The sequence below is a fragment of the Macrotis lagotis genome, chromosome 1 (genome assembly GCF_037893015.1).
Source record: "Macrotis lagotis isolate mMagLag1 chromosome 1, bilby.v1.9.chrom.fasta, whole genome shotgun sequence".
NCBI lineage: Eukaryota > Metazoa > Chordata > Mammalia > Peramelemorphia > Peramelidae > Macrotis > Macrotis lagotis.
In genome coordinates this window covers 299,051,550-299,123,638 of record NC_133658.1, presented here as the reverse complement: position 1 = coordinate 299,123,638, position 72,089 = coordinate 299,051,550, and the positions used below count along the sequence as shown (strand labels likewise).

The window sequence follows — 72,089 nt, the reverse complement described above, 5'->3', positions numbered from 1 at the left end:
GTGTCACAGTGGATAAAGCAATGGCCCTGAGTTCAAATGTGACCTCAGACACTTAATAACTGCCTAGTTGTGTGACCTTGGGCAAGTCACTTAACCCCATTACCTTAAATAAATTAAAAAAAGATTAAAAAATAAGACTTGCCCAGGGTCACACAGCTAGTAAAGAGGCATTAGAATTCTCAGAGATGAGTCTTTCTGACTCCAGGCCTGCACTCTATCCATTTTGCCACCTAACTGCCCTTACTTTTCATTAAATTAATGCCATACTCCTTTTTTGCATATGTTACAGTTATTTGGGTGTTCCTGAATAAAATGTTTGTCTTCTTCACGGGTGATTTTGTTATAAGGAAATCCAGGAAGCAACAAGCCATATCGTATCTTAATGAGGTTCACTGAAGGCTTTTCTTCTTATTTAGCAGAGCTCAGTAAGTCTGGTGCTGAGAAGGGTCTGCAACAGGAACTGAGTCTCCATTTATCCTAGTTTAGATCCACTAGGGGATGTGATCCCTCACAGTATAATAGGAGTTTCAACACTAAAGAACACTCTTCACCAGCTGCCTGAGAAATTAGAGGCCTAAAAGGAAGGAGGACAATGGAGATGGTGAGAACTTCCTGGGAGCCTCAGGTTGGCTGCAGCACCTAGTATGGCAGTGGGGAATGAGTTAAGTTTTGGGGATGAAGGGAGGAGGGAGAGAAAAGACTGGACAGGAGGCAACTAGGTGGCACAATGAATATAGTACCAGTCCAGAGTCAGGAGTACCTGAGTTCAAATACGGCCTCAGACACTTAATAATTACTTAGCTCTGTGGCCTTGGACAAGCCACTTAACCCCATTGACTTGCAAAAAAAAAAAAAGAAAAAAGAAAAAAGAAAAAGACTGGATAGGCAGAAACAGACCAGATTATGATGAACTTTGAAAGGCAAACAGAGGATTTTCTATTGAATCCTGGAGATAATAGGGAGTCACTAGAATTAATTGTAAATGTCAGGGTAGACCTGAGGGGGTAGGGCAAAGAGTGGTCAGACTTGAACTTTAGGAAGATTAATTTAGCAAATGAGTGAATGATAAAAGGAAATTGAGAGACTTAAGGCAGGCCAGTCCACCAGTAGACCATGCAATAATCCAGGCATGAGGTGATGAGACCTGCATTAGGGTGATGGTCATATTAGCTGAGAGAAGGGGCCCATATATAAGAGATATTAGGAAAAATGGAAAGGGCATGATCTGACCAGTAATTGGATATTGAGGAATGAGAGAGAATAAAAAAATCAGGGATGACAAATCTAACTGGTGGTCCCCTCAATAGCAGTAGGGGAAGTTATGTAGAGGGAGAGTTTATCTGTGAATTCTCAGGGCACCTAATAAATGCTTGTTAATTGATTGGTTGGTTGATGTGCATAAAAGTTCCAATTCTGATGCATTGTTGAATTATTTCAAATTTTCAGATATCAGATATTTTAGGGCAAATAAGACTCAGTTTAGGATGAGAATAGTTTTAGGATGCAGGAATCTATTGTGTATAACTCTTGGAATTAAGGTGCCATGAAATTATTATAATTTGAAAAACAAGAAGAGGTTTTCCCAGGAGATTAAGGATACAAGATAAAATAGTAAATTTGCAATAAATTGCAGAGGTAAGCTAGAAATAAACACTCAAAGTATCCTAATGTTATTATCATTATCTCCTAAAAACGTTGAAATCTCTATTTATATCTAAATTAACAAAGGACCCTGATATATTTTCCTGAAGAAGAAAGAGCTTTGACTTAAAGGATAAAAAGTTTACAACTTGTTTTCGGAATTTGAAATATTGTTTACCTAGATATAATTTTCACTCTCTCTTTAGTCTATTCCTATTGTAAAAAGATAATTGGAGTCATTGTGGAGATCTTCAGAGATTTTGCTTCTTCATCCCCTTTATTTGATGTTATGATCATTTTCATAGTCTTTCTCTCTCCTCTCCCCCTGCCCCCCCCATACACGTCATAGATACTATACTATGAATGAACAAATATTTCAAGGATTGTTTCTTTTTTACCTTTGGTCTTTTGATTAATCTCAGATAATTTTCTTTTTTGACTCTTCAAGGAGTATCTTGTGATCCTTCTTTCCCTTTAGCAGAAATTTCTTTCTAATTTCATTCACAGCAAGAATGCCAGAGTTTATAGAATTCTTCTCCTCCAATACTATGCCCATTTGCTAGCTGTAGTTCAAGGATCTGGAATTTAGAGAATCTATAGCTGTATTTAGAGAGAATGATTAAAAAATCTAACCTTTTCTGTGATTTTTTTAAGGCAGTTAGATATCATTATGATAGAGTTCTGGGTCCCAAGTCAGAAAAATCTGAGTTCTAATTCCACCTCAGAAACTTATTAGGTATGTGACCTTGGGCAAGTCATGGAACTTCAATTAATCCCACTTTTCTCCTCTGTGAAATATAGATAAAAGTATCACCTATCTCTCAAGGTTGTGGTGAGGATTAAATAAGATAACAGATGTAACTACAAGGCATAGTGCATGGCAAATAAATTTGATAAACATCATATAAACATCAGCTATTATTGGTTATTATTGGGGCAACTAGGCATTGCAATGGATAAATCACCAGGGCTGAAGTCAGGAACATTCATCTTTTTTAATTTAAATCTGGTCTCAGGTATTTACTAGCTATGTGACCCTGGGTAAATATCTTAACCTTATTTGCCTCAGTTTCATCATCTATAAAATGACCTAGAGAATCAAATGGCAAACTGGTCCAGTATCTTTGGGAAGAAACCCCCAAATAGGGTCATAAAAAAGCTGACAGAACTGAACAGTTATCATTATTATTATTATTATTATTATTATTATTATATTATTGCTTCTTTAAGAGGTGTTTATGTATGTGTTTATATGTATGTAAAGGGAGAATCAAGGTATAAACTATCACTCCTACCCCAACCCAACTCTGTCAGGGTTTTACTCTTTAGTACTAAATTCTTTTTTTTTTTTTTAGATCTTTCAAGGCAATGGGGTTAAGTGCCTTGCCCAAGGCCACACGGCTAGGTAATTATTAAGTGTCTGAGGTTGGATTTGAACCCAGGTACTCCTGACTCCAAGGCTGGTGCTCTATTCACTGTGCCACCTAGCTGCCCCTAGTACTAAATTCTTGCCTTCGTTAAGTGCATGTGATTAACAAAAAGAACCTCCTTCTCTCATCCAGGCTTAGATCTCTTCTGTTTGGTATTAGTCAATTTTTTTTTGCAGAAGTCTATTATATAAGTATAAGCTATTGTACTATCTTATATTACAGATATTTCATAGATCTTAACATTACATTTCAAAGGGCCATGTTTTCAGATAATGTTGTTGCCTTGTCATATTCCACCACTGGACTCTAAGCACCATTAGCATAGGGATTCTGGATTTTTTTCCTCTATATTCAGCATAGCACTGAAGGCCAATCCTTAAAAGCAGGTGCTCAGTAAGTTTCTGTTGCAAGTATGATTTAATCCAGGGGAGATTCTTGTTGAGACAGGAAGGGGATAGACAAGTATACAAGGGTTCTTAATCTACTGTGTTTCTGCGTGTGTTTGTATGTATGTATGTTTGTGTGTGTTTGTGTACTTAATTGCTTTTTTAACAAATATTTTGAAAACTGTGTTTCATTAGAATTGATATCCTTTGTATTTTATTCAATTAAGACCCACATTCTGAAAAGATATTCAAAGGCTAGTTGAGACTTCTAAGAGAGTCTGTGACACAAGAAAAGCCTAAATTCCCAGGGATTAGATACCCTCTGAGTTCTCTCTCAACTTTTAGATCCTATAACACAATCAGGTAGCTAGATGATCCAGTGATAGAACATTGATCCTGAAGTCAAGAGGACCTGAGTTCCATTTCAGTCTCAGACCCTTAGCAGCTGTTTGACTTTGGGTAAGTTACTTAACTCCAATTGCCTAGTATCCAGGACCATCTCCAGTCATCCTAATTCATATCTGACCACTGGACCCAGATGGCTAAAGAGGACAAAGTGAGGTTGTGATTTAACCAGTATCCCCTCATTAAAATTCGATTCACTTGCTTGTTATGGCTTCATCTCCCTGATGTCATGGTCTTGGAAAATGAAGGACAATGACACAATGATCAAAGTATCAGGATAAGTCTGTGTCCCAGACTGGAGAATATGAGAAGTGATAGTAACCTGACTAAAGGATACTGACCAGGGATGTGAAACTCATTTAAATAAGATAAAATACAAACCAGGGAAGGTAACAGCCCCCAACTGGCCTTGAATATATCTTCCAAATCCTCCCTAAGAGTGGAAACTTTCTTTCTTTTTTTTTTAGTTGTTTTTTTTTTTGCAAGGCAAACGGGGTTAAGTGGCTTGCCCAAGGCCACACAGCTAGGTAATTACTAAGTGTCTGAGGCCGGATTTGGGGGCCAGTGCTCTATCCATTGAACCACCTAGCTGCCCTCTTTCTTTCTTTCTTTCTTTCTTTCTCTGATTATTTCTTTTTTTTTTTTTAGGTTTTTTTTGCAAGGCAAATGGGGTTAAGTGGCTTGCCCAAGGCCACACAGCTAGGTAATTATTAAGTGTCTGAGACTGGATTTGAACCCAGGTACTCCTGACTACAAGGCTGGTGCTTTAGCCACTACGCCACCTAGCTGCCCTTTCTTTCTTTCTTTCTTTCTTTCTTTCTTTCTTTCTTTCTTTCTTTCTTTCTTTCTTTCTTTCTTTCTTTCTTTCATTTGTTCATTCTTTCTCTCATGGCTCTCTTCTCAGAGTAGTATCTTTTATAAAAAAATCTATAATAAGAAGAAATCTTCAAATTCAGTAAGAAGTTCACAAAATAAAGGTGTAATTTTTTTTTCTCTCAGTTCAAGAACCCCTGGAATCTATCCATCGATATTCCTTAGAACCCTTGCTTTACAAGGATTCCTTATCCATTCCAGGAATTCTCAGCTTTTTTTTTTCAAAAGAAAGTGGGGTGTTTAATGGATAAGAAGGAACCTCCATCCTGAGGGTCGCTAAGGTAATAATCAGAGACCAAGGCTTTGCCTGGGGTTTCTAGAAGGAAAAATGAACTCGAGGCCAAACATGCTTAAGAATTAGGGAAATAAGATTTTTTGTGGTTGTGGGTAGTTTCTGGGGCGGGGGGAGGGGGAAGAAGGGAGGGTGGTAGAAAAATGTGGAACTTTGTAACCTTACAATGGTTGAATATTGAAAACTGCCTTTGCATGTAATTGAAAAAATAATAAAATAGAAAAAAAAGAATTCTGGAAATAGAAAGGTCCGGCCCTATCTCTACTGAAAGAATGCTTTATGTTAGAGTTGGAAAGGTGATATCGGGGTGCGGATGTAGGGTGAGGCACTGGTTGGAAAGATTGACTGGTCAGGGGCAAGGGAGTGGGGTATACCCCGAGTTCTGTTCTGCACATAGCCCGGACTGGGAAGGAGATTGGTGGCAGGAGATTTGCACTCAGCATTCCTGGACTTTGGAAATGTACTCAGGAGACAGACAATGCGCATGAGTCAGCGCAACCAGGGGCGGTATGCAAGAGGCGGGGCGGGGGAGAGCAGGTAAATAAAGGAGGCGGGGTCTTTGCACGCGTTCTCCAGGTCCTTTCTCAATAAATGAGAAGCCCGGACTCCGGCCGCCACTCATCTCTCTCCCATTCATCCTCCTCTGAGAACTGCTTGTCTGACATCGATCTGCTAGCCATGGACCCCGACTGCAGCTGCGAAACCGGTAAGGCATCCTTGGATTCTGAAAGCATCTATTGAACTGGGGTCTCCTCTCTGTTGGGCTTGATTTGGGTGGGAGGTTTTGGGCTAAGATAGAAAGAGCCTGTGGGCATGGAGAAGTTCGTGGTTTCTTTTTTTTTTTAGTTTTTGCAAGGCAGTGGGGTTAAGTGACTTGCCCAAGGCCATACAGCTAGGTAATTATTAAGTGTCTGAGGTCGGATTTGAACCCAGGTACTCCTTACTCCAGGGCCGGTGCTCTATTCACTTCACCACCTAGCTGCCCCTCCGTGGTTTCTTTTTAAAATGAAGTAACAAAAAAGGACTTTTTCCCCTTCTTCCTCAGCTTTTCTAAAGTCAAACCTCTTAACCATAAATGTGCTTAACAATTCAAGCCTCAGGATTGGGAGTTGACTTGAGAAGGGCTTCTATGCCCAGATAGAAGATTTTAGCATCTTTTCTAAAAATGTGTTCCCTGAAGAGCAGGGGTAGTGGTGTTTGGGGTAACAGGCTATCAAGTGAGGGACTCTCAATAATGGGGCATAATTATGATCAGGAATTGAACCTCTTTCCTTCCTGATGGGAGAAGATGTTTTTTCTGATATATGTATGTATATATATATATATATATATACATATATATATATATATGTGTGTATATATATATATGTATATATATATGTATATATATATATATATATATATATATATACATATATATATATATATATATTTGGTTTTTGCAAGGCAAATGGGGTTAAGTCGCTTGCCCATGGCCACACAGCTAGGTTATTAAGTGTCTGAGGTCGAATTTGAACTCAGGTACTCCTGACTCCAGGACTGGTGCTCTATCCACTGTGCCACCCAACTGCCCCAGAAGATGTTTTTCTGTAGAAAAACAGAGGGACATCTTGTTTGATGCTGCATAGGAAAGCTGGTCTAGTTCTTGGTGACCCTGGAAGCAAGGGATCAAGACTGGAGATTGGAGAACAAAAAATAAAGGAGAATTCTATATTTGTGCCTGCTATCCCTAAGGGTATCTAGAAATCTGGGATATTTCTCTGCTCACTTTCCCTGCTTTTTTTTTCTCTCCTTTCAGGGGGCTCTTGTAGTTGTGCAGTCTCCTGCAAATGTAAATCCTGCAAATGTATCTCCTGTGAGAAAAGTGAGTGGAGGAGGATATGTGGGGAGGAGGAAGGTTGTTGGGGGGACATATAAGAGACATTTGGCAAGTGGAACTATCCTGCCTCTGACTGACATGGTAGAGAGATGGATGCTGGACTTTCAACTCAGGAGGTCCATATGACTATCTGTCTTTCCTTCCCAGGCTGCTGTTCCTGCTGCCCAGCAGGTTGTGCCAAGTGTGCCCAGGGTTGTGTCTGCAAAGACCCCCAGACTAAGAGTTGTAGCTGCTGCCACTGATGCTCTCACAGCCCTGTTCCTAGATTAAAGGGATTTGTACAGACCTGACTTTTTATACACCCAGATGTTTTTTCTACTCTTTGACTCGTCTATGAAATGAAATAAAAATAAACTCACTAATTATCTTTTTGTCTCTGGTCCTGTTGTATGTGAATATGAAAAAGGCCACTATACTACTGCCCAGAGGGTGGACTGTTCGGTGAAGGTCTTCACTCACTGACCTCTAAAATGTTAGACCTGGAAAGAAATGCAAAGCCCCCCCCCAAGTCAAACACTGTCTTTTTTTGCTATATGTAGAAGAAAGTTGAATTCTAGTGGAAGGAACCCACCTGAGATCAGTTAGTATCAGAGCATAGAAGCCAATGCATGAGTTTCAGTCATTGTTCTATTACACCACATTGCTTCAGTGAGTATGGTTTTGTTGGAGGATCAGAATTCCCTCATTCACACAGTAAATGGAGACTGAAACTTGGGAATACCAAGTCCTCATTCTCAGTCTTCTCTCCTAAAATCATGAGGCTTTGACTTTTGCTATAAAAGTCCTCAGTCTTAGGCCCTTGCCAGACAAACCATTAGGTCCCTATGACCAGGAATGGATGAGGAAACCTAAATCAGTGACAGAGATCATTCCCCGGAAATATTCTTTTCAGTTTGTTGTTTAATCATTTCAGTCAAGTCTAACTCTTTTGGGGATTTTCTTGGTAAAGACACTGGAATATTTTGTGATTTCCTTCTCCAGTTCATTTTACAGATGAGGAAACTGAGGCAAACAAGGTTAAGTGACTTGCTCAGAGTCACACAACTAGTAAAGTGTCTGAGGTTGGATTTGTTCCTGGGAAACTCTAAGGATAATTGAATCCTTTGGACCTCTCCTGTGGGAACAAATGAAATTATAGGTAATAGGACACTGAAAAGTTGATAGTGCTGTATTTATATGGGGTATTATTGTTATATCATCAGTAAATTGAAAAGCATTTATTAATTACCTGTTGTGTGTCAGGCACTGAACTAGGAGCTAAGCATACAGGGATGAAAAAATTCCTACTCTTCAGGAACTTAAAATACTAAGAATAAGAATCTTAGGGTTAAGAGAAATTGAAAAAGTTTGGAATAGAACAAAAGACACTCATTACCCAATAAATTAATCAATCAAACAATTATTTTTCATTTGTTAAGAATTTTTTGCTGGATATTATATATATAATTCAGAACAGACAAGATAAATACAGAGTAGATGGAAGGAAACATTAGAAGGAATGGGTACCAGCAGCTGAGGAAACCAGAAAAGTCTTCCCCAAGGATACTCAAATCTTGCTAGACTCAAATCTTAAAGGAAAGCAAGGATTCTATGAGTCAGAAATTAGGAAAGAAGGCATTCTAGGTAGTCATGGGGAGTAGCCAAAGGTGTGGGAATGGAAAATGATATGCTATGTAAGAAAGTTGGTTTGTCAACACTGTAGGATTAATGGAGGGGAGTGGAATGTAAGATATTTGGGAAGGTAGGCACAGACCGGCTTGTAAAGAACTTCAAATGCCTAACAAAGGATGAAGCAGAGAGCCCCTGGAGTTTATTAAGCAAAGGATTATAGGAAACTCCCTTAGAGAGTGGATTGGAGAGAGGAGAGATGAGAGACAAGATGATTAATTAGAAAATTGTTGCAAGAGTTCCTCAGACTTCATTCCTATATTTTCATTTATGACAATCTTTGATGACAAAGTGAACCTTTTCATTGTCAAGGTCAACATGTATCCTTGATCCTGTCCATGCTCATCTTCTGCAAATTACCTCTACCATCTCTAACTTTCCAGTCTTCAAATCACTCCCTATCTACAGGTTTCTGTTTTCTTGCCTACAAATACTCAGGTCATCCATCCATCCTCAAAAACACCTCACTTGATCCAACCATCCCTGTAAACTATCAACCTATATTTTTACTTCCCTGTTAAACTCCTTTAAAAAACTGCTTATATTTTGTCCCTCTCCTTCCTTCCCTCTCATTGTCTTCCAAATCCTCTGCAATCTGTTTTATGACATCATTTTATTAAAATTGCTCTCTTCAAAATTACCAATAATCGGGGTGGCTAGGTGGCACAGTGGATAGAGCACCGGCCTTGGGAGTCAGGAGTACCTGAGTTCAAATCTGGCCTCAGACACTTAATAATTACCTAGCTGTGTGGTCTTGGGCAAGCCGCTTAACCCCATTGCCTTGCAAAAAAAAAATTACCAATGATTCTTTAATTCCAAATCAATCTTCATCCTTCTAGACCTCTCTGTAACATTTGATTTTGTCAATCATCATGTCCTCTTAGATACACTTTTCTCTAAGTTTTCACATTCTGCTTTTTCTTTTTTTCTCTTTATAAACCTCTTCTCAGATTTCTTTGTTGTCAGAAGCATTAACTTTGCCCCCGAAGCCCTCCTCTCTTCTCAACTATTCTCTTAACACGGAGGCAATCATCACTCAGATTTGAAACCTATGTGTCATCCTCAACTCCTCTCTCTTGCTCACCCCACACATCTAAACATTTGCTAAATCTTGTAATTTCTTTCTTTACAATATCTTTCACAGACATCCCAACACTTGCAAAAAAAATGCAATAATTTTGCAATAATTCTAACTGGTCTCTCTGATTCAAGACTCTTTCCATTCCAATCCATTCTCCACACATGCCAAAGTGATTTATTTAGTGTAGATCTGAATGAATTATTCCCTCTGCCCAGTAAACTTCAATAGTTCTCTATTACCTTTAGGTTCATTCTCCACACATGCCAAAGTGATTTATTTAGTGTAGATCTGAATGAATTATTCCTTCTGCCCAGTAAACTTCAATAGTTTTCTATTACCTTTAGGTTCAAATATAATTTCTTTTGTTTGCTATTTAAAGCTCTTCACAACCTGGACTCAGATTTGCATTTGACTCCTCTTTCCTTGCTCCAGATACTGTCCTCCATACTGTTCCTCAAATAGAATGCCCCATCTCCTATGCCTTTGCATTGCTAACTCCTAAACTAAGAATGATCTCCCTCTTCATTTTTGTCTCCTAGTTTCCCTAGTTTCTCCCTAGTTTCAGAATGCAATTGGAATGTTATCTCATGTTGTTATCTCATGTTGGAAGCCTTGTAGTTTCCCCCAATCCCTTGAATTTTTCTCTATGGAGTTCCTTTTCATCTACTCTATACTTATTTAGTAAGTTCTGATTTATAGATGTTATCTCCCTTATTGGAATGTAAGCTCCTTCAGGGCAGGGACTGTTTTTGTATTTTTCTTTCATTTTATCCTCAGAGAGGGGGCAGCTAGGTGATACAGTGAACAGAACTCCAGTCCTGGAATCAGGAGCACCTGAGTTCAAATCTTACCTCAGATACTTGAAACTAGTGACCTTGGGCAAGTTCAGGGCCATTTCCAGTCATCCTATCCATATCTAGCCACTGGACTCAGTTGACTTTAGAGGAGAAAGTGAAGCTGATGACTTAGTACAACATTCCTCACTCAAATCTAATTCATATATATGTCATGGCATCACCTCCCTGATGCCATGGTCTTCTTGAAGGACAAGCATCATCATTCTCAACTACAAATCATGAGGACAGGAGGCAAAGAGAGAATTTTCTCTCTCCATGAAAGAGAATGGGGATGCAAAAAGTCAGATAGATAGGGAAAGACAAAGACAGAGAACAGGAGAGGCAGACTGAGATATATAGAAAGAAAGAATATGAGACACCAGAAAGTCAGGGAAAGGGAAAAATAGATAGATTTTTTAAGTGACAATTACATAGTAAGGAAAAATACAAAAAGACATGGAGTGAAAAAGACAAAAAGATATAGAGAGTACTGGAGAGATAAAAGAGATACCCATCTATGAAGTTAATTTGTAAACATATTTCCCATTCCTACAAATATTTCATTTCTTTCAAAGAGGAACTTTTTTTCAACCAGCATTTCAAATGTCAGTGGTCACCATCTCTAGTTGCTATTGATCTTTCAATAGAAAAATCCATCTCTGGCATCTCTGTGAACTGGGACCATTTGCTGGAAAGAGGTTACTTAGAGAAGGAGACTTTTTCCTGAATCAAAAATATCTTGAAGCACAAAATCTCACAGCTTTCGGGTTCTGACTCAAAGACCCTGAAGTGTCTTCTCTTGAAGTAGTTCCATTATTGATTCCATGTACCTTTTGGGTACGTATGCTCCATTAGAATGTAAGCTCCTTGGGGGGAGGTACTATTTTCTGTCTCTTTTTGGATCCCTAACATTTAGCATGGTGTCTGGTCCATGGTAGGCATTTAACAAATGTTTATTGATTGACTAGCACTATGCTAATCATTGTGGAAAAACTGATATTAATCAATCCATTCAATGTGGACCCTTTACTGGTATAAATTTGATTGCTTTCACATTTTCTCATCCTGCATAATTCTTATCCATATCTTTCTGCAAGTCCTTCAAGAAGGGTGTATCTAGTACTGTAGCAGCCTTCCCTTTGTTCTTCTAACAATTCTGAAGGCAGGTAGCAAGAGTAACCCTGAGGTTCTTGCTCTTGCTTCATGCTTAGACATTCTAATTTTCTGATAACACATGTCCCAGATAATTTCTTCTTTGCCAAATCCTCCAGGTAGGAAAAGAAAAGTGCTGCATTAAATTTTCAAATGTGATGGAGTCCAACTGGTTTCTCCTACTCAGCAAAAAAATGAGGTTAGATATGTATATGACTGTAAATATAGATAAATTAATGTGACAGGGTTATGTGATTTTATCTGTGAGATGTAGATCCTACCCTTATATAATCTAGTACATGAAATTGCCTAAGGCTTAGAGGAGTTAAGAGACTTGCCCAGCAATACAAAGGTAGTAGGAGAGAAGGAAATAAATAAACATTTATTATTTTCCTTAAGTATGCTATTTTTAAAATCTTTTAAATTCAATTTGATTTTATTTTCAGTTCCAGATTCTTTCCCCTCCCTAATCCCTTTCCAATCCTTTGAAAAGACAAGGAAAAAATCCATTATAATTATGAAAACAAGTTCTGGAAAAATAAAAGAAAAGGAAGAAAGAAAAAATGCTTCATTCTGTACTCTGAGTTCATCAGTTCTCTATCTGGAGATAGTATTTTTTAAAAATAATAAATACTTTGGAACTGTGATGAATTTTGTTGAGTTACTAAGTCTTTCAGTAAATTGTTTTTATAATATTCCTATTCACTATGTAAATTATTCTCCTAATTCTGCTCACTTCACTTTGCTTGAGTCCACACAAATCTTCCCAGGTCTTTCTGAAACCATGCCCTTTGTTATTTCATACAGCACAACTGTATTCCATTATATTAACATATATAACATCTATTTCCCAACTTATAGTCATGCCCTTGGTTTCCAATTCTTTACCACCATCAAAAGAGTTGTTATAAATATTTTTGTGTATATACATATATATATGCATGTGTGTGTATATATATATATATATATATATATATATATATATATATATATATTCCTTTTTCTTTGATCTCATTGTATTATAGACATAGAACAGTACTTCTGAGTCAGAGGGTATGCACAATTTATTTGCTTTTTGGGCATGGATCCAAATCCAAAGTAATTAGACTGGTTCACAGCTCCACCAACAGTGCATTAGTTTCCCTATATCCCCATATCCCCTCCAACATTTGTCACTTTTCTTTTTATGTTATCAGTCAAGCTGATGGTTGTAGAGTGAGACCTCAGATTCATTTTAATTTTTGTTTCTCTAATTATTAATGATTTAGAGTATTTTTCATATGATTTGAGAACTTTAATTTCTTCCTCTGAAAATTACCTTTTCACATTCCTTGATTATCAATTGAGAAATTACTCTTATTTTTTAAAATGTGGCTTAGTTCCCTATTTATTTGTGACTTTTATCAGAGAAACTTGTTGATATTAACTGCATGACATTGTGCAAAACCTCTTCAACTTTATGTAATCAAAATTATCCTAAAGCACCCATTCACTCAAATCCAATTCATTTGCATATCATGGCATCACCTTCTTGATGTTATGAACTTTGAAAATGAAAGACAGGAGGCATGGGGCAGCTAGGTGGCACAGTGGATAGAGCACCAGCCCTGGAGTTAGAAGGACCTGAATTCAAATCCAGTCTCAGACACTTAATAATTGCCTAGTTATGTGACTTAATCCCATTGCCTTGCAAAAATCAAAAAACAAAAAGAAAAGAAAGGACAAAATCAACACAAGGATTTAAAAATATTATCTCATTTGATACTCACAACAATTCTGAGTAGTAGGTGCCATTATTTTCCCCATTTTGTAGTTTAAGAAACTGAGGTAGACAGATTAAGTGACTCCCCTGGCACCACACAACTAGTAAGTGTCTGAGACTGGAAAGGAACTTAGGTATTTCTGATTGCAGGTCCAATGAGCTATCTCCTGAGCCACTAGACCTCTAAATGTCAGAAATAGGACTTTAATTCAGTTCTTTCTAACTCCATATCTAGCACTCCATCTTCTTTATGGCATGTGTGAGTTCAAAGCCCTTTTAGTCTCTGACTGGCTTTATGTTCATGTGAAAGGACAAGAATATGACAAAGCAGATAGATGAAATTATGACCTCACCCCTTGGGTTAACTTCATATTTTTGCCTTTTTTTCTTCTACAGTCTAGGGAGAGCAGAAAGCGTTCAGTGTTTTTAGAAACTAGGGAATCCAGAACCATAATGTTACTTGACAGTTATTGGGTAAATAAATTCTTATATGATTAATGATCAGATACAGATTGCTATTAAGAGGTATGAAGAATACCCACCATAAACTAGAATTAGTGCAGAAAAGCAAATTCCCACATTAGCCATATCCAAAAATGTACATTTCTTTCTATACCTCTCTATTATGTGAGTGATATATTTCATTTTTTATTCCTTCAGATTTGGAGTTTGTTATTGCATCAGTCAGAATTCTAGTTTTCCAAAGTTATTTTTTTCTGTATAATATTATCACTGTATAAACTGCTCTAGTTCTGCTCACTTCAACTTGCATCAATTCACAAAGACCTTCTCAGTTTTCTCTGAAATTGTCCATTTGAAAAATTTATGTCTTATGACCCTAGGAACAACAAGATGGAAGAAGAAATATTTTCTTCAATCTTTAAAATCTCTTAACCCCCTAAACAGAAATTACAAACCAAAGATAAAGCTATTTCAGCTATGTCCATAGTCCAGAATAACTTGAATACACTGTAACATGTTTCATCAAATAAACAAAAAAGAGGGTAAATGTTGGGATTACAAATACCTGGAATGAAAGACAATCCTAAAAATAGAGAAACAAAAAGCAATGATATTTTTAAAAAGTACTATTTCCATATGAATAAAGCATAATAAATTAGAAGACAGATTAAGTAAAGACAGCTTAAGAATTATAGGTCTATAGAAGTCAAAAAACATGAATGTCAACCATAGTGCAATAAATAATAATACAAGAAAACTGCCTAAAATATCTGTATACAGAAATTAAAGTGGCAATTGAAATAATCTACTTCCAGAAGAAAAAAAACTTCAAAATTCTTATAGTATAATTTGTTCAGCCATTCTCTAAAAGAAGGACAAGTCTTCTTGAGAACAAAACATGTGCCTTCCCAGTACCATGCTGAGTGCTGAAAAAGGTGGGAATTAGGACCATATAAGAAACTTAAGATATGGTAATCACCTTCAAAGCTTTTAGTTTTTGTGAAGAAATATCAATGGACACACAGGAAAAGAGATAATGAACAATACAAGGCAGGGTGTGATAAGTGGCAAATATATGATACAAGGTAATAGAAATTCAGAAAAAAAGGAACAAGGGCTATTTACTATAAAGAAGACTTAGAGGAAACATGATTGAAGTATTTGAAGGATGTCTTTCAGGAGACAGATTGGAGCTGATCTGTTTAGCCCCAGTGGAACCAACTAAGAGTAACAGTGAGTCAGATAAAGACTCAATATCAGGGAAAAAATAAGTATTTAACTGTTTGGGGGGGGTGGAATGATCTGCCTTTGGAAGTGGTGAGTTCCAATTTAGACCAGATCATGAATCTGAGGTCAGATGACTTGCATTGCTTATTTCTCTTAGAAGGCTGAATTCCCTTCAAAGCTCAGTTCAGACATTGCCTTCTACATCAAACCCTTCCTTTTTCCCTTTGTCTGCTATTGCCATCTCCTGCCAAATTACATTATATTTATTTCATATATATTTAGCATACACTTGTATATGCACATGCCATCTCCTCTAATAGAATGTAAGTTCCTTAAGGGTGGCAATTATTTAATTTTTATTTTAATATTTTATTTTCAGTTCTTAAGGCTTATCACAGTCACAATTCAATAAATAATTTCCCAGTCATTTCCAAAGGATGCTACCCATACTCTTTTCCTTCCTACTCTTTCTTCCTAATCCTACCTTCCACTCTTTCTGGTTTTCTAGATCTTCTTATGTTTTATTTTCCCTTGAATGTAAGCTTCTTGAGGGCTCCTATTCTGAGCTTCACCCCTCATGGACTGTTGAGCTATGTCCACATAAAGAAGGATTGCAATGCATCGTTTCACCTATAGCAAAAAAATGTGAACCACAAGGTAAATTTACTGGTGAAAAGGCAGGGATTTTATTCTTTAACTTCTTTCACTTTCTGATGACACGTATTATATGATGAAATAAAGCTCACTGAGTACAATTTGTTCTCACCTGACTTTTCTCTGCTTCCACTCTCCCCATTTCTTTGTTCTCTTGGCATCTCCCATTATTTATTTCACAATACTAAATCTTAACTTCCAGGAATGTGTGTTTTTCTCTCTCACTATGACATATTGATGGCAAATTCCTGAACATCCTCAAGGCAGCTCCCTTCAGTTCTGTTTGTTAATTTCTTTCAGCTTGCATTCTTTTTAAAAAAATAATATTCATTTATTTATTTTTTAACTACATGCAAAGAAAGCTTCCAACAATCATTTTTGGTAAAATTTTGAATTTCACATTTCTCTTCCTCCCTCCCTTCTTTCCACCTCCCCCAAGAAAAAGCAATCTAACATAGGTTATGCATATATATCCTTCCCCAGGAGAGTATTGAAGGGGTAGGAGACAAGGAAGACAAGTTCTCCCTTTGTACAACAAGTTATCCATTTATTTACCAAAATACAAGTGCTTAAATATCCTTCCCAGTCTCTAATCCACTCCTACTCCCATAGCACTTAGTAAAACAACATGCTGGTGCTCAAGGGCACCAGGTGATGAAGATTTACAGTATTCCCACACATAACAGTCCCTAACATATAACTATGTTAAACTTATATCTATATGAATAAGGTTGTGAAAGAAGAATCAGATCAAAAGGTTGAAAAAATAATAGAAGAAAAAACCATAATATAGATAACAACTTTTAAAAATTGAAAATAGTAAACTTTGGTCTGCAATCAAACTCCCTAGTTCCTTCCCTGAGTGTGTGGTATTTTCCATCATGTCTTTTTCCATTGTCTTTGATTATTGGATTGCTGATTAGCAGGACCGTCATAAGTGATCAACACACAATGCTGCTATTAATGTATATTAATGTGTAATAGTTCTGCTCACTTCACTCAGTACCAGTTCATGCAAGCCTTTCCAAGTTTTTCTGGTTTCAATCTTCATGATTTCTTACAGAACAATAGAACTACATCACATTCATATGCTGCAATTTGTTCTATCATTCCCCAATTGATGGGCATGCCCTCAATTTCCAATTCTTTGCCACTAGGAAAAGAGCTTACTATAAATCTTTTTTTAACATTTGGATCTTTTCCTCTTTTTTATAATCTATTTGAGATACAGGCCTAGTAGTGATATTGCTGAATCACTGCACAGTTTTATTGACCTTTGGGCATAGTTTCAAATTGCTCTCCAGAGTGTTTGGATCAGTTCACAATTCCATCAACAATTCATTAGTGTTCCAATTTTCGAATATCTTCTCCAACATTGATCATTTTCCTTTTTTATCACTTTAGCCTATCTGATAGGTATGGGGTGGTACCTCAGAGTAGTTTTAATTTGCATTTCTCTAATTAGTAATGATTTGATGCATCTTTTCATATGACTATAGATAATTGTTAGTTTCTTCATCTGAAAACTGCCTGCTTATAGCCTTTGTCAATTTATCAATTGGGGAGGGTAACTAGGTGGCACAGTGGTTAGAGCACTGACCTTGGAGTCAAGAGGAGAGGAATGCAAATCCAGCCTCAGACATATAACACTAACTACTTGTGTGACCCTGGGTAAGTCACTTAACCCTGCTTGCTTGACATCCAGGGCCATCTCCAGTCATCCTGATTCACATTTGGCCACTGGACCCATATGACTCTGAAGGAGAAAGTGAGGATGGTGACTTAGAACAGCACCCCCTCATTCAAATGTAATTTATGTGCTTGTCATGGCATCACCTCCCTGATGTATTGGTTTTCTTTGAGAACAAAGGACAAACATCATCATCAATTGGGGAATGACTTAAATTCTTATAAATCTAACTCAGTTCTCTATATATTTTAGAAACGAGTCTTTTATAGGAAACACTAGCTGTAAAAATTATTTCCCAACTTACTGCATTCTTTTTATTGTTTTTTTCTTATTTATGCAAAATCTTTTTAATTTAATGCAAAGTTATTCATTTTGCATTTTATAATGTTCTCTATGACCTTTTTTGGTCAATAAATTGTTCCCTTTTACATAGATGTGACAGAAAATTTATTCCTTATTCTCCTAAAATTAGTTTATGGTATAATCTTTTATGTCTAAATCATGTATCCATTTTGATGTTATCTTGGTATAGGGTGTGAAATCTTGATCTATGCCTCATTTTCATCACACTATCTTCCAGTTTTCCCATCAGTTTTTATCCCAGAAGCTTGAGTCTTTGGGTTTATCAAACATAGATTACTATAGTCATTTATTGAACCTAATCCATTCTACTGACCTATTACTCTATTTCTTAGCCTGTACTGAACAGTTTTAATGACTGATGATTTATAATTTTAGTTCTGGTACAGCTAGGCCATCTTCCTTTGTATTTGCTTTCATTAATTCCTTTGACCTTTTGTTCCTCCATAGGAATTTTGTTACTATTTTTTTCTAGCTCAATAAAGTAATTTTTTGGAGAGTTTGATAAGTATGACACTGAACAAGTAATTTAATTTAGGTAAAATTTTCATTTTTATTGTATTAGCTCAGCCCGTCCAAGAGCAACTTACCCAATACTTTAGATCTAATTTTATTTGTGTAAAAAGTGTTGTATAATTGTTTTATATGGTTTCTAAGTTTGTCTTAGCAGGTAGACTTCCAAGTATTTTTTTGTTGACTACAATTACTTTAAATTGTTGGAATTTCTTTTTCTATTTCTTGCTACTGGACTGTGTTGGTAATATATAGAAATGTTGATGATTGAGGCAGTTAGGTGGCACAGTGGATAGAGCACGGGCCCTGAAGTCAGGAGTACTTGAATTCAAATCTGGCCTCAGACACTTAATACTTACCTAGCTGTGTGGCCTTGGGCAAGTCACTTAACCCCTTTTGCCTTGCAAAATCTTAAAAAAACAGTTGATTTATGTGGATGACTTTATATCTTGCAACTTTGCTAAAGTTGTTAATTGTTAGTTTTTAGTTGATTTTTGAGAATTCTCTAAGTATACTCAGTACTGTTATTGTATAAAACACATGTGCTGCCTACTACAAGAAGAAAAGAAGAGAGAAGAGAGACAGAGACAGACAAAGAAATAGTGATAGAGACAGAGACAAAGAAAGAAAGTCAGAGAGAGTTACATAAAAAGAGAGCTATAAGGAAGAAAATATATAGTTAGAACAGGTAAAAATGAGACAAAAAATACAAAAGGTGGAGTCAGAGAGGCTATTCCTCTTTATGAAGTGATTATAGGGAGACATCTTCCTTTCCTAATCTTTGAATCTTCTTTTTGTAGGAAGAGAAACATTTTCTCTAAATTTCAGAGGATTACAAATTGTCTCCATCTTTCCTTTTATTAACCTTTCAAGTTTTCCTTAATTTAGGATTATTGTTGGATAAAGAAGCAGGAAAACATATATTTTTCCTCAGCATCAAAAATCCTGAGATCAAATATTTCCTCAGTTTTTTGGCTTTGACACATAGATTCAGAAGGTCTTTCCTTGGCTTGCCTTCAATTCCAAGTGTATTTCTTTTCTTTTTTTTAAAGAAAGATTTTATTTATTTTGAATTTTATAATTTTTCCCCTAATCTTGCTTCCCTCCCCCCACCCCACCCCCACAGAAGGCAGTCTATTAGTCTTTATGTTGTTTCCATGGTATACATTGATATCAGTTGAATGTGATGAGAAAGAAATCATATCCTTAAGGAAGAAATATAAAGTATAAGAGATAGCCAAATTATATAAGATAACAGTTTTGAGGTTTTTTTTAATTAAAGGTAATGGTTTTTGGTTTTTGTTCAAACACCAGAATTCGTTCTCTGAATACAGATAGCATGCTCCATCACAGAAACCCCAAAATTGTGCTTGATTGTTGCACTGATGGAATGAGCAAGTCCATTAAGGTTGATCATCACCCCCATGTTGCTGTTAGGATGTCCAAGTGTATTTCTTGAGGCCCTGCTCTATATCTAGCATGAAACCTTGTTGAATAACCTATCTCTGTGACTGCTAAGAAGGCTATTATGATCCTGAATTTAGAGTTGAAGTGTTTTTAGAGGTAATTGAGTCCAATCCCTTCATTTTACAAATGAAGAAAGTGGGGAATCAGAGATGTTAAGTGACTTGCCAAGAGCTATATGGCTATTAATTGTTTGTTAGGATTTGAACTCAGATATTTCTGACTCCAAGTCCAATGTTCTAGATACTATACATAAGTTTCATTAGTTGACTATCAAACGGTCTTTGTTTTAATCCTATTCCTGAGTTTGAATCACTAGTCTGGCCTGAGACAGTCTTGGCTCAGAACAGCAGAGAAGCCCAAGAACAGGGAAACATCATGTATTGGGAACTGGAAACTGGGGAAATTGGTCCCAGGCTACATTAAAAATTCTCTCTGGGTCCATGCTCATCTTCCTGCTTTTAAGATTTTGTTAGGAGAAATCAAATTGACCCTCCTCTGACCCATATTTAAAAAAATTGTTATTTATTATCATCAATTCTTCCTTTTCCCTTACTTTTTTTTACAGTCAGGGTGCTTTGACCTTTACCTTTGCAATAGCCCTGGAATTCTTCTCCCTCTTTATTTTCCATTTTGCCACCTTAGTAGAGGCCCTATTACCACCTAACAAGACTAGGGAAGTACATGTCTAGCAAGCATTACTGCCTCTCCCCTCTCCCTCTTCTAATGTATAAAAAACATGATATAAGATTCATCATATTTATCAAGACTCATGTCAATTTTCTGCTTGAAATTCTTTTTTCTAGGTATTCAAAGCCTTCTACAATCTGATACAATTCTACTTCATACTACTTGTGATCATATATTACTAGATAAACTATTATATGTTCCCCAAATATTCCATGAGTATTCTTGCTCCCTCTATACTGGCAATTTTCTTGCTCCCACTTTTTTATTTGAAAAGTGAAATGGACCCAGAGATTAGAGCCAGGAACAAGACTTTTCTGAAGTTGATGAATCAAAGAATTTAGAGCTGCAAAGTATTTTTTTCCAGTTTAAATATTTTTACTTATTTATTTTTCCAACAACATGCAAGGATAGTTTTCACCAATCATTTTTTTTGGCAAGACTCTTAATTTTACATTTTTTTCTCCCTCCTTCACTTCCTTCCCCCTCCTCTTGAGAGAAAACAATCTAATATAGGTTCTACATGTGTATTTATGCTGAACACAGATCCCTATTAATCATGCTGTGGAAGAAGAATCAAATCCAAATGGAAGGAAAAAATTAGAAAGAAAAAGAAAATATAATACATAAAACAATTTTTAAAAATTGAATGTAGAAAACTTTGTTCAGCATTTAGTACCACAGTTCTCTCTCTGAATATGGAATTTCCATCACAAGTCTTTTAGAATTACCTTTGATTATTGTACTACCAAAGCAAACAAGTCCATCATAGTTGCTCATAACCCAATTCTGTTGTTTGTGTGTTTAACATTCCTCTGGTCCTGCTCATTTTACTCCATATCAGTTCATGTAAATCTTCCCAGGATTTTCTGAAGTCCCATGCCTCATGATATCTTATAGGTTCACATATACCACAATTTGTTCAACCATTCCCCAATTGATGGACATGCCCTCAATTTCTAATTCTTTGCACCATGAAAAGAGCTGCTATGATAATTTTGTTTTTTATTCTTTTTCATGATCTGTTTGGTATACAGACACAGTGGTGGTATTGCTGGATCAAAGAGTATACACAATTTTATTGCCCTTTGGGCATAATTCCAAGTTGTTCCAGAAAGGTTGGATAGGTTCACAACTCCTCCAAGGCATTAGTATCCCAGTTTTCCCACATCCTCTCTAACACTGATCATTTACCTTTTTTTTTATCATATTGGCTAATCTGATAGGTGTGAGGTGATATCTCAGAGTTGTTTTAATTTGCATTTCCCTAATCAATAATGATTTAGAACAATTTGTCACAAAATAAATGACAAGACATAGAATTGGTATTCATATTTAGATTGAATGACTCCAAAAGTTCTTTCTACTATACAATTCAATCATACAGCACAAGAGGGTCTCAGATTTGCCTTGACATTCCAAGACCATTCTAATCTAGAAGGCCCCCAGACTCAAATATTCATCTTATTTGCCTGTCTTCAATGTTTATATATACTATGAGTAACACATTCCTTTGATTGGGTTAAGCAGTGTTCTCACTCTCTCAGAGACTTTGTAACTACAAACTTTCCTATTAAAGGGAATTACACTGAGGCACTAAGCCTTTGTTATGAATAAGTATAAGAGCATCTTAGAGGTAAAGGGGATATTAGGCAGCCTGAGAGGAGGAGAAGCAACTACAGAGAGATAGTGGAAGGACTTTTCTAAAGATCCCATTATTTTCCTTCCTTTTAAAATGGGACCTCTGTCTTGGTTGACCACAAACCTGGCATTTGAATAATGACAGTAGAGATGAAATGTGATGCTTTGAGGAAGAGAGGAAGAATTAAAATATCTTTTGAACTACTGTCCAAGGTAGAGAAAGAAAAAGAGGGGAATTCCCATCCCATATAACACTCCAATGTTTTTGGATCAGAGGGCCAGAGGGCTTACATCTTATAACAGTAGCAATAATAGGGGCAGCTAGGTGGCGCAGTGGGGGGGCGGCTAGGTGGCACAGTGAGGAGCAGTTAGGTGGTGCAGTGGATAGAGCACCGGCCCTGGAGTCAGGAGTACCTGGCTTCAAATCCGGTCTCAGACACTTAATAATTACCTAGCCGTGTGGCCCTGGGCAAGCCACTTCAACCCCATTTGCTTTGCAAAAACCTAAAAAAAAAAAAAACCCAATAATAATTATTATTATTATGGTTAGCATTTATATAGTTTTAAATTTTACAAAATACTTGAAATTTGATACCTCATTTAATCTTCTCTCTTTTTTTTTAAGTCTTTGCAAGGCAACGGGGTTAAGTGGCTTGGCCAAGGCCACACAAGTAATTATTAAGTGTCTGAAGTCGAATTTGAACTCAGGTCCTCCTGACTCCAGGGCCGGTGCTCTATCCACTGCACCCCCCATACTTCATTTAATCTTATGAGGAAGATGCTATTCTTGTTCCCATTTTACTTATGGAGAAAATAAGATTGAGAGAGGTTAAGTGGGTCTCACAACTGATAAACCTCTAAAGGAGAATTTAAATTCAATTCTTTCTAACTCATAGTTCAGCTGTCATATAGATTTTGTTGCTACTGTTTAGTCATTTTTTTTTTTTTTAGTTTTTGCAAGGCAATGGGGTTAAGTGGCTTGCCCAAGTCCACACGGCTAGGTAATTATTAAGTGTCTGAGGCCGGATTTGAACTCAGGTACTCCTGACTCCAAGGCCGGTGTTCTATCCACTGCACCACCTAGCCGCCCCTTGTTTAGTCATTTTCAATTATGTCCAACTTTTCATGATCTCATTTGAGACTTTCTTGGCAGAGGTACTAGAGTGGTCTGTCATTTTCTTCCCCAGGTTATTTGACAGATGAGAAAACTGAGGGAAACAGGATCAAATAACTTGCCCATAGTCACATAACTAGTAAGTGTCTGATGAGTCTTCCTAACTCCAGGTTTATTCCTCTCTCCACTGTGCAACCCAGTTGCCCACATCTCATAGATACTTTGGGAACTGCTCGAGACTTGTGATTTCCACAAGTGACAAATGTCTGAAGTAGAATGTGATCCCAGGTCTTCCTGACTCCAAGTCCATCATTCACACTACATAATCACACTATTCAGTTATATTTTATGGTAGTTATAATAATACAAACATAAAACATATGGTCTCTTATACATTATCTAGTTAAATTAATGATTTTTAGGGGTTTTTTTTGCAAGGTAAATGGGGTTAAGTGGCTTACCCAAGGCCACACGGCTAGGTAATTATTAAGTGTCTGAGACTGGATTTGAACCCAGGTACTCCTGACTCCAGGGCTGGTGCTTTATCCACTGCACCACCTAGCTGCCCCTAAATTATTGATTTTAAAATCCTAATATAGACACCTATTAAATTATGATAAAATAGGCAGAATTATATGTCACTCGAATGTGAATTTTAAAAGAATAATCAGAAAAACAACAAAAATTTAGTCTATTCCTATAATGAAACTTGATGGACTACAATGTAGCCTCACAGCTGTCAGTCTCTATTTTTCAACACTAAATTAGGCTGATCCTTGAAAAAAATAAATGTTCTACAATTGTCTTTTGTTTCACTATCTTATCTGTACAGAGAAGGAATAAATGTATGTAAGAGCAAAAAAAACAAAAGAAAAAGAATTTTTAGAAGGAAGACAATTTCTGTATCCATTCTTACCAGGGGAAAGGAAGGAGTAACAATGATATCTGTGTATTTAGAGGGTGTGGATTGAAATCCTGACTCTGATTCTGAGACCTTGGGGCAACCTCTTAACCTCCTAGCCTTCAATAGCCTCTTCTGTAAAATAAGAATTTTGAACTAGATGGTTCTTCCAGTTCTATGACCTTATTTTTTTTGCTTTTTGCATCTTTATATAGATATATATATATATATATATTTATTTTGAATTTTACATTTTCCCCCTAATTTTGCTTCTCTCCCTCCACTCCCCCCCACAGAAGGCAGTTTCCATGGTATATATTGATCTAAGTTGAATGTGATGAGATAGAAATCATATCCTTAAGAAAAAAAATAAAGTATAAGAGATAGCAAAATTACATAATAAGATAATGATTTTTTTAAAAATTAAAGGTAATAACAATTCTTTCTCTGGGTACAGATGGTATTCTCCATTGCTGATACCCCCAAATTGTGTCTGATTGTTGCACTGATGGAATGAGCAAGTCCATTAAGGTTGATCATTACCCCCATGTTGCTGTTATGGTGTACAATGTTCTTCTGGCTCTGCTCATCTCACTTAGTATCAATTCATGCAAATCCTTCCAGGCTTCCCTGAATTCCCATCCCTCCTGATTTCTAATAGAACAATAGTGTTCTATCACATACATATACCACAGTTTATTAAGTCATTCCTCAATTGATGGATATTCACTCAATTTCCAATTCTTTGCCACCACAAACAGGTTTGCTATGAATATTTTGTACAAGTGATGTTTTTACCCTTTTTCATAATCTCTTCAGGGTTTAGACCCAGTTGTGGTATTGCTGGACCAAAGGGCATGCACATTTTTGTTGCCCTTTGGACGTAATTCTAAATTGCTCTCCAGAAAGGCTAGATGAGTTCGCAGCTTCACCAACAATATATTAGTGTCCCTGATTTCCCACATCCCTTCCAACACTGATCACTATCCTTTCTGATCTTATTGATCAGTCTGAGAGGTGTGAAGTGGTACCTCAGAGATGCTTTAATTTGCATTTCTCTAATAAGTAGTGATTTAGAACAATTTTTCATATGACTATGGATCACTTTGACTTCCTCATCTGTAAATTGCCTTTGCATATCTTTTGACCATTTGTCAACTGGGGGATGGCTTGTTTTTTTACAAAAATTTGATTCAGTTCTTTGTGTATTTTAGAAACGAGTCATTTGTCAGAAATACTAGTTGTAAAAATTGTTTCTCAGTTTACTACATTTCTTTTGATCTTGGTTACAGTGGTTTTGTCCATGACCCCATTTTGCAGTTTGAAATATATGCAAACAAATACACATAAGTACATTTCATATATTACAAGTAAAAATTATTTTATGTATATATGCAGTATGCATTTAAATGCTTACCTGTGAAGCAAAAATTGACTACAGTATTATCATTCTGTATGCTTAATAAAAAAATTCATATACCTGCTCTCAAAGAGGGACTTGTGAGAGTGAATTGTTGAAGACAATAATCTCAACAACTCAAAGATCTGAAGTTCATGGTAGTGATAGAGTGTCTTGCTAACATAGACAAATGATTCTTAAAGAAATGTCTTTTAGTTATTGCCAATATTAGGAAGAACTGGTTCAAATTAACAAAAGAACAAGTCTAACCTTCCCTAAACTTTAGTTTCTTCATCTATCTAATGGTGGTCTCTGCTTTGCCTCTTCTCTTGCCCTATCTGACAGGGTTTTTGTGGGAGTGAATGAGATCATATCCTAAGCATCACTGCAGATTCTCTTTTTTTTTTTTTTTTTTTTGAGCATTCTATTCAGTGGGCAGAGAAGTCTTGAAGTTTGGATTAGAGAAGAAATGTTCCAACAAGGGTAGTCAACAACTTGGTCAGGTAAGACTAGCCTCCCCTTCTCTCCCTTACTTTATTTCATGGAATTACTTCAGCCTTCATTAAACAATCTTATCTGAATTGTCAGTATGTAACGTTGTCCTCATTTTGGCATGTGGTTGACAGCATTTTGATATCCCTTTGCAGTTCACTCCTGCTCATTTATTATGCAATCTTAGGAAGTTGTGCTAACTAACCCAATCAAGGGGATGAAGGGTGACAGAAGAAATGATAGAGATGGACAGAAACACAGAGATAGGAAACATAAGAGAGACAAAGAAAGGGAATGAAGCAATTAGAAAAACAGGGACACAGAAAGAGTGCTACAGAAAAACTCAGATGAGGAATGAGAAACACATATACAGAAAAGCAGAGAGTGAAAGATCCTGGAGAGATCTCTATAAAGAGACAATGGCTGAGCAAAACAGAGAGAAAGAGTAGAAGAGACAAAGACAATTGGTGTCAGAGAAAGGTAAAAAGAAAATTGCATTCTCTCCCATTTTGGAGAGAGATATCTTCATTCCTTACTCTTCAAAGCTTCCTTTAATGTGGGAAGATGTCTTTCGATCTGCATTTGAGAAGATGTCAGTGGTTTCCAGCTTTGCTTATCAATCATTTCTCAGTTGAGAATGATTTTCCTTCCCAGGTCATTTTACTGGAGATAGTCTACAGGAAATGAGAGTGACTTTTTTCTCTGGATTAACAGCTCTCTGGGGAATAAAGATTCTCTCAGTTTTCAACAAGTCAAATCAAATAATATTTATTAAACACTATAGATCTGGCACTAATCTTAGGCATAAGGGATATAAAACTTAAAGGGAAAAAACATAATCAATTGCACATAAGTAAATACAAACTACAGACAAAATAAATACAGAGCAATTTTGGGGAAGGGCTAAGAACTGGGAGACTCAGGAAAGAGCTGATGCTTGAAGGAAACTAGAATTCCAACACTCAGGGATAAAGATGGAAATAATTTTAGACATAGGAGGTGGCCTATGCAGATGCATTAAAGAAGGAGAGGAAACATAATTAGTGGAGAATATGTGAAGGTGAGTTATGCACAATTATCCTGGAAAGAATGATTGGAGAGACTTTAATTGCCAAATAGAAAAAAATTGTCATTTATAACCACAAAACAATAGGGACCTAGAGAAGTTTCTTGAGCAAAGGAATAATAGGGTCCTAGGTCTTAGGAAAATCAACTTAGTGTTGTTTGGAGGATGGATTGAAGAGGGGAGAGACTGGTTGCAGGGAGATTGATCCCAAGACTATTGCCATAGTGTAGGAAAGGGGTGATGAGTGCATGAACAAGGGTATGAATTGAAAGAAGACATAGTATGCTTTGAGGTGCATTTTGTGGAGCTGCCTCACTTTCTTTTTTTTTTTTAGGGTTTTTTTTTTTTGGCAAGGCAAATGGGGTTAAGTGGCTTGCCCAAGGCCACACAGCTAGGTAATAATTAAGTATTTGAGACCGGAGCTGCATCACTTTCAATGTCTGTAGGTCTCTAGGACTCAATTCTCCATGCTGAGCTCATATGTGCTCAAAATTATGCTTGGTGCTTTAGAGCTGCTTAGTTGGATCTGTCATCTCAGTGTTCATACTGCCTTCACCACTCCAGATTATAACCCTAACATACTGCCTATAATTCTTGTCCATGTCTTTTTGTAAATTCTACTTATTTCAATAAACATTTAATAAACAATTGTTATGTGCCAGGCAGTCTTGATTAGTCTTGATGAATATTGAGAACATAGAGTAAAACATGACATAGACTCTGTCCTTATGAGACACAGTTAAAAAGATGTTATTCCTAAAAAAGATTTGATGAAAAATACTATCCACATCCAGGGAAAGAACTGATGTAGTCCAAATGCAGATCAAAGCACATTAATTTCACTCTCTTTATTTCTTTTCAAGGTTTTTTTTACTTTTTGTCTATTTCTTCTTCTAATATAAATTTGGAAATATGTTTTACATGATTGAACATATCAGGTTACCATTTTAGGAAAGAGAGAGGGGAGAGAGGAAGATGGAAAATTTGAAACTCAACATTTTCTAAAAATGAATGTTAAAAATTGTCTGTATGTAATTGAAAAAACTTTAAAAACATGACATTCCCTGACTCTGAGATTATGATTTACCAGAAGGGATAGAACATATATAGAAGATGAATCTAATAAAAGGAGAATTAATAAGTACAGAAGCACAAAAAAAAGAACTTTCAGAAAATTAGGGTAGGGAAAACTGTACAGCAGATGTCTCATAGGTGACCAGGAATTGTTAGACTAGAACCTAGAGCATTAGAGTTCTTCTTGGGTACATATCCACTCCTAGACTATATATACTTTGAGAGCAGAGACTGTTTTTTCTCTGTACATCCCACAATACCTGCACAATAGTGCAAGTCTCCTTATAGTAAATGTTCAATAAAAGAATAAATGTACATTTGTACCCTCCAGGAAAGAGGAATCCAGAAGGGAATCCTACTGTGGTAGAAGACGGATGACATGACCTCTACCCTTCAGATCCTGTGATTCTGTGAGAAGCAGTTCTAAAAGATAAGGACTAGCCTATGACCACAGGCAACACTGTTGACTGAGAGCAAAGTTTTGATAACCTTCTCCCCAAATGCTTCTGATTAGAGTTGAGAAGCACATGAGGATGAAATTAAACCTACAACAAGGGAAACCTACAACCTCAAATTAACTGAGAATAGATCCTTCTGTGAGGACATAAATACACTGATGCCTATCCCTGGACCTTCAAGCACTTCCTCCATTTTCCTTCCCCTTGCTGCTTTTTGGATTGGGTTTTTTTTTTTTTTGGTTTTTGAAAGGCAGTGACTTGCCCAAGGTCACATGGCTAGGTAATTATTAAGTGTCTGAGGCTCCAGGGTCAGAGCTCTACCCACTGAACCCTCCCCCCTTGCCTTCTAATCCCATAACTCCAACTCTTTCATCTAGCTAGACTCTCAGACACTCTTCTCAAACATATCCATTAGACATACCAGCAGTTTCTGAGTAAGTGAGGGTGTTGCTGAACAGGAGGAAATCCTCATCCCTGAGGACTCTCTGGGAGCCCTCTCCTCATCTGAAAAGCAAAGATCTCCCCTAGGTTTTTGCAGAGGATACCTAATAAGGGAAATGACCTCCCTGCCAAAGATAGCTAAGACCTCAGGGAATGGAGCATCTGAAATCATTTTCCCAGATAGAAAAGAAGGAGCTAGGCTTGTCAGCCAAGAGTAAAAAACATAACTGGCAGGGCACCAACACCTTGCTTGGCACACAGGCCCTCCTGTGAGGGAGGCAACATATGGGCCTTTCCCAGATAGCTACACTCACCTTGGGCTATAGAAATCCACTCACAAGGCAGAGCTCAGAGCCCTTAACCCAAACCTACAGAGTTGTGTGAAGAAGGCTAGCCTTGGGCAGAGGTAACCAACAGGGAGGAACAAGCTGGACCTTTGCACTCATTATTCTTTCTTTTTCCTTATACATTCAACAAATATTTATTAAATATTGATTATGCAAAGCTTGCAAGGTAAATGTATGCAAGTTATATACATTTAGAGAATGAAAAAATAGCAGTCTTTGATTTACAAGGAGCTTACATTTTACTGGATGTTGGGCAGGGGATCAGGGATATACATTTTGTATAGAGACAAGTTAGGTGGCACATGTGATAACCACAGACACTTCACTGTATGACCCTGGGCAAGTCACCTAACCATGTTTAACTCAGTTTCCTCATCTGTAAAATGTACCGGAAAAGGAAAAGATAAACTGCTGTAATATCTTTGCCAAGAAAACCCTAAATGGGTTCATGAAGAGTCGAATATGACTGAAACATCAGAACAACAACCACAAAACAGAGACAAGAGGGACAATTGAACACTATGTAAATCCAGTGAAAGGGGGATAATCTGAGCAAAACCATAGAGTATAAAGAAGGTATGTCTAGGTCAGAGAACATTTAAGCTAGCAGGCCATTTTTGGCTAGAGTAGCGAGTACCCAAAGAAGAATAATGTGATATATGTCTAGAAAGGTAGGCAAGAGCCATATTGTGGAGGGTATTAAACCAGGTTGACAAATTTGCATTTTATTCTAGAGACAATAGGGACCCACTGATAATTTTTGAGTCGGGGAATGACATAGTTAGACCCATGTCTTAGAACTATTCAGCATCCATGTGGAAGATACACTAGTGAAGGGAAAGGTTAGAAACAGGGAGATAGATCAGAAAGCTCTTACCATAACCCAGATAGAATTGATGAGGTCTGGAACCAGAGCTACAGTTGTGTGAGGGGAGAGAAGGGATATGTCATGGAGGAAGAACTGAACAGATGGTGTGCTCATCAATTGAAGAATTAGTTGGACAAGTTTTATAGATGTATGTAATAGAATACTATGCAAGAAATGATGAATATGATGAATCCAGAGAGGCACAGAAAGACTTATGGGAACTAATGAGAAGCAAAGCAAGCAGAACCAAGAAAACAGTATAAACACAATATAACAAATAACAGCATTGAATTGTAATTGGATATAAATTCTGGAAAATAATAAATTTGTTTGACCCCAAAGAATAGGTATGAGATAACAACTTGATGGTGTTATGAACATTGCATGTAATAGACTTGATTGATGTATCCATTAGTTTTGCTGAATTATTTTCCTCCTCTTTTGATTCTTTATAATAAAGAATGTTCTCTGGAGAGAGGAGGGATATTGGGAAATGTAGGTAATGTGATTATAAAAGATATCAATAAAAAGTTAAAAGACAAAGTAATGGAGATATTAAAGATAGGACAGAATGGTGGAAAGATCACAGATTCAGGAGTCAAAGGACATGGGTTCAAAACCCACATTTGACACTTAATATCTGTAAGTCATTTAACTTCCCTGGACCTCACTTTCCACTTTCCTTATTTCTAAAATGAGGGAGTTGAACCAAATGACTTATAAAATCCCAAATATATATATATATATATATATATATATACACATACATATATATATATATATATATATATATATACATACATACTTCTGGGAAATGTATAAATGTATAAATGTATCTACCATCCTGGAAGAGAAGTTAGGAATTAGTAGTACAGAATGTTGTATACATTACTAGCTGTGGATTCAGCTTTTGCTTAATTGTTTTTCTTTGTCATGAGGGAAGGAATCAATCAGGTGGAGGTGATTGAAATGTCTGTGATTTAAGAAAAACAGCATATGGATACACCTATATCTATCTATATATGTATATATATATGAAGCTTATTCATTTCTTTTTATTATAATCAGGGATCATATTAATATGATCAAGATATGAATTAGAAGAGAATGTACAGAATTGCATTTAGACAATTTTACAGTATTTTTAATAATCCCAAATTGCTATCTGAAGAAAAAATGCCAACTTTTGACTCCAATAATTTTTCAGGCATAAAAATGGACAACATTATGATTGCTAAGTATACCCTAGTATCATGATGGCTACTTAGTATGGAACCCATGTGGAAGAGAGATTTCATTTAGATGGTAAAGCTCCTAATCTCAGATAACATTCCCTTAATTGCATCATGTCCTGGAATACTATGAACTCTAGTGAAAAATATTCACAATTACTCAAAAGATTTTGGTTTAATACACTCAAGAAATAGCAAGTAGATGATGAATATTTACTGTTGGTCCATTAGTACACATCTTGTATAGACACCACAAATGAGCCCAAAACGAAAAAGAAATAAAATAGCCACTGCATTGCATTTGGGAAATTGTATAATACTTCTCTCAAGGATCTCAAGCTGCTCTCTGAAACAAAACTTCATCTTTCTGACACTAATATTGTCCTGGTGATGACATCTGGCTATAAATCATAAATACAAAAACAAAAAAACACATCACTGAAGAATCAGGTGTTCTCCCAAAAAAGGGCAATAGTGGATATAAATAGACTGAAACATATAAAAATGATGATTTGTGTCTAATATGCAACTTCAACGATATCATTCAGGAAATGTATGCTTGGAAGAAGAAATGTGGGCCACATAACAATCAATCAATGAATCAATAATCATATATTAAGGCCTTTCTGTGTGTCAGACCTTGTGCTAGGCACTGAGTATAAAAAGAGCAAAACAAAACCATCCCTGCTTTTTAGAAGTTTACATTCTCTTAGGGGCAATAAAAACATTTATGCAAATATATACATAAATGAAAAATCTATAAAAAATAAAGACAATGTAATTTCATTGGGAAACACTAACAACTGGATTCTTTGGGGAAGAAGTGAAATAGCACTTGAATTTGAATTCTGAGAGGGGGAGGAAAGGAAGGAGTTCATTCGAGTCAGGGGGAACAGTCTATACAAAGACAGAGAAAAGAGATAAAATATCATGTAAGAAACAGGAAGTCCATTTGAACTGTAAAATGCATGAAAGGGAATTTTTTTTATTTCTTTTTTTCTCAATTACATGAATGTCAGCAAAAATTTTTAATATTCTTTTTTTAAATTGTGAGTTCCAAATACTCTCCCTTTCTCCTTCTCTTCTCCCCTTTTTGGGAAGGAAATCAGTGAAGGAGAATTTCTTTTAATAAGCTTGGAAAGGTAGACTTAAAAGACAGATTAGGAAGTCCTTTAAGGGACAATATTTTATCTGAGAGACAAGAGAAAGCCACTGTGGCTTTTTGAACAGTGGGGTAACCAAGTCAGACATAGACTTCAGGAGAATCACTTTGGTATCTGAATGGATGGATGGATTAGAGAGAGAAAAAACTGGAGTCTGGGAGAACAGTGAAGAAGCTGATATAATAGTCCAGGTGAAAGGTAATGAATGTCTGACAATAGTAGTTGTTTAAGGAGAAATAAGGGGTGGATATTAGAGTTAGGATTGACAAGACTTTGCAATTGATTGGATATGGAAGGTAAAAGAGAAGGAGAATTCAGAGGAGACTTTGAGGTGGCAAAGCGGAGTCACTGGAAGGAAGAAAGGATCATTGAACAGATGGGCAACCTGAGGCCTGCATTGATAGTCATAGGACATTAAAAGATCTGGAAGCTATATGGCATGTCTGGGAGCTCCTCTTTGGGGAATTTGTGAAAGTTGGACAAGGGTTATGCAAGATAAAGTGGTATAGATGAATTGTGATTTGTAACATGAAATTACATGGGGAAAATAAGAGAGACAGCACATATACCATTAGATTTTTGTCAAACCATTAAACATTTAAAAAATTTTTTTATTTATTTTGAATTTTATAATTTTTCCCCTAATCTTGCTTCCCTCCCCCCACCCTCCATAGAAGGCAGTCTGTTCATCTTTTTTTTTTAATTATTTTTATATTTTTTCAGTCTGTTAATCTTCACATTGTTTCCATGATATACTTGATCTAAGTTGAATGTGGTGAGAGAGAAATCATATCCTTTAGGAAAAAAATAAAGTATAAGAGATTAATTACATAATAAGATAATGGTCTTTTAAAAAAAATAAAGGTAATAATCTTTGGTCTTTGTTCAAACTCCACAGTTCTTTCTCTGGATACAGCTGGTATTGTCCATTGCTGATACCCCCAAATTGTGCCTGATTGTTGCACTGATGGAATGAGCAAGTCCATTAAGGTTGATCATTACCCACATGTTGCAAAGAACTTACAGTCTAATGGGGGAAAACAACACACTGGAGGAAAATAATATACATGATTATTACAACAATGTGAATTAGAAGAATGAAAAATGAATTCTAGAAATTATAAATTTAAGTTTGACCTTAGAGGAAAAAGTATGAGAAAGCACCTTATTGTAGCTTTGAATGTGGAATACTGCATGTAAAAGAGACTTGGTTGATGTACTGTTTATTTTTGATGAACTACTTTTCTTCTCATTTTTATTCTTTTTTCTCTGACATGGCTCTCTGGGAAGGGGGAGGATACATTAGGAAGTTTAGATGATGAAAAAATAAAAGACATCAGTGATAGTAATTTTCAAAATGAATATAATAGGACACTTCCAGTGAAAATACAATGGAACAGAAACATCTCTCTGGTGACAAAAGAAGTTAATGGATTTTGGCTGAGTTTTAAGGTCCCCATTCTAAACATCATTTCTATTTAGTTGGACATCAAAGATAAATCTTAGAATAGTGAATTACCTGTTGCCAACAATTCATCCTCTTTGAGAATTTGAGGAAAGTGCAAGTAAGAGGGAAGAGTAGGCAAGAATTTATCTTCTAATTTCCTTACACATTTTCAGACACAGATGACATAATCATTTGGTAATGATCATAATTTCTCTCCCATAATTTCCTCTCCTCCTTTCTTCCATTAGCATCTGCCAACCCTCATTAAGCAACCCATGTCCTAAATCTGAATTTCCAGAAACTTGTATTTCTCATTTTTCCTACCACAAATTAATGACACAATCCTAGACTTTTCTAGGATAGCTGAGTTCAGTTCTATTATCATTTGTTGTTAGCCAGACAAAAAGAATAGAGATGAATTGGCAGAGAGACAGAGAGAAACAAGGAGAGATAATAGAGACACAGAAGCAAAGCAAAGGTGAGAGAAAGAGAAAGATAAAAATAAAGAGACAAAGGAGTAAGGAATAGAGAGAAAAAGCAATAAAAATACAAGATGGACAGAGACAGAGATCACACATACAAAAAAAACCCCAATGCATTCAGGCTATATAGAAAGAGGACTGGATTCCAAGATTAATGTTGTCCCCAGAGTACTCTGTACTTATCTGACCAAGTCTGAAGTATTAAGTTCAGTTCAGGTCACCACATTTTAGGAAGGACTAAATTGGATGGGGGAGGCATCCAGAAAAGAAACAAGATAATCAAGGATCTAAAGTTCATATCATATTAGGAACTGTGAATATTGAGAAGAGACTGTTTACAAGTATTTAAAATATTGTCATTTTTTCCCTCTTTTTTTTCCTTTTTTGGTTCCAGGTGGCAGAACTAGGAAACATGGGAAGAATATGCAAAGAGAAAAGATTAGGGTATAAAGAGTGTCAGTCTGTCTCTCTGACTGTCTCTTTGTCTCTGTATCTCCCTATTTCCATCTCTCCCTGGAGGGAAAAACAGGAGGTAGCATCTATCAGACAATCAATGCATCACCATCACTTCGACCATGTTAGATTTGAATGGAGACAACCCAAGATCTTGAACCCAAGAGCATTGGAACTAAAAACTCTTCGAGGACATTGTTTTCAGCCATCATCCGGGAAGCAACTCCCTAAAACCAATCCTTATGTGTCAGTTTAGATTTTCCTGATCTCCTCCCCAGTGGGCACTCAGGAAATAGATTAAGTGTACTAATCATGCTCCTCCCTCTTCCTGCAGGTGGCACTTGCACCTGTGCTAGCTCCTGCAAATGCAAAAACTGTGGCTGCACCGTCCACAAAAAAAGTGAATACCTGTATGAGGTGAGTGTGGAAACAGGGCTGATGGGAGACACTTTATTATTAAGTCTTCAATAGCTTCCCGAGTCTACTTAATGAAGTTTCCATGAAGGCACAGATCTCCTAAATCATCCACAAAAGTAAGGCTTGCAGTAATGGCAGGTGGGAAGTTTAAACATCAATTGGCTGGAAAGTCCTCAGGGGTTCTCCCCAGCATGAATCAGTCCCAATGTCACAATCTTGACAGATCAGAGATCAAGTCTAGATTCTCTAACTACCTTCCCCTGATGTTTATTCCTGTTTCATTCAGATAAGAACCCTATAAAAATCCACTGGATTTTTTTATCATTTTGGATGCCTTCTTCTACCTAGCATTCCTATGGACCTAGTCTGTTTCTATTTTCCCGACTGACCCCTATTGATATTTCCCCTCAATAAAGCTTGATGACTTTATTTTCCCTTACCTGATTCCTGTTTCATTCATTCATTCTATGTTTCATCTTTTGCTGGTTTGTTCTTCCTAATACTTCACCTTGGAGTCTGCAGAGCTCTCCCCTGCCTCACTCCTAACCTCATTCAAGCTACATTAAGAAATAGAGCTCTCAGGTTCAGTTTTGGGTTGTCTCCATCACAGTTTGCAGAAGAGAGGTGGAACTTGAAGTGCTGGTTGTGGTTGTGGTTGGACTAGGATCTATTCTAGGGTTTATAGATTAAGATTATAGATTATATAAAATTATATAGATTATTAGATAATAGATTAATCTATATTCCAAAGTCTGGAAGGGACTTTGGCTATGAACTAGTCCAACCCCTTCATTTTACAGGTGAGGTCAATTAAACTCAGAGTTTAATTGACTTGCACAGGGTCATACAGGCAAGAAATAGCAAGTATTTGAACTCACATTGGGGGACTCTTAAATTCATCATTCTTTAGTCCCAACTCCCTATGTGACTTTATGCAAGACACATTACTTTTGAGTCTTGATTTTCCTCAGAGAGAGAGTATTAAAGGATTAGAGATTAAAGCATTCCTAAAGTGTCAGACAACTCTAGATCTGATGACCTTCTTGAAGGCATATTAGGACTGTAATACTCTGGATAGGGTTATGACTATATATATATGTATGTATATATGTAAAATGTTGTCTCACGTTCAGAACATAAAGACCTTCAAATCTAATCTCTTGGAAACCAAGTCTTCAGGAAGTCTTTTCTGAACACCTAGGACTTGTTGTATCTTCTTTTCTTGCCTTAAGATAAAAATAAAAATCATTTTGCATTATTTAGTTCTGTGTTTTCTGAAGCATGGTGCCATTTCATAATAGCTAACATTACATAGTGCTTTGTGAAGTTACAAACATCTTACAACTATTAGAAGTAGTAGAACAGATGTCAGAAGTCATCTCCTCCCACTGTCTTTTTATAGATAAAGAAATAGAGGCCCAGAAGTTGTCACTTGTTCAAGATTACAAAGGTAGTTAGTGAAAGACCTGGAATTTTAGCCCAAGGGCTCTTATTTCAGATCCAGAGTTCTTGCCATGTTACAGATGGCTTTCCTGATCTCCATGACTGAACTTGGAAAGAGGTGGCATAACTATCCAATGTGATGATAGGATGCTAGATAGGATGCTAAACTTGCAGTCCATAAGATCTAGGTTTGAATCCTTTCTCTGGCATTTATTAGCAGTGGCATCATATTCAAGTCTCTCTGCCTCTCTGTGCCTCAACCCCCATTGATTGAGAAAGTAGACTACCTATTATATACTCCCTTAATCCCACTACTCCCAATCCTCCTATACAAATCTGTCTAGCCTTCTTTTACTTCTGTCCTGTCTTTACTCCATATCAAAGCTCACTCCTCTATCTATGTCCTCTCAGCTTGGCATAACAGATAGATGAATATTGTACAAACACATTTGTGTTTGACATATTTACAGATTAGTCTTTTTTGGTGTGAAGAATTAGGATTAAGGGGGAGGAAAGAAAACCATGAGATAGGAAAGAAATACATAAGAGAAATTTTTAAAAAGTGAATGCAGTGTTCATTCAAATTCTGTAAGAATTTTTTTGGGGGGTATTTTGTTTTTGATTTTCTTCCTCTGAATGGGAATAGCATTGTCCATAGCCAGTCTCCTAGGGTTGTCCTAGCTCTCTGACCTGCTGAGAGGAGTTGTATCCATCATGATTGATCAACTCACAATGTTGCTGTTAATGTGTCCACTTGATTCTGCTCCATTTGCTCACCATCAGTTCCTGTAATTCATTCCATGGCATAACAGATAGAGAACCCTAGATTTGGGACACATGTATTCAAATTCTGATTGAATTTGCTGGCTGTGTAAGCCTGAATAAATCACTTAATCTTTGTTGAGCCACAGTTTTCTCATTTATAAAATGGGAATAATATCTGTAGTATCTACCTCACAAAGTGATTGTGAGTTTCTAGAATCACATATATGAAATGTTTTGTAAACTTTTCAGCACTATATAAATATCAGTTATTATTATAATTATATCCTTCTATGTCTTCCAGGGGATGACCGTATAACCCAGTGCCAGGCCTGGAGGCAGGACAACTCATCTTCCTGAGTTCAGATTTAGCCTCAGGCAATTACATGACTACTTGAGGAAGTTACTTAACCCAATTTGTCTAAGATTCTCATCTGTACAATTAGCTGGAGAAGGAAATGGCAAATCACTCTAGAATATTTGCCAAGAAAACCCTAAAAGGGGCCATGAAGAATTCTGCATGATTGGAAATGACTCAAGCGCAAAAACCTCTTCTAGAAACTTTCCCTAGAGATTACTACTTCTCTCTTGTCTTCAATCTCTCTTTATCTATTGACTGTTTCTCAACTTCCTATAAACATGTTCAAGTCTACCTCATCCTAAAAAAAACTTTCACTTGACTTCACAGTCCCTCAAGCAATTATCCTATATCTCTCTTTCCTCTTTTTCAATGCCAGACTCCAACAAAAACAAAATCTACTCTCATTATCTCTACCCTCTTATCACCCACTAAATCCTCAATCCCTTGAAATCTTACTTCCCAACTTCAAAACTTTACTGAAATTGCTCTTTATATTTTAGTCATATCTAATTCTTCATGACCCCTTTTGGGGTTTTCTTGGCAAAGTTACTAAAGAGCTTTGACATTTCCTTCTCTAGTTCATTTTTTAATAGATGAAAAAAATTGAGGCAAACAAGATTAAGCAATTTACCTAGGATTACAGAGTCAGTAAATGTCTGAAACTGGATATGAACTCAGGTTTCAACTCCAGACTCAGTTCTCAATTCTAAGTGCCACCCAGCTGCCCCTTTGGTACCAACAACATAGTTGCTAAATTTTCTGGCCTTTTAAAATCTCCATCATCCCTAATTTCTTTGCAGTTTTTGATACTATTGCTTACTCCCTTTTATTAGAAGTTCCTCCCCTCACTTGGCCTCTGTGAGATTTTTCTCTCCTGGTTATTTTCCTACCTAACTGCTCTTCTTCAGTCTTTTTTACTGGACCATTATCTATTCCATGTCTCTTTAGAGTGAGTGATCTCCAGGGCTTTGTCCTGGACCCTCTTCCCCTCTTCCCCTCTTCCCCTCTTCCCCTCTTCCCCTCTTCCCCTCTTCCCCTCTTCCCCTCTTCCCCTCTTTCCCTCTTCCCCTCTTCCCCTCTTCCCCTCTTCCCCTCTTCCCCTCTTCCCCTCTTCCCCTCTTCCCCTCTTCCCCTCTTTCCCTCTTCCCCTCTTCCCCTCTTTTTTGTGTGTTCTCTTGGAATTCTTCAATTCCCTACATTCAATCCTAATTTCTTTTCTGAACTTCCTACTTACCTTCTATATGCATTCATATAGATGTCATGATGTCACCTCTCCTTCAACACGTCCAAAAGATGTTCCCCTTAAATCTTACCCTCCTCTAAATTTTCCTATTTTTGTTAAGGTCAGTTACTGTCCTTCAAGTTATTCATGTTTGTCACCTCTGAATCATCCTCAACTCTTCCTCCCCCCTCCTCTCTGGAACTTTTCAGGTGTCAAGTCTTAAAGAATGGAACTTTTCCATCTGCCTTGAATTTGGACTCTTCTGTATGTGCTATCTTTCCTAATTAGAAAGTGAACTCTCTGCATGCAAGGACTGTTTACTTTTTTATTTGTATTCCTAGCACTAAGCTTGTTCTTGACACAGCAACTTAATAAATGATTTTCTTTTTTTAATTTTCTTTTTTTATTCTGAACTAAAGAAGTTAAAACAAACATTTCCATAAAAAGGAAGAATAGAAAAAATAGATGATTGTACATGAAACTACAAATCTATTATATACAATTTGCTATTCCTTTTAAATATGTAATAAAGTTATTGTATAACTTTCTTTTTTCTTTCCTTTTTCCCCTTTTCCCCTTCCCTCCAAGATAGCTACAATTAGACACAAATATGTATGTGTGTATGTATAAATAAATATATATATAAATATAAAATATACATATATATGTAAAGCTATTTTCTATATACTTGTATTTATCAGTTCTTTATTTGGATACAGATAGTGTCTTCCTTCATATGTCCTTTGTAGTTAATTTGGATAGTTATAATAGTCAAAATTAGAGAGTCTACATCTATAACATCTCTCCTTTCTCTCCACTTTTGACTCCTGTCACCTTTTATTCCATTTCATTGCCTCCTAACTGGTCTCCCCACTTCTGGACTCTCCCATCCAACTCCAATCCATCTCCATACAGTTCATATATGTTCCAAACTGAATTACTAGTAGCCAAGTACTGAACATGGGACAGACAACCTCTCTACCTCTGAACATTTGAGTAATCAATCCATCTCTGGCTGCCTCATTTTTTATTGATATTTTATTTTATTTTTCCAAATACATATGAAAATTTTTCAACATTCATTTATTTGTATATTTATAAGTCACACAAATTTTTTCCAGCTTCCCTTCCCATTCCCCTCGTTTTAGTGGTAAACAGTCTAGCGAATGTTGTACATGTACATTTGTCTTTAACATGTTTATAATCCAGTCATTTTGTGTATGAAGAATTAGGACTAAGGGAAAAGAAAGAAAACCCTGGGATAGGAAGGAAAAACCTAAGAGAATTTTTAAAAAGACAATAGTTCATTTAGATTGTGTTTTTTTTTTCTATCTGGATGCAAATGGCTTTGTCCATAACAGGTCTCCCAGGGTTGTCCTAGCTCTGAATCTCTGAGAGGAGCTGCATCTGGACTGCCTTATTTCTGCCACTCAACAACCTTGCCTTCTTTCAAGTCTCGATTCTAGTGATAGCTCAGCTATAGTCTTCTCTGACCCTTAGCTATTTTCTTTCTCCTTATACTGTACTTATTTATATTATATGATGCAATGGATAACACCTGGCATTGTTATTTACAATGTACACTCTTATAATGGAACAGAAGTTCCCTGAGGTAAAGAATTTTTTTTTTATTTTGGCTCTTGTTTTCCCATTGTCAGAGCATGTAGTAGGATCTTGATAATTCATTGAATTTAAGTGAAGCTTACTGACTCACTCTTGGTTATTTTCTCTTATACTCTCCTATCTCCTTTTATCTCTTCACATTCCCACTATCCAAAACAAATCAAAGATTTTATCACTTTGCAATTTTCTCATCCAGGGATCTTGAAGTGAACTTGGGTTGGGCAGTGAAAAGTTGACTTCTTTACTTGTTTCTAATTATTTCTGTTTCTCCACACTAAAGACAGTATAATCCTGGGAAGCCTGTGTGTGAGAATAAAGATAACCCAGCCTTTTGCCTTCAAGTCCTCTATCTGTTTCGAGGATTAATATCTTGACAAGGCTCCCAGAGAAGTAGTTTCAAAAGGCACAAGTATCTATGCTTGGCAAGCCTGCTCTGAACACTCTCCCTTTGGGGAATTAAGGGAAGTAACCCCTGGTAATGTGTCCTGGAAACCTGGCAGCTTAACTGTAAGGAAGAAGCACTGGGGAACAGAAGGAGAATTGAGCTGCTCACCCAATGAAAATAAGGGGCTGTGGGACTGAACCAGGGGAAAGCAGCCTTTAGCCTGGGACTTGTTTGGAGAATACATTTAGAACTTCCATTAGGCCCAGAGACTCATGAGCTTTGGATTTGAATGAATTCTTTGAACCTGGGGGGAACTAGCCTATAGGAAAAAGGTTGGAAATAGTAGTGGCAGGGTAAAAAAATATACTTTGCTGCATAAGACACACAGCCAAATCAATTCTTAAATCCTGTCAAAACTTCCACAGCTGGGAGCAGAACCAAGAGCTCACTGTACACATTAACAATATTGTGAGTTGATTAACCTTGATGAATGCTGCTCCTCTCAGAAGTTCAGAAAGTTAGGACAACCCTGGGAGATCTGTTATAGACAATGCTATCCACATCCAGAAGAAAACAAAACAAAACAAAACAAAACAAAAAACCTTCTACAGAATCTGAATGAATACCATATTCACTTTTTAAAAATTTCTCTTGTGTTTTCCCTTCCTATCTCATAGTTTTCTTTTTCCCTTTGTCCTAGTTCCTCATAGAGAAAATGACTAATCTGTAAACATATTAAACAAAAATGTATATGCACAATGTTCACTAGACTGTTCTATACTGAGGGGAGTGGAAAGGGAGGATAGAAGGAAATTGTATAGCTCATAAATATGCATATATATGTGTGTGGATGAATGTTGAAAAACTTTCATAACATGTAATTGGAAAAATAAAATAAAATATCAATTGGGGAGAAAAAGATATACCAGGTTCTATGACTCAGATACAAGAGATTATATAACAAAGTTTGGTGCAGTAAAATATTGCAGCATTTGGTAGAAAATGTTCTACATTTTCCTTTTTTTAGGTTTCATTCCTACAAGAAAATAAAAATTGAACAGCATCTGATATACCTGCCAAAAAAAATAAACTTTCACAGCTGCCTTCCTGCCTTTTTTGCTTTCACTGAGACACCATCCTAATTTAGGTTCTAATCATTTCTGTTCTAAATTATTCTAATAGATTCCTAATTGAAGAATCTCCCTTCAGTTTTGCCTTTCTCCAATACATACTACTCACAACTTTCAAATTAATCTTCCTAAGACAAAAATTGATGATGTCACTACTGTTTATAAACCTCCAGTAGTTTTTGATGATCTATAAGATCAAATATAACTTTCTTAACATTCAAGGCTTTCCATATACTGGTTCCCACACTATCTTTCCAGCCACATTCAATATTACCCTGCTTCACTCCATGTCTCAAGCAAATTGGACCATCAACTGTTCCCCAAACTCAACTCAGTTCCATGTCTCAATTCTCCATTGACTCATCATGCCACATAATTTTGACCTAACATCTTTATCTTCCTCTCAAGCTTCAGCTCAGGTCCCAGCTGCTCCAAGAAGCCTTCACTGATCATCACTACTCCCACCTGTTCCAGTTGCCAGTGTACTCTTTCTCTCCTCAAATTACCTTGTATTATATTTAGTCAGTAGTCAATAAATATTGATCATGTGTTCACCAACCAGGCACTGCACTAAGAATGAACATAAAAAAAAATTTCTGTCCTCAAGTTGTTTACCATGGGGAAAGAAAAATAAAAAGAAGCAAAGAAACTGGGGAGGGAAGAATAAAGACATCTGATGCAGGGGCATGGTGAAGAACTCAGAGAATTCCCAAAGTGAGGCAGCCAGATGAGAAATTTACACTTTTCTGTGTACATGTTGCATTTTCCTAGTGGAATGTAAAGTGTGAGAGTTGAGGGTGGGGGGTGGGGGGTGGGATAGATGCAGAGGTGTGCCCATAAAATATTTAACAACTGTCTCTGCAGGGGAAAAAAATAGTGCCCAGGACACACTTTTAATCTGTTATTAATATTTTCTCCATCACTTCCTAAAAGCTTAGGAGATTAAAAAAATAAACAAAGCCCTTGATTTGGAGTGTTTCTTGATTTCTAAGATGTAATTGCTCACACTGAGAAGTTCACAATTGGCTCTTGGAAGCCACTTGAAACTGGTTCCAATACACCCCAGGTAAGTTGACTTCTAAGGTCCCTCACAATTCTAAATCTATGCTCCTATATAATATACAAAGCATTCTCTGCAAGATACTGACAATATAAAGACAAAAACCATAACAGTCCCTGCCCACAAGGAATTTACATTCTCTTGAGTCGGGGAGACAAGATGGGGATAGACACTGTACATGTATATAGATAACTAAATACAAAGAAATTTCAGGAAGAAGAGAGCATGTGTTCAGATTTCTCTTTAGTATCCCCAAATCATTCTATAAATAATGGGGTGAGTGGGGAGGTGGAATGCAAATTCCATCTGGGACCCAGGTGTCTCTCTCAATGGATGAATGGTCCAAACATCTCAGCCTTTAAACTTTGTTTCTTCCTTGGAGTTGGAAGGAACAATAATAGCCTCAGAAATGTTAAACCTTAAACAGTGTTTCAGGATTAACTAAGAAAGTGGTCAGATTTATTCGTTTGAGACTCCATTCCTGTTTTATAGAATGATTGAGAACCCAAGAAATTCCTCTTCCCTGATAATCTCAATGTTAGAGCATCATTCCCTGGCTGCAAATCTTTGTCCCCTTTTCACATGAAAGAATCTTCAGAAGGTCTAATGTATCAAGAGGTTATCATATTGGCAAGAATTAAGGAGATGGTTTGTAGGAATAGAAGTCCCATTTTTGTTGCCAGTTGTGTAGCCTTGGATAAATGAATCAGACCTCTGTTTAGGATACTAGATCTCTGTTTCCTCTATTTCCATTTGGAATAAAAGGGAATGCTAGGTTTAGCATCAGAGGGATAGATTCACATCCTTACTTTATTGTTTGTTTATTCCTTGCATGATCTTGAGAAAAATTATTTAACATCTCTGGGCCTTATTTTTCTCATCTAAGTCTATATGACCTTTATGACCCCTTCAAATTCTAGTTCTATAACTATATGATCACCAAGGTTCCTTTCAGCTCTAACATCCCTTGATTCTAGGATTGCGATGGAGGCATAACCTATTTGCACTGGTGTTGGAGGGAAGGAGGTGAGAGAAACAAGAGAGTGGCCCTAGAACACCAAAGTCTTCACCCATACACTACAGATGCTATCTGGAAACTTCTGGTTCAAAAGGGAGGAGATTCAAGGAGCATTTAAAAGAGGATAGAATGATATCTCTAGGTATTCTAAAAGCAATTCCCAGGGCTTTGTGCAGGTGTGGCTTCTCTGTTCATGTCCACAATCCTTGGGCATGTCTGTTCAGCATTCTGCAGAGGGAATTTGTCATGCTATATGACTTCTGCCCCACCCCTGGCATTGCTTGTGTGAGGTGATTATCTTTTCATTGGCATAATCCTCAGCACAACAAGTAGTCTCTAAGCCTGTGTCTTTTAAGTGCATGGCATCCCTGACAGCCCAATTGATGAACTTGATGTTGACAGATTCATATTTTCAGGGACAACCCTAGTCGAAACTCTGAAATGAGGGAGATTTGTTATCAATGCTTCCTGCCCTTTCTGGGTCTATTTCCCCATTTTCAGAGTTGCCTTCTCTCCTTTCCATAACTGATGCTCCTCTTGGGCTCTACCACACTACAGGAGGAGCACAGATTCAAAGAATCTCAGATTTGGAAGGGACCCCAGAGGACATGTCATTCTCAATAAATGGCCACCCAGGCTTCTCTTAAAGAATTAGGCAGAGTACACATATGGAGATCATATAGGAAAGTTTAGGTTAGGAGAGAAAAGATGCATATGTGGAGGTGGTGATGAATGAGAGAGGGCTGGTCCAAATGGTAGAAGTGATAACTGTCTTCAAGTATTTGAAGGATTGTCAGATGGAAGAAACATTAGACTTGTTCTAATGGCCCTGTGCAGAAATGAGAACAGAAATAGGAACATCAAATGAGTGAAAATCAGAGAGAGGTAGATTTCAGAGCAATAAAAACCAAAAACTTCTAATTAATCATGGGAACTAACCAAAGATGGAATGGGTTACCTGTTGAAGTAGTTGGTTCTCTACCAATGAGATTTTCAAGGTAGATGGTGACTTGTTAGGGAGGCTGTAAAGGGGACTCCTGCTTTGTTAACTATGTTTGATCATTGAAATTTGGGTTCCTTTTTTAACTCTAAGATTCTCTAATAAAGGGTTACCCCTTTATGAAATGTTTACATTTTAAAAGAATACTTGCTTAACCTAAAGGCATGAAACTAATGATGGAAATTTAGGCAATAATATGAGAGAGATTTGTAGGGATGGGGTAATGATGCTGCAGCCAGCTTATACTATCCAATATTTGTAAATTTTTAATATGAATATTTACACTGAAAAAGATGACAAATACTACAAATCAGATCTTGATTTATTGTTTCATTGGTTGTCTATGCTTTAAAAAGTGATGGAGAAAATGTAAATAATACGAATTACACTTAAATGTGTGTCCTGTTTCTTTTTCTTCTCCTCCCCCCCCCCAGCCCAAAGAGCAAATAGTTAAATATTTAAAAGCATACTCCTGGTAAAGGACGTTTCTGGTCATTGGAATGGATTTTCCCCAAGATAAATGGATTCCCTGTCACTGCAGATCTTAGAGTAGAAACTGGATGAACACCTGTCAGATATATAATAAAGAGGCAATTCCTCTTTAAGTGTAGCTAGAACTAGCCAACCTTTGAGGTCTTTTTCATTATTATACTGTATCACATTGTCCCCTGTTTCTGTGAGGTCCAGAAACTAATAGCAAATAAATGATCACCTATACAGTACAGGAAATAGTACTGTGTTCAAATCTTGACTCCAACACTTGCTAGTCACTTGACTATGAACATGTCACTTCAATTTGAGTCTGAATTTCAACAGTAATAGATGGGCATATTTGTACTATCTACTTCATAGGGTTGTTAGAAAGAAAGTACTTTGTATGTATAAAAACATTCTAGAAATACGAGTTGTTTTAATTTCATCTTTGTATAAGGGAAGGTGCTCTATCCATGACTTTCTCAGGTATATTTCCTAAAATTAAAAACTATGAGACTTGATCATAACATAATAGCTCTGGGAACAGATGTGTGCTCATTGATATGGGAGCTTAATGCCTTTCAGGACCTCTGAGAAACACCCTTGGGTGTTGCCTATTCTGATGCTGTTGAAAGGAGTTTCTAACCCTGTGAGAATTATCCCTTTCAGAGAAGAAAAGACCAACTTCCTGGGAGAGACCTTTAGTTATCAAAATAGTCAAAGACTGCTTTTAAGAAGGATTGTACATGCCTTACCAATCAAATTTTTTGTTTGTTTTTTTTCAAGGCAAACGGGGTTAAGTGGCTTGCCCAAGGCCACAAGGCTAGGTAATTATTAAGTGTCTGAGGCCAGACTTGAACTCAGGTACTCCTGACTCCAGGGCCGGTGCTTTATCCACTATGCCACCTAGCCGCCCCCTTACCAATCATCTTGATCTATATCATGCTACTGGACTCAGATGACTGCAGAGGAGAAAGTGAGGCTGATAACTTTACACAACCCCTTTTTTACTTAAATCTGATTCAATTGTATATCATGGCATCATCTCCCTGATGTCATGGTCCTCTTTGAGAAAAAAGAACAAACAAACCCCTTCTAGCAAACTCCCCCTGGAAGCAAAGCTCTTTCTGTGGGCTAAATACTGGACACTGTGAAGGAGGAGAGGGAGCACAAGAAAGGAAAAGGAGTGGAGACAGGATCCTTGCTTTTTAAGTAGCTTACATGTCCAGTTATGAGGCAAGATCTCTCCTATTAAAAAAAAAAGTCATAGAATGACACAAAATGCTAGAAGATGAGGCATCAGTTGCTCAGGACAGATTCTAAACAATGCAGGAGTTCAGAGAATGAATGATTACTGGGATACATAGAGAAGGCTTCATTTAGGAACTGAGACTTAAAGAATTTGGGCAAGGGGAGGAACATAATGGAGTAGGGTAAAATCCCAGGCAGGGGGAATAGCATGGGTAAAGGAGAAGAGGCAGGGACAATCTTATTGTCAACGTTCCCCATTTATATACATCTTCTCTGCTCCACTCACATGGCAACCATTTTTGCTCAGTCCCTCATTATTTCTTGCCTTCAGCATTGGTTCCCTATCATTATGGATCTCAAACTTCCCCCATTTCATCCATTCTTTCTCCTCTCCAATTAATCATTCATAGATGTGCCAGACTAATCCTCCTAATGCACACTTCTGATCATAATGTCTTCTTCTCAAAAAGGCTCCCTAGTGCCTACAGGATAAAATACTAACTCTTTAACCTTATCATTTGTACCTCCAAAATACTTCCCTCATTCTTCCTTTCTCTCTACTTCTATATCTACCATTTTAGTTCAGGCTCTTATCATATCTTGCTTCTACTATTGCAAACACACTCCTCTACCAATTAGCCCTCCTCCACACAGCTAACAGTGTGATTTTCCTGAAGAATTTAGCTGATCCTGTCTACCTCTACTTAGTAAGCTTCAATGACTTTCCATTTATTTTTCTCTAAGATGAAATAAAAACTGGCTTTTAACATTCTTTATATTTTGGACGGACTTAATTATATTTCCAACTTCTTTTTACAGTATTCCCCTTCCTGAATTATGGATTCCAGTCAAACTAGCTTGCTCTCTGTTCCTCAAAAGGAGCATTCTATCTTGTTTCTCCACCTGTGTACTATGGCTCTCTATCCCTGAGACCTGCAATGCTTTCCAATTCATAGAAGACCTCTCTTCCTTCAAAACTCAGTAGTAGCACCTTCTTCTACATGAAATCTTTTTCTCATCCCTACATTTGCTAATACCTCCCCTTCCCTAATTACCTTTTGTTGCTATTATTTGTCTTTCCTTCTCAAAGAGGACCAATGATAGAGGCAGGGTGATGTCTTGACTTGCAAGGGATTTAGATTTAAGTGAGTCAGAGTTGTGCAAAGTCATCAGCCTCACTCTCTTTTCCAGAATTATTCAGAACCCAGGGGCAAGACATAGGTCAAGATGACTAGTGATGGCCCTGGATGTCGTGGAGATCTTGGAATTATACAAATATTGATATTGTACTTTAATCTGAGGTGATACCCATTTAGTGGAAGCTAGGCAAGAACTGAGACAAAAGATAGCTACCTTTTATTTAATCTGTAGACTCATGTGTCTCCACAACAACATGGAATACAAGCTCCTTAAGAAGAGAACCTTATGGAATAGTGCTTATCAAAGCTTGTACATTGACTTATGTTCCATAAGAAGTTGGAGATGCTTCTAAAGTCCAAAAGGAAAGTCAGAACTAGAGGTAGAGATCTAGGAGTCTCCTGTTTAGAAGTATTAGATGAAGCCATTGCAGCAAATAAAACTGCCAAGAGCAAATTTATTTAAAGTGGAGAAGGGCCAAGAATAGAACTGTGGGAACATAATTACATTAAGGAGCTGGGAAAAACTTATGAAAAGAAAGCAAATGAAACAGAGAAAGTACAGTTAGAGAGATAAGAGGAGAACTAGTGGCATTTGGTGCCTTTGGAGTTAAGTGAGGAGAGAATATCCAATAGGAGGTAGGAATTAAAAGGGTAAAAAGTTGTAGAGAGGTTAAAGAGAAGTCATTTAAGGGAAAGGGAAGTCATTTAATTTGATAATTAATAAGTAAGTCTTGAGTGATTTTGGTCTTTCAACAGAGGCTGGATGACCATTGTCAAATACATTATATTTGAGAATATTTTCAGGTCTAAATTGGGAGCCTTGACCAATCCAACTTTTAAAAATTCTGTAATTTTGTGGTGGCAGAGAAAGCAAGTCGAAAGGAAATAAAGAAACTTTTTCAGGAGTGTTATAAGAGGAAGAGAGATAGTATATAATACAATATACTACAATATAGTAGCTGCATCCTCTGAAAAGTTCAAATGAAGGCCTTTCATATCTGGTCTCAGAGTCTTCCTATATCTATGGCCCTGGGCATTTAACCTCTGCCTAGATTTCTTTGCTGTAAAATAATATTTGCCTTTAGGATTATTGTAAGTATTAAATTCAATTGCATAATATTTGTAAAGTGCCTAGCAAATAGGGGCTGCTGTATAAAATGCCTATTCCTTTCACCCCCCGCCTCTTCTGTGATCAAAGGGAAAGAGAGAGAATAAAATTTCTCAGAAAATTTGAGGAAAGGAGATGAAAGTTCAAATTAGGTGACCTTAGTCTTCTCAGCTGATCATTTAGGTTGATTAGCTGTGAATAACTTAATTCTTCTCAGCAATACAATGATCCAAAACAGTTTAAAAGAATTTGTGATGGAAAATCTTATTCACATCCCGAGAAAGAACTGATGGAGTCTGAATGCAAATCAAAGCAAACTATTTTCATTTTCTTTATTTTTTCATTTTTTCTTATATCTATTTCTTCTTTGACAACATGACTAATGTGGAAATATGTTTTACATTATTGAATACATATATATATATAAATGAAACACTTATATAAAATTTTCTGCTCTTTGGCGGGGGAGGGAGAATGAAAAATTTGGAACTCAGACTATAAAGAGGCACAAAGGCAGATAGAAGGGAGGGCAGATTGAGAGAGGCAGCAGCCAGAAACAAAACAGAAGTAAGCAGTGGTAAGGGGAAAGGAGAAATAAAAGTACAAACAGGAGAAAGATAGTATGGAGGGAAATATAGAGTTAGTAATCATAACTTAAATGTGAATGGGATGAACTCTTCCATAAAATAAAAGTTAATAGTAGAGTAGATTAAAAATCAGAATCCTACATTATGTTGTTAACAATAAAATGCATTCAAAGCACTGATACATGCAGGATAAAGACTGGAGTAAAATATATTATACTTCAGCTAAAGTAAAAAAGTAGGGGTAGTAATCCTGATCTCAGACAAAGCAAAAGTAAGAGTAGATCTAATTAAAAGGGATAAGGAAGGAAACAACATGAAATAATAGCAATATTAAATATATATGCACCAAGTAGTATAGCATCCAAATTTTTAGAGAAGAAGCTAAAGGAGTTATAGGAAGATATAGACAATAAAACTTTATTAATGGGGAGCCTTAACTTCCTTCTCTCAGAATTAGATAACTAAACACAAAATAAAAAAGAAGGAAACTAATATGAATAGAATTATAGAAAAGTTAGATACTATAGATATATAGAAAAAAATTGAATGGGAATAGAAAGGAATACCTTTTCTCTGCAGTATATGGCACCTACATAAAAGTTTATTATCTATTAAGGGTATAAAAAGTTCACAATCAAATGTAGAAAAGCAAAAACTTTAAATGCACCCTTTTCAGATTATGATAAAATAAAAATTACATGTAATAAATGGCTATGGAAAGATAAACTAAAACACTGGAAACTAAGCAACCTAATTTTAAAGAATAAGCGAATCAAATAACAAATCATAGAAATAATCAGCGTTTCATTCTAAACAATGATAATGGTGAGACATCATACCAAAATCTGTGGGATGCAGTCAAAGTAGTTAATAGGAGAAATTTTATATCTCTAAATACTTACATGAATAAAATAGAGTAAGAGGAGATCAATGAATTGGGCATACAATTGAAAAAACCTAGAAAAAGAGTAAATTAAAAATTCTCAATTAGATGCCAAATTAGAAATTCTGAAAATGAAAGGAGAAATTAATACAACTGAAAGTAATAAAATTATTGAACTGATAAATAAAAATGAAAAAAAATGAAAAAATCCATAAAATAGACCAATCTTTGATTAATCTGATTTTAAAGATAAAGAAAGAAGAAAACCAAATTACCACTATGAAAAATGAAAAAGATGAACTTACCACCAAAAAGGAGGAAATTAACATAATAATTTGGAGTTATTTTGCCCAACTGTAGGCCAAAAAATCTGACAATATAAGCAAAATGAATGAATATTTGCAAACCATAAACTGTCCAGATTAACAGAAGAGGAATTGTAATACTTAAATAATCCCATTTCAGAAAAAAAAATTAAACCATCAATAAGCTCCCTAAAGGAAAAAACTCTAGTGTCAGATGGATTAACAAATAAATTCTACCTAACATTTAAAGAACAATGAATTCCAATTCTATATAAACTATTTGGAAAAAAAAAGGATGATGGAGTTCTGCCAAATTCCTTTTATGACACCAACATGGTGCTGACACCAAAACCAGAAAGAACCAAAACAGACAAAAAATAGACCAATCTCCCTAATGAATATTGATTCAAAATTTTTAAATATGATTGTGGCAAAGAGATTACAGCAAGTTATCACCAGGATAATACTCTATTGATTAGGTAGAATTTATACCAAGTATACAGTAATGGTTCAATATTAGGAAAACAGTATAATTGACTGTATCAATAACAAAATTAACAGAAATTATATGATTATCCCAATAGATGTTGAAAAATCTTTGACAAAATACAGTACCCATTTCCATTAAAAATACTAGAGACCATAAGAATAAATGACATTTTCCTCAAAATGAGAAGCAGTTTCTAAAAATATTAGCAAACATTATATACAAGGGGGATAAACTAGAAACATTCCCAATAAGATCAGGAGTCAAGTAAGAATGCCCATTATCACCACTATTATTCAATAATGTATTAGAACTGTTAGCTTTAGCAATAAGACAAGAAAAAGAAATTGGAGTAATTAGAATAGGCAATGGAAAAACAAAACTCTCACTCTTTGCTCATAGCATGATGCTATACTAGAGTACCCTAGAAAAATCAACTAAAAAAACTACTTGAAACAATTAATTGTTGCATAGTTGCAAGATTCAAAATAAACTCACATAAATCATCATTATTTCTATATATTATCAACAAAGCCCAACAGCAAGAGATAGAATTCCATTTAAAGTATAAAATATTTGGGTGTCTACCTGCCAAAACAAACCTAGAAACTATATGAACACAATTACAAAACACGTCACACAAATAAAGTCAGATCTAAACAAATGGAAAAATGTCAATTGTTTATAAGTAGGCTCAGCTAATATAATAAAAGATGACAAGTCTACCTAAATTAAATTACTTATTCAATTCCATATCAATCAAACTATCATAAAATTACTTTACAGAGCTAGAAAAAATAGTATCAAAATTCATCTGGAGAAACAAAAGTTCAAAAATATCAAAGGAATTAATAAAAATATTGAAAAGGAAGATAGTCTAGCCATACCAGATTTAAACTATATAAAAAAGTGGCAGCCTGGGGCAGCTAGGTAGTGCAGTGGATAGAGCCCTGGAGTCAGGAGGACCTGAGTTCAAATCCAATCTCAGACAGTTAATAATTGCCTAGCTGTGTGACCTTGGGCAAGTCACTTAATTGCATTGCCTTAAATAAATAATTTTTTAAAAATATGTCAGGGGTGGCTAAGTGGTGCAGTGGATAGAGCACCGGCCCTGAGTCAGGAGTGCCTGAGTTCAAATCCGGCCTCAGACACTTAATAATTACCTAGCTGTATGGCCTTGGGCAAGCCACTTAACCTCATTGCCTTGCAAAAAAAAAAATGTGTCAGTCATCAAAACTGTTTGGTACTAATTAAGAAACAGAGAAGTGGAGCAGTGAATCAGAACCTAAAAGATGAGGTACAAAAGAAATAGTAATAAATGACAATAGTAAACTGCTGTTTGATAACCTCAAAGACCCTATCTTCTGGGAAAAGAACTCACTCTTTGCCAAAAACTGCTTAAAAAACTGGAAAATAGTATAGCAAAAACTAGGCATAGGCCACCATCTCACCACCAAGATAAGGTCAAAATGGGTATAGGATTTAGACATAAAAGGTGATACCATAAACCAATTAGGAAAATAAGGAATAGTCTGAAGGACTTATGGAGAAAAGAGGAGTTTATGACCAACAAGAGATAGAGAACATTATAAATTACAAAATGTATATTTTCTATCACATTAAATTTTAAAAAGTGTTGTACAAATAAAAACAATACAAAGAAAATTAGAAGGAATGCAGAAACCTGGAATTTTCACAGATAGTGTTTTTGATAAATTTGAAATATATAGAGCACTAAATCTAATTTATAAGAATAAAGAATAAATAAATAAATGATAAATAATCAAAGGATATGAACAGGCAGTTTTCAGTTGATGAAATTAAAGATACCTATAATCACATGAATAGATGCTCCAAATCTTTATTGATTAGAAAAAATGAAAATTAAAACAACTGTGATATACTACCTCATACCTATTGACGAAAATGGCAAAAATGGAAAATGATGAATGTTGGAGAAGATGTGGAAAAACTGGGCCACTAATGCACTAATGGTGGAGTTGTGAACTGATCCAAACCATTCTGCAGAGCAATTTGGAACCATGCCCAAAGGGCAATAAAACTGGGCATAACCTTTGATTCAACAATATCTCTTCTAGGTCTATAAGTCAAAGAGATCATTAAAAAAAGAGAAGAACCCACATGTACAAAAGTATTTATAGAAGCTCTTTTTTTTATAGTGGCAAAAATTGGAAATTGAGGGAATTACCCATCAATAAGGTAATAGTTGAACAAGTTATGGCATATGAATATTATGGAGTACTATTGTTCTATAAGAAATCATGAACTTTAGAAAAGTTCTTTGGGGTAAATATTTGAACTTTAGAACTTTAGAAAAGCCTGGACTTACATGGACTGATGCAGAGTGAAGTAAGTAGAACCAGGAGAACAATGTTCACATGAAGATCAACTATGAAGGACAGAGCTCTACTATAGACTCAGCTCCTCCCAGCAGTTCAGTAATCAAAGACAACCTTGAGAGACCTGTAATGGAAAATGGCATTCACATTCAGAGAAAAACTATGGAGTTAGGATGAATGTTGAAAACTCTTTGCAAGTAATTGGGAAAAAAACTAAATTAAAAAGCAGTGAAAATTTTAAAATTCTTTTTTGATAATTGTAAGTTACTTGACTATTATATTTCATTATCTCCTATGATCCTTAAGATTGAATCCTAGAAGACAAGAAGAGAAGATTCTATTATTCCCATTTTATACTGAAAGAAACTGATTCCATAGAAGTTAAATGAATTGCCTAAGGTCAAACAGCTAGTAACTTTAGAGGCAGACCTAATAACCAGGTCTTCTGGGTCGTTACAGTAAGCTTCTTTCCTGATACACTCTCTCCATGTATTAATAATAATAGTAATAATAATAATGATTATCTTTTATGTTGGCATAGTTCTTTCTAATCCATTAATTCCTTAAGCAGTCACAGAAAGCAAAATGGGGGGCACATTCTCTGCCATCTTTGCTTAGTATAAAGTACAGTCCACTTAAGAAACATAGAAAAATTATATCAGAAACTTAATTTAGATATTATCCCTTATAAATCATCGTTAAATATTTCAGTTGTTATGCCTTGGATGGGTCAGATCTGGAGAGTTGGTCTCCAGGTAGCGTGAGAGTGACTGGGATTGCTGTCGGTCTTTGCTGCCATCATGTGGTTGCCTCTCTTCATTACTAGATAGCATGTAATAACTGAAAGAATGCCTTCCTGCAGAGGAGGTTCCATCAAATCTGGGTTCTTTCCTCCTTCTTCACATCATCTCTTTCTTCCTCATCTCTGCAATCCCCAAATGAGGAGAAGCCATCCAAAAGAAAGCTTTGACTAAAACACTTAAGTGTTAAACTACTACAACTTCCTAAGCATTCATTAAGCCTGGAATTAAAAAAAAAAGATGTGAAAGATTATAAAGCCAATACCTGAAGTAGCCTTAGAAAATTGAACTAATATAAAAAAGGGAGAAAAATGATAATCATTCATATAGCACCTATTATTTGCCATAAGATTTTCAAATATTATCTCATTTGATTCTCACAGCATCCCTGCAAGGTAAAGGCTTTTATTATACCCTTTGAGGAAACTGAGATAAGATGAAATGCTTTGCCCAGGGTCACGCAGTAAAACACTAGTTAAGTATCTGAGGTTGGAATTGAATTTGGGTCTTCCTGACTTCCATCCCACACTATCCATTGTGCCACTTAGCTACCTCAGTTTTTTTTTTAAATGAATACTAATATTTTTGTATTTTTTGAGATAAAGTTATAGAATCATAGAGTATTAAAGCTTGAAAGGGACCTCAGAGAACATAAAATCCAACACCCCCCCCCTTTTCTAGAGATGAAAAATCACAGCCCAGATAAGGAAAGTGTTGCTGTTGGATTGGAAACAAGATTTGACTCCAAACCTAAAATTCTTTTCACTATACTTTGCTGCCATGATACCACAGGTAGATTTCTTTTCTTTTTTGTTTTTCAAGGCAATGGGGTTAAGTGATTTGCTGAAGGTCACAGAGCTAAGTAAGTATTAAGTGTCTGAGGTCAGATTTAAGGGCCGGTGCTCTATCCACTCACCACCTAGCTGCCCCACAGGTAGATTTCAGCAAGGCATTTAGGAAGGTCTCTCATGCTATCTTTGTGAATAACTTGAAAAAATTTGGGCTAGATAACAATGTATTTTAGATAGATTCAGAATTGACTGAATAGACAAACCCAAAGAAGAGTCATGAATGAATTTGTTGTCAATTTGGATGTAAGTCTCACCTAACCTTAATGATTGAATGGGCCTTTCCTCAGGTAACTGTAACCTGGGAAAGACCTAAAAGGCCAAGGTCTCCCGCTGCTTCCAGGGACCCAGTCATCCTGATTTGTATCTGGTCACTGGACTCAGATGGCTGTGGAGGAAAAAGTGGAGCTGATGAGGTTGCACAGCACCTCTCACTTAAATCCAATCCACTTGTTTGTCATGGCATGGTCTTCTTCAAGAATAAAGGACAAGGGACGGCTAGGTGGCGTAGTGGATAAAGCACCAGCCCTGGAGTCAGGAGTACCTGGGTTCAAATCCAATCTCAGACACTTAATAATTACCTAGCTGTGTGGCCCTGGGCAAGCCACTTAACCCCGTTTGCCTTGTGAAAAAAAACTAAAAAAAAAAAAGAATAAAGGATAAACAACAACAAGCCTTTAGTGATATCCTAGTGAATCTATGCTTCGACAGTTTAATGTTTTTCATCAATGCCTAAGAAAAAAATATACTTGTTAAATGTATAGATGACATAAAGTTGAGAGAAATAACAGTCAAGATATGCTTAATAAATGTTATTAGATTAAGTGGTACATCAAATCTGTTAAAATTCAACAGTGATAAATGTAATGTTTTAGTAAGGTATAAAAAAAATCAGCCCCATAATAATAAGATAGGAAAGGAATGACTATACTAAATTTTCCATGAAAAAAAATGAGTGATTGTTGACCTGTGCTCTCAAAATGTATCATTGATATGACTTGTTAAATAAAACAGCTAAGGTGATCTTAGACTGTATGGAGAATTATATGAAGCATAAATTAGGATGTGATAGTCCTGCTGTGCTTGACCCTGGTGAGGCAATATTTAAAGTATTATATTCTCTTTTGAGTGCTAAATTTTAGTATGGTATCAATAAACTATAGCAGTCCAGAAGGTTGGTGAATTGATAGGAAATCATTCTATGACAGCTTCAGTAGAAGGAAATGGGAATATTTACCCCAAAGAAGAAAATAGGGGAAACATGATACCACCTTTCAAGTATCTTGTGCTACCATTCATAAGAAAGATCAAACTTACTCCTTTTGACCCCAAATGGAAGAACTAGGGGCAACAGATTTTGTCTAAGCAGAAGGAAAAATTTCTTAATGATTAGAAATGTACACATGTAGAATGATTGTCTGGAGGAATATTGAGTTCTTTGCTTTACTGTAGTTTTTACAAAATAGGATAGATGACTACTTTGTTGTGGGGTATTACAAAAAGTATTCTTGGTCAAGATACTGGTTCAGCTCCAACAGTCTTTGAGGACACATTGAGCAAATTTTAGATATTTGTTAACACTTACATTCAGCACAGTGGTAGTAATAGCAAAAACAGTAGAGAAAAAAATTTAGTTGTCCTGACATTACTTCATTTTGAACTCTTTTCTTTATGCATATAAACACATTTTCAGCCTATGTTCTGGGGCTAATGGATGCCCGCATACTTCAATAGAACAAGACCTTTGAGATGCCTATTTATAAGGAAGCTTTCATTAAGAAACAGCTATGAAGTTAAGCCAAAGCTTTAATGCTATTTGGATCTAATGTGAGGTTTTAGAAAGTGGTCAGATAAACTTAATCTGTTTTCATATCTAGCTGCAAAACCCTCATACATACAAGCTCAGGTTCTAACCAGAAATAGAACAAGAAGGGAGATATAATCCATGTGACTCTCAAAACTGAATTTAGGAAAGAAAGGAAAGATAAATCAATAAAAGAGGAGGAAATGATCACTATTTTTGACAGATTCATGGTCCTCAGGTCAGAACTGGCAAGGAGGATTTCACGAGCAAGAGAAGCAAAGGTGCCATTATGAGAAGAAAATATTTAGTTATTCTGTGACTGAGCTCCCACTTGTCACAAAAGATTGATGACACAAAAGTGATTTTTTTTCTTACAGTGGAAACACACAAGCAAGCAGAAGAACAATAGATTTTGTGCCCTACTAGCTATGGACAATGCAGCATTGGAAAGTTCAGATTCAATAAGCATTAACATATATTCAATTGATTAATAATTATTAAGTCTCAGACCTGACCTTTTTCTCAAGAGATCAGCAGATTTTTCAGGTTATATGCTGTGTTTTGCTGCAAACCTGGAGGAAAGTGAATGTAGATTGTTCTCTTCTTCCAGAGAGGAGAGAATTCTTTAATGGTGGTTTTATACCTGGTCTTAAAATGGTGTCATCATATATTTTAATAGGGGAACAGAACTTTTTCAGGTGATAGAATGATAGGGAATGGAATATGTCTCTTTCAGGTCCCAAAATATGAAGATTTAAACTTCAGGATTCTTATGGAAGGCAAATTCTTCCCATCTTGGATCTGGCTCCTATCAAACCCTTCCCAAACACATATCTTTGCTTTTAGGACCACTCCTCCTACTTTAAACTGATTGGTTATTGTTATAGGCCAGGACAGTATTGAAACTAGGGAAGTTTGAGGTAACACTCCACTCTATTCCCATTAATCAAATCTCCAAGACAATTTTTATCAAAAATGCTAGAGCAGTTTGAGCTAACTTTTTCTCCAAGTCAATTGATTTGGGCTTCAGATGTAGGTCCTTTGGGCAAGGTGAATAAAAAAACAGTTTTAGGATTTTGCCTGAGGTTCTCCTGGGTCACCAGGGAAACTCCTTGATAGCTATTTTTACTTCTTTTATTTCTTAGATAGCTTTTTTCTACTTTGTGGATTATCTCTTTACCTGAGATTGTTAAATATTTTCATTAAAGGAATTATTTATCTAAATCCTCAGGTTCTGAGTGATCTATTACATGATATATGATAGATTAAATCAGTATTGAAAATCAATATAAAACAATATAACAAAAAGTATTTGAAGTCCTAATCCTAATGTGACTATGACAAAAAAACCCCACTTTACTCAACCCTAGATTCAATTATATTGTGGGTCAAATTACATTTCCCCTAAATGTATGCAGAGATGTGTCTATTACTCAGGAGACATAAAACTTTTAGTGTATTTTCTAGTCACATCTGCCAGTAAGTCTTTTATCATTGTGGTAGGGTTAGAGAACTGTAAGATTCTGCATAACACTGGGATCCTGACTCTTAAGTACTAATTTTTTTCTGATGATATAAAAGACAGCCTTGAAAACCAAGCATTTAAATCTTCAAGTGCCCAGTATTCTCTTGCACATGGTAGATGTTTGATAAATGTTTTTAATGATGGAAGATGAGATGACAATGATGACAGTAGTGATGATCAAAGATTTCAACAAGTCAAGCCAAACCCAATCAAACTCACTGTTCGGATAATACATATCCTTTTCTGACTTCCTTGGAGCAAGTAACTACTCATTGTGGGACTCATTTTCTCCAAAAGGAAAATGAAGAGGTAACATATTCCCTGTTCTAAGGTCTCTGAACTCTGACATTCCCAGAAGCTATATTTCTACACACACAGAGACAGTGTATGGGGTATTCATGGAAGAGTAGTATTTCTGGTCATGAGAGCTTACCAAACCCTTTTCAGGGCTGCCCATTCACCTTTGGCATCTGTCACCCAATTTTCACTTGTGATTCCAAGAAACTATAATGTTAAGCAGCCATACCTTGGTAAAACTGCCTTGAGAGATGGGCTATACTAGGTTGAGTGTAATGACAGGCCTCAAGTCCATCTGTGAGTTGGAGTGATGTCTAGTTCAAGTCTGTGAAGATTTCTCCTGACAGAGTAGGCAGATGAGAACAATTTCTTCCCATGAAGGTGACTGAAACAGGTAATGTGAAGCACTTAGAGCTTGGTCAGGTATCAAAGACAAAAAGGTCATTCACTGCATTTTGGACCAACACCAGTCATCTTGACTTTTGTCCTGCCATTGGACTTTGATAATTCTAGAAGAGAGAGTGAGGCTGATGATTTTGTTCAACTCTGCCTCAATTAAATCCAATTCACGTGCCGGTCAAGACATCACTCTTCATGTCATCAATTTTATTTTTTTAACATTTTAAAATTTTATTTGTTTTCATTGGGAACAATTTTGGGCTGTCTGCAAAGGAGAGTACCATCTGTATCCAGATAAGGAGCTGTGGAGTTTGAACAAAGTACAAGGACTATTCCCTTTAATTTGGAAAAAAAAAACAGATATCTTATTGTCTGATCTGGTTACCTCTGAGAATTCTGTTCTCTTTAAGGATATGATTTCTCTCTCATCACACCCAATTTGGATCAAGGTACAACATGGAAACAAAGTAAAGACTGATGGAGTGCTATCTGTGGGGGGGGGAAGGGAAGCAAGATTGGGAGAAAATTGTAAAACTCAAATAATATCTTTAATAAAAAAAATAAAAAAAATTTATTTGTTTTCTACCACAGAAGGCTGTCTGATAGTCTCAACATTGTTTCCATGCCATACATTGATGTAAATTGAATGTGTTATAAGAGTACACATAAGAGTAAACATAACCTCCCAAGAAGATGAGAAACCTCAAGAAGAGAGAGAGAGAGAGAGAGAGAGAGAGAGAGAGAGAGAGAGAGAGAGAGATTGTACTTCAGTCTGTATTCAGAGTTCAATGGTCAGTTGTTTTCTTTATCATAAGTCCACCAGAGAAGTCACTTAAATATTTTCCCCACAATTGCTATTACTAGCTCTACCTCCACTCTATTCCTCCCCACTCTCATTTATTCTTTTCTCTCTCTCCTTTAATCCTGGCCCTGTCCAAAAGTATGTTGAATCTGAGCACCCTCTCCCTCAATCTTCCTTCTCTTCTATCACCTATTCTCCCTTCCCCCCCCATTCCCCCTTATCCAGTCCCTTTCTTCTTATTCTTCTCTAGGGTAAGACAGATTTCCTCACCCTATTACGTGTGTATGTTATTTCCTCTCTGAGCCATTTCTTATGAGAATGAAGGCTCACTCATTCCCCCTTGCCTTCTCCCTTTCCACTCCATTGGAAAAACTTTTTTCTTGACTCTTATATGAAATTTCTTAGCTTCTTCTTCATCTCATTTTCCTTCCTCCCAGTGCTTTCCTTTATTACCCATTGACTCCATTTTTTTACTATATCATGCCATTATATTCCACTCTTTCCTATGTCCTGTCTATATATGCTCCTTCTAACAGCTCTTATAGATGAGAAAGTTCATATGAGTTAACAATATCTTCTTCCCATGCAGGAATACAAGCAGTTCAATATAATTAAGTTCCTCATAGTTACTCCTTCTCTTCCACTCCCTCTCTGGTTCACCAGAGTCCTGTACTTGGAGATCAAACTTTCTGTTCAGCTCTGGTTGTTTCAATAGGAAAGTTTGAAAGTCCCCTGTTTCATTGAACTTCCATCTTTTCCTCTGAAAGAGGATGTTCAGTTTTGCTGGGTAATTGATTCTCAGTTGTAAATCAAGATCTTTTGCCTTCCAGAATATCATATTCCAATCCCTACAAGCCCTTAATGTAGATACTGCCAGATCCTGTGAAATCCTTACTATGGAGCCTTGGTAGTTTAATTGTGGCAGCTTTTAGAATTTTCTCTTTGATTTGGAAATTTTGAAATTTGCCTACAATATTCCTGGAAGTTTTTCTTTGGGGATCTCTTTCAGGAGGTGACTGGTGAATTCTCTCGATTTCTATTTTTACCCTCTGCTTCTAGGATCTCAGGACAATTTTGCTGTGTTATTTCTTGAAAAATGAAGTCTAATCTCTTCTGGTCATGCTTTTAAGATAACCCAATAATTTTTAAATTATTTCTTCTGGATCTGTTTTTGAGGTTGGTTATTTTTCCAATGAGACATTTCACATTTTCTTCTAATTTTTGGAAGAGTTTTATTTCTTCCTGATTTCTTACAAAATCATCAGCTTCCTTTAGTTCCATTCTGCCTTTGAAGGAGCTATTTTCTTCAGAGAGCTTTTTGATCTCCTTTTCCAGCTGGCCAATTCTGCTTTTTAAGGCATTCTTCTCCTCATTTGCCTTTTATTTTGCTTTTTCCATTAGGCCTAAACTGGTTTTTAACATATTATTTTCTTCAGTATTTTTTTGTATATCTTTCACCAAGTTTTTGTTTTTGTTTTCATGATTTTTCTGCATTGCTCTCATTTCTCCTCCCAATTTTTCCTCCATCTCCCTTAATTGCTTTTCAGAATCTTTTTTGAGCTCATCCATAGTCTGAGTCCATTTTCTATTTCTTTTAGAGGTTTTGGATATGGAAGCTTCGATTTTGTCATCATCTGAGTATGTGTTTTGATCTTCCATGGGACTAAAGTAATTCTCTATGGTCAGATCGTTCTTTTTCTGTTGTTTACTCATTTCCTAAGCCCAAGACAGCACTTCCAAGGCTTTGGGAGTTTTTTGGGGACACCCCACGGGGAACTTTATTCCTCCAAGGAGGGGTCCTGATATTTTTAGCATGGAAGCCCAAACTGCAACCTGGAGCTGAGTGTAGGCAAACAGCAGAGTCCTACTGCGAGGGAGAGCAGAGAAATCTCTGAAGACTTTCCTTACCATCTCTGGTGGTACAGGCTGTTTTCTCCCAATTCTCACTGCAGATTCTATGGCCGATGCTCCTCACTCCACACTCATTCTGGTGTAGCAGGGTTCTAGCACCACCCCTTCAAACTGTTGCTGGTAATCTCTGGGCTGGGCTGGGCTATGCTGTGTTGCACAGCGCTGTGGCTGTGGCTTTTTTTCCAACCCCTGGTCCTGGTGAAACACACCTTTCCTGTGGAACTTCTAAGTTATCTTGGACTGGGAAAATGTATCACCCAGTCTTTCTGTGGGTTCTTCCCCTCTAAATTTTGACTAGAGTCATCATTTGTTTGTTTGTTTTTTTTTGGAGTTTGGGGGGAAGGAGTTCCTGGGAAATGCTGTCTTCATGCCCCTTCTTGGCTCCGCCCCCATCAATTTTCTTTGAATATAAAAGACAAAAAAATGTGTTTATGCACATATATTTAATTAAATATTTTTTTCACCTATGTATATGTGGTGAACACTATAGGTTCTATATTTTTGTTTTTGTTAGAGTGGTTAAGTAGAACATAAAGTTTTTTGTCAGAAAAAAAAGAGTAATAGCATGATGTAGATATCAGAAGTGTGACCCACAGGTCAATGGAACATTCCCAAGTACTGCCTGAATTATATTAAATTATATTTAGGAAGTATTTAACAAAATAAATAAAAATGCAGAATACAGATTAAGTTAATATGTATCCTTCAAGGATTCTTGTATGTGACTTAGCAGACTCCTTTCTATTTGAATTTGATTTTTATTGTAGTGATTAGAGTATAGGATTTAGTTAGGAAAACATGTTTTCCTATTCTGCCTCTGACATTAGTTTGTATTACCGAGCAAATAACTTTTCCTCTCTGAGCTTTAATTTTCTCATCTGTAAAATGAAGGGAATAAGATGATCTATAAGGTGTTTCCAATTCTAAATTAAGGGCATCTACTAAAAGCTACTAAAGTTTAAAAATGTACTAAGTCCTTTGGGACACCTTGAGAAATGGTTCTAATGTTCTTTGATTTGAAATCATGGCAGATTTAAATATTCCTGTAGTATAAAGTTGACTATGAAACCAAAGTTGACTATGAAACCTCTTTATGACTTAAAACAAATGAAAAGAACAAAGTAAACTCAGTGAATGACATATTGATTTTTAAAAATCTTTACACACTTAATAATTTAGGGATTATTGGCTGGGTGACTAGAGTAATGCATTTCACTGACCTTCCCCATTGCTTTGGGGGAACATCTATCCTTAATCTAATAAGTAGACTATTTAAAACATCTCTCATTGTCCTATTGACTGCTTTTCTAAGGGCATACTCTTGAGTTTGACTCATTTGAAGAATCAAAAAAGCCTGATCAGCTAGCTCTATAGTTCTGTGGCTCACGGTTTCCTGTTAGCTTTAAGCAATTGATATTTGAATTATATCTTCAGGGAATGTTCCAGAGCCCAGTACAGTGATGCAAATAAATAATCAACCAATCAGTTTCTAATGTTTCATCTCAGCAGAGAGAATCATAAATATTGAAATCAATATCATGAGACTAGAGAATGCCAGTTATTGACAAAAGTATAACTTTTTTTTAAAAAGTTGTATAGAATTGAACCTATGCCAAGTCCTGAAATACTGGGTATATCTGAAAATGTTAAGATCTCCCATTCAGTTTATCTTTATCTGGTACTTTGTGTTCAAAAACAAAAATTGTGACTTCAGTACTTCCTCCACCGATGCCTTAATAGATGAATGGCTTCATGATTTGTAACAGCCAAAATCTCTGTCACCTAGTGGACAACATACTGATGATGATGAATTTCTCTGAACATAGGTTAACTGGCTTTGTTGACAATTTTCACTTGCATATACCAAGTCCTTTCGGGTTGGTAGGACCCAGCAGGAGTTAAAATCCATTAGTGTCACCTTGAAAAACACAGTCACCTTCATGCTATAAAAGGATATCAGTGAAGGACTTTAGTGCATTCTGTTTATAAATTTGGACTAATAAGTACTGCATCAAGATTCAAAATAGATGTCAAGTCTCCTGTCTGTTATTCCTCCTCCAAGATTTAGCTAAATGCAGATACTAAACCACTCTCTGGGAGAGAATGGGCAGAGTAGACACATTTACATTTTGGCTCACTCTAAGGCTAGAAAAAAATAAGATAACATATCAGCCATTCTGGGAATCATCTCTTCTTTCCATCCAAGATCAGATTAATTAGGACATAACTGCCTATTTCCCTAATTCCCTAAAACTGAAAACCCATTTCTCTCTCTTCTTTGAGTCACTAATTATTCCAGGGAGGTTACTTCCTCTTTTCTTCTAACTGGCTTCAATTTCCAAATGCCCATAGGGCAGATCAGTTACCAGGTGCTGGACCCTCTTGATGTTTGTCTCCAGTAAACTTAACTCTTAAAAAGCAAATACCAGTAGAGCTGAAAGATGTTCATTGATTCTTTGCTAGCAGATTTCTTGGTCTTCAGAGTAACCTCTGTACAGTACTCTTTATGACAAATGTTATTGCTTCTGAGAAGCATTAGTCTGGGAAATTAGTAGAGGTTCTCTTGATGAAGGCAATACATTTTTAGAGAACAACAAGCCCTTTATTGAAGGGTCTAAAGCATGGGATCTTAGCCTTCTTTGAATTACATATCTTTTTGGAGGTCTAGTTAAGCCTATGAATTCCTTCTCAGAATATTTTAACTACATAAAATAAAAATATAGGATTGCAAAGCTATTCTATTATATTGAAAAACAATTATCAAAATTAAAAAAAAGTTCACAGAGCAGGTTGTGCAGTAGATAAAACACTGGCCCTGGAGTCAGGAGAACCTGAGTTCAAATCCAACCTCAGAAGCATGAATCACAGAATTAGAAATTTAGGGCTAGAAGGGGGTCTTAATAGTTTTAAAAATGGAAAAAATTATAGAATTTTGACATTGGAAAGAATCCTAAAATTCATCTATTCCAACCTTCTTTTCAATGCAGATATTCCCTTTATAAAATCTCTCTATGAAATGTCACCCCAAGGTTGGATGATATGTCAAAAAAGAACCAGATAGCATCAAAATATCTGGCATTTGGCAATGGCACATCCATTGGTGTGCATAGTGTAGATGAACTGGGAATCATTTCCATTAACTCTTCTCACCAAAAAAAAAAAGAAAAGAAATATATCAATTCATGGAGTGATGATGGCCTAAAATTTTTTTTTGTTTTTTGTTTTTTGCAAGGCAAATGGGGTTAAGTAGCTTGCCTGAGGCCATATAGCTAGGTAATTATTAAGTGTCTGAGGCCAGATTTGAACCCAGGTATTCCTGACTCCAGGGCGGGTGCTTTATCCACTGCACCACCTAGCCACCCCTGACCTAAGATTTTATAACGATACTTAGGAGATAGAAGAGTACAAAGGTTCTTTGCATTTAGAGGTCAGATGTCTTGTATTTTTCTGTTGTTTAATATGATAATTGTGAGACCAGTTTTTTTTTAGTCTAGAAGAAGAGGAAAGGAGAAGGATATATAAAATGGTAGTGAATCTTTTCTCTAGTCTTAGGTAATAATTAAAAAATACAACATGATGTAGTGGTATAGGATTGGAGAGGATAGGATTTCGAGTCAGGAAATCTGGTTTTGAATTTTGACTCCTTACTCTAACTAGCTGAATTACTCTGAATAAGTGCTTGACTTCTAAAAGCCTTAGTTTCCGTAAGATCTGGGTGACAATGTAAAATGGAGGTAGTGATGCTCTACCTACTTCAAAATGAGGAAAAAATTTTGTAAAAACAAAAGTTTAATTCAAAAAATCTGGATTGTTTCCCTAAACAAGACCTTAATCTAGAATCTAAAGATAAAAGGATGAAAATGGAAAACATGGTTATATGGCATTTCATAATTTATAGTTTCAAAATTAAATCTTCACAATGGACACAACTATCAGGTGAAAGGCCTTCCTTCAGTGGTGGATATTCTGTCTGCAAGTGAGGTGCTAACAAAGCAGAAAAAGCACTCCTCAAGTCTGTCTTGCTTAGAATAGCAGTCAGGAGCTGGCCTGCTGTCTATATCTCTTTCCTTTCCCAAGGCCTCAATTCCCATTCAACTCTCTCTACTTCATCATCATTCCTTTTCTTTTTCCTCCCTGTACTATTCGGATCCCAATTTTGGGTTAGCTCTGAAACTGACACAGGTCAAATTTGCTCTCTTACAAGATCAATTTTCATTGATAATTCATTAAATTCATATGCTTTCCCAAACTTTTTAGCATTTTATTCTACTAACAATAAACACTTATTAAATATCTACTGTGTAGGCATTATGGTAAGCACTGGAAATAAAAAGAAAAAATAAAGTAGTTTCTACTCCTAGGTTCTTTATAAAAAAATTAAAATTTTTTCAATCAATGAAAATCCATCTTCCCTCTCCCCCATATTGAAGAAGAAAAACAAGCCCTTTAAAACATGTATAGTCAAGAAAAATAAATCCTGGGGCAGCTAGGTGGCGCAATGGATAGAGCACTAGCCCTGGAGTCAGGAGTATCTGAGTTCAAATTCGACCTCAGACACTTAATAATTACCTAGCTGTGCAGCCTTGGGCGAGCCATTTGCCTTGCAAAACACCTAAAATAAATAAATAAATGAATGAATAAATGGACAAATAAATAAATAGATAAATAAACGAATAAATAAATGAATAAATGGGTGAATGGATAAATAAATAAATAATAATAAAATAAATCCTTGCATTATCCATCTCTAAAAAAGATGTCTTGATCTTCAGTCCAAGTCCTTCTCTGTCAGGAGGTGGACAGTATGTTTTGTCTTGAGTTCTCTAGAATCATGACTAGTTGTTGTACTAATCAGAATTTCCATTTCTATATTCTTTACAATATTGTTGTTATTGCATAAGTTGTTCTTCTGGTTCTACTCGCTTCTCTCTGCCTCAGTGCATATGTCTTTTCAGGTTTCTCTGGATAGAACACCAGCCCTGGAGTCAGGAGTACCTGAGTTCAAATCTGACCTCAAACTCTTAATAATTACCCAGCTGTGTGGCCTTGGGCAAGTCATTTAACCCCATTGTCTTGCAAAAAAAAACCCTATCTCCTTCATGATGTTTAGAGCACAAAGAGATGAGGAGCACAGTCTGAAATTGTTTCCAGAATGACTAGACCAGTTCACAGTTCTACCCATAGTGAATTAATGTACTTGTTTGCCCATGGATCCTCCTGCATTTTTTGTTGCTATTTTGTCAATTTTGCTAATCTTAGGTATGTCTGGTGGAACTTCAAATATCTTAATTTGTATTTCTCTTATTATTAATGATTTAAAACACTGTTAAAGTATGACTATTGGGGGGCAGCTTGGTGGCGCAGTGAATAAAGCACCAGCCCTGGAGTCAGGAGTACCTGGGTTCAAATCCAGTCTCAGACACTTAATGATTACCTAGCTGTGTGGCCTTGGGCAAGCCACTTAACCCCATTTGCCTTGCAAAAAAAAAAAAAAACTAAAAAAAAAAAGTATGACTATTGGTAGCTTGGATTTCTTCATCTTAAAAAAATGCCCATATCTTTTTATCATTTATCAATTGGGAGAAACCTTATGTTTTATTGCCCTTCATGCAGCCCTCATTCCAGGCAAATTGAACTTCTAGCTACCCCATCAAATTGCTTTGCCATCTTTCACCTCTATACATTTATACAACTATTATTGAATATATTCCATTCTTACCTCTACCTTTCAGAATCCTTGGTTCCTTTCAAATTTCAGGTCAAGTGTTACCCCCTCCATTAAAGCTTTTCTGATGTTCTCATTTTGAGAACATCCATTAAATTTTCCTAGAGTATATTGCTAAGATCTCTTCCTTTGTGCCAATCACATCCTATTTTTTATTTATACTTACATATGTAGATTATATATTATTTGATTATCAAAATAGTGCCATTTCTTTTCTTTGCATAGACAAACTGCTCTTCTTCCATATCTTTACCTGAAATAATTGCTAACTTCCTTCAAAGGACAGATCAAATACAACTTCCTACATAATGCTCTTATTGATCTCTCCTACTTTTTCATGCTCTCCCTCACTCCTAGTAATTACTTTTTATTTACTTGTTTTCTTCAGTAACATGTAAGCTTGAAGGAATACAGAGAAGTATGGGAAGATTTATATTATTCTGATGCAAAGTGAAGGATTATGTTCTTCCTACCTCTATGCTATTTCTAATAAGTAGAATGAAGAAAACAATATACACAATGACTACAACAATGTAACTACAATAAGCAAACTCAAAAAAGCAACAGAAACTAAATTATATGAAATTATAGTGAACAGGGCAGCTTAGTGGTGGAGTGGATAGAGCACCGGCCCTGGAGTCAGGAATACCTGAGTTCAAATCCAACCTCAGATACTTAATAATTGCTTAGCTAGCTGTGTGACCTTGGGCAAGTCACTTAACTTCATGAATAAATGAAATCTTAAAAAACTTATAGTGAACAAGTCTAGCCTCAAAGAAGATATATGGCAATATACTTTTCTTCTCTTCTTTGCAAGGATGAAGGTCTTAAGAGTATGGAACATTGTATATAACATCAGATTTGGATGTTGTGTTGGTAATATTTCCGAAGAATTTTCTCTCTCCCCACCCCTTTCTGCAAGGCAATGGGTTTGCCCAAGGCCACACAGCTAGGTAATTATTAAGTGTCTGAGACCGGATTTGAACTCAGGTCCTCCTGACTCCAGGGCCGGTGCTCTATCCACTGTGCCACCTAGCCACCCCTTTCTCTCTCTTTTTTAATTCTTTGTTACAGTAAATGACTTTCTAGGTTGGAGCTGGAACCCACTGGGAAATGTAGGTATACAAATTTTTTTTTAATTTTTGAAGTAAAGGGGCAGCTAGGTGGCACAGTGGATAAAGCACCAGCCCTGGAGTCAGGAGGACCTGGGTTCAAATCTGGCCTCAGACACTTAGTAATTCCCTAACCATGTGGCCTTGGGCAAGCCACTTAACCCCATTTGCCTTGCAAAAAAAACAAAACAAACCTAATTTTTGAAGTAAAAACCCCCAACAAATTCTTTGATAATAAGATTATTCTATTTTTGTCTTTGTATTTATACTGCCTATTGCAGTGTGAAACATAGATGTTTGTTATTATTGAATTTATAACTCTATCATCTAGTGTGGTACTTTGCGCAAAGCAGATCCTATTGGGTATGAATAGATGGGAAGATAGATATATAGATGTATGGAATAAACTGAATTGTATAATGAAAGCTTCAGGGGGACAAGGAAGAAAAAAATATAGCATAAATATAATTCTTTAGTTGCCTAGAATTAAGCCCAGATTAGGGTCTTAGTAAAGGAATAATTGCACTAAATTATGTATCTAAAATGTAGACTATAAGTGCCAGACTTAAAGTCAAGAACAACAGGAGATGTTTGAGTGAAGGAACATGGTACTGGTCTTGAAGAACAGATAGAACTAAGGTTCATGGAGGACTGGATATGACAGTTAAGGAAACAAAAGGATGAAAGGCTTTGAGATCTGAATGAGCATTGGGAATAGGAATGGATGTTGAGGGCACTTTTGCAATTCTTGAGGAGGAAGATGAAAAACTGAGAGGAAGAAAAGAAAAATAATTAGGTAGCAATGGAAAAAGAAAAGGGAAATTAGAAGGAGAAAGAGGTAAAAAGGAACTTTGAAGCAAGAGAGCAGGCAAAAACTGTCAACATAATTGATATGTCCTATCTAATAACTTCCTCAACTCATCTCCATCCCTGTCACAATCTTTGGTTAAGATTTATTAACTCTTCATCTTGAAGTCCTTAGTATGTTTCAGAACATTTGTCCTGAGAATTTTATCCAGTCTCAGGTTGGTATGCCACAGAAAAATCACAGAAGAGCAAGGTGGTACCTATTTAGAATGACTTTGAGGGACACTAGGAAGGCCTCCCTGTTTCCAAATATGTCCGTAATTCAGGTACCATGGTGCTGAAGTTGCTCCATTAGAGATTCACTCCTTTGGGATAAGAATTGCCCTCTGAGGGGTGGCTAGGTGGCGCAGTGGATAAAGCACCGGCCCTGGAGTCAGGAGTACTTGGGTTCAAATCTGGTCTCAGACACTTAATAATTACCTAGCTGTGTGGCCTTGGGCAAGCCACTTAACCCCATTTGCCTTGCAAAAGAAAAACCTAAAAATAAAAAAAGAATTGCCCTCTGAGTGTATATTCTTAAATATGTCATTTAAGAGGAAACATATTAAGCAAAAATAGTATGATTATTTTGGAGTTTATATTTGCATAGTGCTTTACAACCCAAATCACAATATCACAAATCACAATAACTCTGAGAAGTTTGTAGTACAAGTATTATTATCTCTATTTAATGATAAGGAATCTATAGCTCTGAGATATTGACTCAAAAGACTTTGCTTCAAATCCCTGCTTTTCTATTGGTAACTTTAGTCATGTCACTTCCCCTCTTCTGCTTTGGGCAAGATAAGTTGAAAGTCCCTTCCAAAAGATCTTACACTCTTTTGAATTAGGAGAGCAGAAGAGCTTTGGTTGCCAATAGAGGAGGGAGAAGATGTTTGGAAGGGGAGGGAGGAAGAACAGAAAAAGGCATTGAAGAACATTAAAGTTAAATGTGACCAATTGTGCAGTTTACCTGATAGCCAGTCCTGCAGATGAGTCAGAAGAAAATTGATTATGATTTCATATGGCATCAGTGAAAAACTACCTGGAGGAATGCCAGCCTGGTGGACTGTTCATTAAGGGTTGTTTCATTATGACCTTCCAACTCATCTTTGGAAAGGAAGCAGAATAGACTCTGGGTTTGCCAGCTGTATAAAGATGAGTGTTGAGGAACAGAGTGATTTCCTTCCTGGCAGACAGACATAAGTGACTTTGGCAACCCACGTAGGAGCCTTGGAAACTGCTCAGTGTCTATTGTTTATTCGTGTCAGATCTTGCAGACACAGAGAAGTAGTCTGGACAGCTGTTGGCTAAAGGATAAGGAGAGGAAAAGAAAGAAGGATGCAAAGGAAAGAAACAAATGCAATATCATTGGGATTGGGTTATAAATGGCATTTAGGGGAGGGTTGGGTAAGAGAGAAAGAAAGGAAATAAGGATACCTCCTTATTCATCTCTTGGTTTCCTCAATTCAATCATGTAATAATGATGATGATAATAATAATAGTAACACTAACTACAATAACAACAACAACAAACCAACCCCCAAGAGCTCTTCTAATAATCTATATTGGAGTCAGAGTATGATCTCAGACTAAACTATTGCCTATAATTACCCAGATGGAACTATAGCAACTTAAGTATCTAATCAATGTTGCCATATTAAATACTCATAATTTCTGAACTGATAGTTTTCAAAATATAGAGACCTAGAGAAAGAAACAAAATCATATGGAAGGTCTATATCATTCCCATTGATCTGTCTGCTACTGGAGTTATATTCCAGTATATATAAAGACTGCTTTAAATGAGACAATAGAAGAGGAGATTACATCCTAACACTTTTATTCAACTATGAAAAGCCATTATTCTTTGTAATAATTTATAGAAGGTAAAATTTAGAAAGCCCCAAAACAATTTATCCCAAGACCATTTCTATCTGAACTTCATTGAACAAGATAAAATTT

At 36.3% G+C, this 72,089-nt stretch overlaps 2 long non-coding RNA genes across 2 annotated transcripts; both read left to right on the top strand.

The window, feature by feature from the left end:
• The first annotated feature begins 5,001 nt into the window (after nucleotides 1-5,001).
• On the top strand, nucleotides 5,002-6,891 carry LOC141516900 (uncharacterized). Its single transcript, XR_012476787.1, has 3 exons — nucleotides 5,002-5,016; nucleotides 5,604-5,733; nucleotides 6,826-6,891. It is a non-coding gene; the product is annotated as an uncharacterized LOC141516900 (long non-coding RNA).
• Nucleotides 6,892-25,909: 19,018 nt separating this feature from the next.
• LOC141516893 (uncharacterized) lies at nucleotides 25,910-39,617 on the top strand. Its single transcript, XR_012476786.1, has 3 exons — nucleotides 25,910-26,020; nucleotides 35,375-35,457; nucleotides 37,967-39,617. It is a non-coding gene; the product is annotated as an uncharacterized LOC141516893 (long non-coding RNA).
• The last annotated feature ends 32,472 nt before the right edge of the window (nucleotides 39,618-72,089 follow it).